Genomic DNA, 72089 nt, shown 5'->3' on the forward strand with positions numbered 1-72089 from the left:
GGTGAAGAGCCAATTTTATTCAAAGTGGAAGCTTTTTTTTTCTTGACCCTGAGATTTTTTTACTGACACATCTTCCAAACTTGCCTCTAGATAACCACAAAATTTCAGACAGTAAGCTCTTTTTCCCCCTTTCCTCAAAATTTCCAAACTGTTTACTTTCAAATTCTCTGTTCACACTGTCATGCAAAAATGATACAACTTTCTTTGTATTTATTTTTACCATCATATCTCACTTGTCTGATCTTCCCTCTCTCTTATCCACCCTCCTGACACTACTGCAGTCAGTATCAAGAAAGAAAGGAGGGAGAGAAAGAGAGAGAAAAAGACTTTTTGTTTCCCTTTTTAAAAATATCTATGTGGATACTTGATTAAAACAACTCTAAAAGCTAAGTTAACAGCATAAGTTCTTCATCACAGTCCAAATTCAAATTCTGAGTAGTATACTATATAAAGATTCTATAGCCAAACTTTTCCCTCTCCCCACCTTCCCATCCTGGCCACAGTTTGGGAAGGCAAAGGGCTTTAGAATTAGCTTTAAGAGTTGCAACCCAAAATTTTCCATAGCTCCTACACAAAAGTACAGTGTTTTATAGACACATAAATGCACACAAGACATACAAACAACCCCAAAACTGTGAGATAGTGCTTTAAAGGTTACTTCTTCCTGTCTACCTTACTAGAGCCCACTCCACGAGTGGGAGGAGCTGATCAGGAGGAAGGGGAGAGTGCAGCTGAGCAGAGAGGAGAAGAGGAAGTGTGGAGAGATGGGGGGAGATGGAGTTATAATTTAAAGTGCCATGCACAGGCCATTTCTCCTGATCCTCTAAATTGTATAATGGCCATTTGGTTTTACAATAGAAAATCATTCATTCTTCTTTTGTTTAAAATAACCTAAGTCCAATTTTTTTTGCGTGTGTGTGAGGCAATTGGGGTTAAGTGATTTGCCCAAGGTCACACAGCTAGTAAGTGTTAAGTGTCTGAGGCAAGATTTGAACTCAGGTCCTCCTGAATCCAGGGCCAGTGCTGTATCCACTATACCACCTAGCTTCTCCACCTAAGTCCAATTTGTTTCAAGTTTTAAGGATACACCTTGGGGAGGGTAATCACACAGAATGTTTTCTCCTTATCCTTTTTCCTGGTGGGTTGAGAAAAACCTTACAGAGAGATGACCACACCTATATCCAAGTGGGTGGCAAAAAACCCTGAACCACTTAACAAAACAAAAAACCCAAGCATTTTTCAAATCAGGATGTTTCCCAACTGTAGAGAAGTGAAAATCTGAATATAGCCTGGCTAGTCTGACATCAGACCATGGGCTCCCTCTCACCTGACACAACTGAGGCTCCTGACAGAGAAGAAAGCACAGTGCACACCCCACCCAGGGAATCCAAGAGCCAAATGAGCAGCCCACCTTTTACCTGTCAAATGACTTCTCATGGCTTTCAGCATCAAATGTGGAGGAGCTTGTGACCTGGCTTGGTAGGGCTAACTTGCCCAAAGAATTGGAGGCTCACAGCAGATCTTGTAAAATAGAGAGATTTATTAGGTGAGAGGTATATATGGTTGGGAGGCAATGTTAAAATGGGAACTGCCTCTCCAAATAGAAGAAGAGTTGACTTTATATACAAGTTACAGACAAAGAGGGCTACATGCCTAGTGAGAAGATTGAAAAATAACTGGAAAGGGGATGTTTGGGGGAAGGTTAAGTGATGAGCTATCAGTCATGCATCCTGTTGATATACAAGAAATCTATATCTTGAACTTATGGAACTTGCGTATTGTCTTTGGAGACCTTGGTATGTTTACCAGTGCTTATGTCATAGATCAAACTGCCTCTAAATATTCCAGGGTCTGTGTGCCCTGTTCCTGCCACTATCCTGAGGTGGGAGACAGGGGTTATTTTTAACTTCTGAAATCTTTGGTCTGAGTGTCTAAGTTTAAGGATTTCTTATGAGTTAGGCTTTTTATGTTTCTTGAGCTCCTGCATCCCACTATAATATCATCTGATTTATTTTTATTTATTTTTTTTTAGTGAGGCAATTGAGGTTAAGTGACTTGCCCAAGGTCACACAGATAGTAAGTGTTAAGTGTCTGAGGCCGGATTTGAACCCAGGTACTCCCGACTCCAGGGCCGGTGCTCTATCCACTGCGCAACCTAGCTGCCACTATAATATCATCATGAGAAGAATATATGGTTTCCCCTAGCTCATGGCCCAGTAAATTTGCATGAGAGTTATACATAAGGAGGAATGAATGTCCCACTGTAAGTAGACCAACAGATATCTTATGGCAAGTTAATTTTGGAATTGTCTTGAGTCTGGCCTGAAATACCCACTATATTCGGAGATCCAATAGATGTACATTCAGATTCAGGTTTGCTCATAAAGACTGATCTTGGGCGGCTAGGTGGCGCAGTGGATAAAGCATCGGCCTTGGATTCAGGAGTACCTGAGTTCAAATCCGGCCTCAGACAGTTGACTTACTAGCTGTGTGACCCTGGGCAAGTCACTTAACCCCCATTGCCCAGCAAAAAAAAAAAAAAAAAAAAGACTGATCTTGAGGTATCTAATAATTATAATAAGTGCCTCAACCTTAAGGGTTACATAGGGTTCATTATTTTGGGGGAGTGTGTGAATGGACTAGGATGATAGGGGCTAGGACATCAGGGTCTGGGAGAATAAAATTTTCAGGTTTCACAGTACTTTCCTCTCTCCTGCACTTTCAGACATCACTGTTCCTCTGAGGGATTCTAGAATTGTTTGGGAGCCTCTAAAAATATTTTATTTTCCACCAATTACATGGGTTTTTTTTTTTTTTTTGCAGGACAATGGGGGGTTAAGTGACTTGCCCAGGGTCACACAGCTAGTAAGTGTCAAGTGTCTGAGGCTGGATTTGAACTCAGGTACTTCTGAATCCAGGGCCGGTGCTTTATCCACTGTGCCACCTAGCTGCCCCCCACCAATTACATGTTAAAACAATATTTTAACATTTCTTAAAGTTTAGAGTTCCAAATTCTATCCTTCTCTTTCCCCTCCAGCTCCCTGAGATTATAAGCAATCTGGTATAGGTTGTGTATGTGCAACCATGTAACCCATTTCCATACTAGTCATTTTGTATAAGAAGACTCGAACAACAAAAAAAAGAAAGTTGTGCAGAAGAAAAACCCCAGGCCACCGCTGGTGTGCACACAGCTAGGAGGGGCATGAAAACACTCAGAGACACTGAGGTTTGCTTCACCCAGCTTCCAGCTCCACCCAGGGGGCACGGGCTCGCCCAGCCCTTGGGGTGGCCAGCCCTGAATTTCACCTTAGAGCAGGTTAATAAAAAGGGTGGGTGCTGACAAGAGACAAAGGGAGGAGACAATACAAGGAGGTTGGAGAAGACAGTAAGAGAGGAGACAGAGGAAGGAGTGGTACAGAATAAAGGGCTTTTCAGGGGTTCATCACTATGGTAGTGAGAGAGAAGTTAAGAAGAGAGGAAGGGAGGACGGAAAGAGAAGGGACCCCAGAGCACTAGGAGAAAGGAAGGAGAGGTTGGTGAGAGAGAAACACAAGGGTTCAGTGCGGGGTTCAGAGAGACAGTACAGAGAGGAAAGTTAGACGCAGGAGGGAGAAGCTGGAGTGAAGGAGAAAAAGAGTGAAAGTTGGAGAAAGCTGGAGCATACCCTAAGGCAAGAGGCGGCAAAGGCCCTTATTATATTAAAAGCAGATAGGTTGTATAATTTGCATTTCTTAACCCTTACATTGATTTTTATAAATAAATTCTGCTTTGATTACTATAATTAAGAGGCTTCTTAATCATTTGCTTATCAATTTGGGAGTGGAGCAGAGTGGAGAAAATTTTAAAAGACCCTAACAGATTGGCTTAGGAAATTAATAGCAGTCAGATAGCCAGCCAGTCAAAAGTCCCCAGTTTAGTCCTCCAGTTGGATTAAGCCTTAGGTACCCCAGACAGATTAGGCCCCACAGTCAAATTAGAACTAATCAGTTAAAATATTTTCACATTTGAATGGCGACCACCGCAGGACTTACGGCCCAATGATAATTTTTCTAAAGTTATAATTTTTCATATAATCATAATTTTCATATAAGTACAGTTATAAATTTTTTCAGATTAGATTAGATAGTTAAATTTTTTTTTACAAGAACAAAAGGGAAAAACCTAAACAACAACAACAACAACAAGAAAAACAAAAGTGGAAACTATATGGTTCTATCTTTATTCAGATGTCACAGTTCTTTTTTCTAGATGTGGAGAACATTTTCCATCATGAGTCCTTTGGAATTGTCTTGGATCATCGTATTGCTGAGAAGAGCTATGTCTATCACAAGTGATCATCACACAATGTTGTTGCTATTGTGTACAATGTTCTCCTGGTTCTGCTCACTTCACTCAACATTAGTCCACTTAAGTCTTTCCAGGTTTTTCTGAAATCTGCCGCTCATCATTTCTTATAGCACAATAGTATTCCATTACATTCATATACCACAACTTGTTCAGGCATTCCCCAATTGATGGACATTCTCTCAGTTTCCAATGTTTTGCCACCACAAAGAGAGTTGCTATAAATATTTTTGTACATGTGGGTCCTTTTCCCTTTTTTATTATCTCTTTGGGATACAGACCTAGTAGTTGGTATTGCTGGGTCAGATGGTATTCACAGTTCCATTGCCCTTTGGGCATAGTTCTGAATTGCTCTCCAGAATTCACAACTCCACTAACAAAGCATTAATGTTCCAGTTTTTCCACAGCACCTCCAATATTTATTATTTTCCTTTTTTATCATATTAGCCAATCTGATAGGTGTGAGGTGGTACCTCAGAATTATTTTAATTTGCATTTTTTAATCAATAGTGACTTAGAGCATGTTTTCATATGGCAATATATGGTTTTGATTTCATCTAAAAACTGCCTGTTCATATCCTTTGACCATCTATCAATTAGGGAATGTCTTGTAGTCTTCTAAATTTGATTTAGTTCCCTATATATGTGACTCCATAGGTATGTAAAACAAGAGGGGAAATGGAAAGAGACAGCAGAATAGAAAATTATTGGTAATAAAGGGAACAGCAATTCATGCTGAAGAGGACAAAATTGAAACAAACAATGTATGGACTCTCTTAATGGTTTTACCGTGCGCATTCTTTTGTGTGATGCCAAATTGATAAAGTGGTGTTGGGGACAGAAGGGTTGAGCACTGTACTGATAAATCCTAAAATTTCACAGATGGAAGGAAGTACAGAGATGCCTAAGTTCAGTCAAATTGACTAATCCATCAACATTAGGAACATAGAATGGTAAGTCTTCACAAGCAGACAGCTTGAGCTCAAAACTGTGGAACAATTTGCTGTTTCATATTAATGATTTATTTGAGATTGCTCTTTGCTGAGAAGTGAGAGAAGGTGAAAAATAAAAATAACAACAATAATAATGACAAAACAAAGACAATAATACCTAATATTAATACAACATTTTAAGGTTCACAAATAATTTCAAAATTATCCCTGGTGATCTTCACAAAAATCCTGGGGGTTAGGTATTATTATTATCCTCATTTTATAAATATGGATATTGAGGCAGAGTCAAGTTAAGTGAATTGTCCTACCTCATACAGCTATTAAGTATTTAAGACAGAATTTCTACTCAGATTTTCTTGCCTGCAAGGTTCAGATGAAAGGTTCTGATGTACCACCTAACTTTTTTTTCCAGGATTTTATTAAATTTGAAGCTTTATTCTATCCCAAAGAGCCAAAGAGTATTTGTGGACTTGTGAGTCAGTGACAATTATAACAAAGGGATTAAAAGCTGGAAAGCAGGCAGCTAAGAAGGCAGAAATCTGAACCATCCAGGAAATAGGCTTCCAAAAATGCATAAGAAATACCAAAAGAGAATTGAGCAAGTAAAAAGAAACAAACATACTAACCAATAGCAGTATTGTTTTATTAGCTCGAATCTCAGGGGAACTACTACATTTGAGATTATTGGCATGAATATACTGGACCTTTTGGTGATGTCTGCCTAAGAAAAAAAATGTATATCCACTGGTTCCCAACAAAATTCCTACATATAAAGCATCAGGAAGGGAAGTCAAGAATAAATTTAGTGCAACATCAGATGAACTATAATATGTAGAAACACAATAAATGAAATTATGTGTTTTAGTGATGTTTTTGATTCCCATCGGGCCTTTGAAATTTGAAAGAATAAGGCAATTTGTCAACAAATGAAAAATCCAGCACAAGAAACAGAATGAGGCAATGGACTTTGAACCTCTAGCTTTGAAGTCTGCCCATCTGGAGCTTCTAGATCTTAACGTGATGGCTTGAAAGCTACTCAGGAGGCAGGTGGTGCAGAGGGAAAGACCACGGGCCACTCGGTGAAAGTAAAACACAAGTTTACATCCCATGTCATCCAAGAAATTTGGAGAGAAGCAACAAGTCATTGACAAAGGCCGAGTGATAGAGAATCATGTCTATAAGCCTCAGCTTCGGACTAGTGATGAAGGTGATGGTATAAAGGCCCAGGAGGAAGGAGTTCCCCAGGGCCCCAAATCCAGTCTGAAACAAAAAAAGAAGCCCAAATACCATGTCATTAGAAGTCATTTTCTTTTTGTAGATGGGTGGTAAATAGCTGTCAAAACCAGTGGATCCTTGCTTCTTCAGAAATATAAGGGGTAGAAGATATTGCCAGAGATGAGAGAGATTCTTTGCTTATTCAGTATATGTCACCATGAATCATTTATTCCATCCAAAAGAATATGATGAGAATCTCTCTTTTAGTTCTTCCTGATGGACCATTGAGAGGATAATATTGATTAGAAAGTTTCTGATGTCTTTTTTGCCCTTTATTTCTAGAAGATTCTTCTTTGAAACATTCAGGTTCAGTTTGTTGGTGAAAAAGTTCACTTATATAATCCCTATATGGTATTAGCAGATACCTTGTTACCTAGAAGGTATATAATGCTTAGGAATCAGTACCAAGAAAACATGTGAGATAGAATAATTTGTTATGGATGTGATGCTATGAATTCTGATAGCTTTCATAGTCCTATACCTAAATGTGTTCTATTTTTGTCTTTGAAGATGATGGCAGGAACTTTTTTTTCAGTAATATTACATTTTGTGATAACTTTCTTCAGGTCATAGATACAAAAAGAATCTGTTTTTTGCATTCTTATATCTCTCTGTATCTGTCTTTTTCTCTCTGTCCCTCTGTCTCTTTCTGTCTGTCTGTTTTTCCCTCCTAAAGGGTCATCATCCATATCATACTTACTATACATTTATTATGTTCCTCACTGCTCCTTTCTGGCCTTTTTTTCTCCTATATTCTTTTGCTGATCTCTCCTCACCTTCTATTAGTTCAATTTATGCTGATGACTTCAAGATCTAAGTATACAGCCTTCACTACTCTTCTACAGTCTAGTTTCCATGTACCAACCACAAGATACAAAATATTGGCTTGGATGTTCTAAAGTAATATTAGTTTTAACATCTCTAGAAGAAAATGCATTACATTCTTCCCTAAATATACTTCCACTCACAACTTCCCTATTTGTATGGAAAGCCTCACTATTCTTCTCCTCACTAAAGTTTGCAATAGAGATATCTTTCCCAATTAATCAAATTCACTCATTCTCCTTATCTAATCAGTTACCACCCATTTTCCATTCTACTGTTTAAATTACTAAGTCATTCTAATCTTAATATTCATAACATAACCACCAAGTTTTAGCCTTTATTACCCCTCACCTAAATAATTGTAAAAGTCTCTTCCCAATAGATAAATGGTCAAATGATATGAACAGGAACTTTTCAAAAGGATCAAATAAAAATGATGATATGGCCAAATTCACATGGAAAAATCATCCATCGTTAGAGAAATTTAAAATAACCATATTGGTAAAAATTATATAAAAATACCATTTTTTCAAGGAGCTTTAGGGAAAGAGGCAGATTCATGTTGGTCAAGCTCTGACTTGGTCCAGCCATTCTGAAAAGTAATTTAAAAGTCACTAAACTCCATCTTTAAACTTCCTCTCTACTTGTTTGCAAATAGCTTTCCCATCATATAGGTTCAATCACCATAAAGTTCAATCTCCTCTATTATGTTTTCAATTGAATCTCCTATTTAATATTTTATAAAATTAAAGGATATTCACTCGGGGTTTTTTTTTATTTTTGTGAGGCAATTGGGGTTAAGTGACTTGCCCAGGGTCATACAGCTAGTGAGTGGTAAGTGTCTGAGGCCGGATTTGAACTCAGGTCTTCCTGAATCCAGGGCCGGTGTTCTATCCACTGTGCCACCTAGCTGCTTCGAAAAACTCAGTTTTATACTCAATCTCATAATCCCTTTTATAATCCCTAATCCTCTCAGAGATAGATTTAAAAATAATTTGATATGTGCAATACAATTTTGTCCTTATAAAATTTTGAAACTTTCAAATAAACACTTTTTTTTATTATGGAGATTGGAAGATGATTTTGTGAGTGGATCTCACCATGATTACTTCAGCCCCAATTCAACTCTCTTTTAAAATTTCCTCATCTCCTTTTCCCTAAACATATTTTCACATTTTCCAGGTTCCTCTTATGTTCACCCATCTTTCATTATTCTCTAAGGTCCTTATGGATATGATTTATCTTGCTTGCTATTATTTCTATAAAATTTAGGACAGTGGCTAGCAAATAATAAACTTAATAAATGGTCTATTTATCTCAATTGTTGATACCATTTAAGCAGCTATAAAATGAATTGGTCTATACAACAAATGTGCATGTACACATCCACGTGTATGTACATAGAAAAATTGGTTAATTACTCCCTTTCTTCCTTGTTGGGTCCACAGGTAAAATACATATATGTATTATATGCACACATACATATTATATACATGTATGTATGAATACATACAAAATATGTGTTTTTCAATATGTATAATCAAATTATTTATAAAAAATATTCATGTGAATGTACATAACAGTGAACATTAAAATAAATAAATTGCAATGGCCCAGATTACTGTGGATGACCTTGGTGCCTTTGATTTCTGACCAAGCTCTTAGTGCTCCACAGAGCCTCCTTCCCTCTGCCTTTGTGGCCCATTCAGTACAAATTTTTCTGTTGCACCCATTCCACCAAGTAAAATTTTCACCAATTTGTGCTAGATATCCCCCTCATTTACCAACTGGTTTGAGAGCTGTTGGTTACTCTCAACTTGGTTTAACTTCTCTGCCAAATTGGTTGTAGTGGGGTGTGGCTGCTGCCATTGTTAAAGGTTCTTAAAGTCACAGGTGAGAGTTCGGTGATGAAAGGACACCAAAATTGGACGAGAAGCCCTGAATACAGCTTAGGAAGAACTTATACCAAAGGTGCTAGTCTTTCCTGAAAATTCCATATATTTCAACCAAGCAAAGTGGTATAGAGTTGGAAGAGATGAAGGCCCAAGACTGAGGCCTGGGGTATACTTACACTTTAATTGTATGAACTAAAGATACAGTAATGGAAACTCAGAAGAAGTAGTGAAACATATTGGAGCAGAAATGAAAGAGTAGTTTCACAAAACCTTAGAAGGAAGAGTGTATCAAGACAGTGAGTGTCAAAGGCTTCAGAGAGTTTAAGAAAGATGAGGATTAGGAAAAGACTATTAGAATTAGCAATTAACAGATAATTAGTGCTTGATAACTCTTGTTAGAAACAGCTATACTTTTTGATCATCTGTTTTTCTCTGATGGAGCAAAGAGAAGAACAAAGAATAGCTCAGACAGATTCTTGGGGGTTGAAAGTATGATGATTCCAGACAGAGAGAAATGGATCAGAATTTCTTCCTCAGGAACATATTTTACCAGACTACAGTTTGTTAAGGGTTCTTAACAGGTGCAGTCTCTGTCTTCTTTCTTTCTTTTGGGAACAACTCATTAAAAAAATATAATTGGGGCAGCTAGGTGGCACAGTGGATAAAGAACCAGCCCTGGATTCAGGAGGACCTGAGTTCAAATCCAGCCTCAGGCACTTGACACTTACTAGCTGAGTGGCCCTGGGAAATTCGCTTAACCCTCACTGCCCAGACAAAAAAAATGGCCCAAAAGAAAAGGAGGTGCAATATCTGACTGGGTAAAATAATTCTTTAATATTCAGAATTGGGCGGATGGAAGCTAATGACACAATGAGACAATACAAAGAAGTAAAGCAGAAACAAAAGAATATAAAAATAGATGAAAACATAAAGTAACTCTTCAGAAAAACAACAGACATGGAAAATAGATCTGATCGGGCAATTTAAGAATAATTGGAGTACCTGAGGACCATGATCCAGAAAAGAGCATGGAGAGAATATTTTATGACATCAAGGAGAACTGTCCCACTGTCTTAGGACCAGATGAAAAAATAGTTATTGAAAGAATCCACCAATCACCTCCAGAAAGAGACCCCCCCCCCAAAGGAAAACTTCAAGGAACATATCATAGCCAAAATTCAGGAATTATCACATGGAGGAGAACATACTGCAGGCAGTCAGGAAAAAATTTAAATATCAATGAGCAACAATCAGGATCACACAGGACCTGGCAGTATCAAAATTAAAGTATTGGGAGGACTTGAAATATGATATTTCAGAGAGCAAAGAAACTTTGATTGCAACCAATAATGTACTACCCTGCAAAATTAAGCATAATCTTTCAGGCAAAAAATGGGCATTCAATGAAATAGGGGACTTTAAAACTTTCTTAAGGAAAAGCGCAGAACTGAACAGAAAATTCAATCTACAAATACAAGACTCAAGAGAAGAATAAAAAGGAAAACATGCTATTCAATGAGGTTTAAATGATTATATCCCTACCAGAGAAGAAGATACTTATAACTCTTGAGAACTATATCTATATTGGGAGAGATAGGAAGAGTACAGATAGAGAGGGTGTGGTTAGAAGTTGATTTTGATATGATGATAATAAAAAGAAGACTTAAGGGGCAACAAAAAGGATTATACTGGGAGAAGAGGAAAGGGAAGGCAGAATGAGGTAAATCACATCACATGAAAAAGGCACAAAAAATCTCTCACAATAGAGGGTAAGAAGGGAGGGGTGAGCATTGTTTCAAGTTTACTCTCATACAATTTGGCTCAAAGAGGGAATAACATACATAATCAGTTGTTTTATCTTACGCTATAGGGAAGTAAGATGGGAAAGGGGAAAGAAATAGCTGGGGTGCTGATAGGAGAGCAAAGCTAGGAGGGAAAAGGGGAAAGGGCAAAAGGGAGGTGGGGCTTATGGGAGGTAGTGTAGATTGAGGAACATTGTTGGTGAGAAGAGACTGGGGGACAGGAAAGAGAAAATATAAACAAAGAGGAAAATAGGATGCATGGAAATACACAATAATCATAACTATGAATGTGAATAGGATGAACTCTCCCATAAAATGGAAGTGAATAGCAGAATGGACTAAAAACAAAATCTTATAATATGTTACAATATTGCTTCCTGTCTTGGGGAGGGGGGAGGGAAGGGAGAGAGGGAGAAAAATTTGGACTAGAAATCTTATAAAAACAAATGTTGAAAACTCTCTCTACATGTAACTAGAAAATAATAAAATACTTTTTTATGATAAAAAAATTAATGAGAAAGAAGTTAAGGAGGTGAATAGAATTTGAAAAAATTAAATATGTTAGACCTCTGGAGAAAACTTAATGAAGATAGAAAGGAATATGCCCTTTTTCTTTCTTTCCTTTCCTTTTCTTTGTTTCTTTTTTATTATTATTTTAAATCATAAAATATTTTATTATTTGCCAGTTACATGTAAAGATAGTTTTCAACATTTCTTTTTATTTTTTTTTTCATTTGTTTGTTTTTGGCAGGGCAATGAGGGTTAAGTGACTTGCTCAGGGTAACACAGCTAGTAAGTGTTAAGTGTCTGAGGCTGGATTTGAACTCAGGTCCTCCTGAATCCAGAACTGGTGCTTAATCCACTGTTCCACCTAGTTGCTCCCTCAACATTTGTTTTCATAGGATTTTTAGTTCCAAATGTTTCTCCCTCCCTCCCTTCCCTCCCCCCTCTCAAAGACAGAAAGCAATCTGATATAGGTTATGTATGTATAATCACATTAAACATATTTTTGCATTAGTCATATTGTGAAAGAAGAATCAGAACCAAGTAGAAACAATATGGTTCAATTTGTATTTAGAATCCACAGTTCTTTTTTCTGGATGTGGCAAACATTTTCTATCATGAGTTCGTTGTAATTATCTTGGATCATTGTATTGCTGAGAAGGGCTAAGTCTATCACAGTTGATCATCACACGCTATTACTGTGTATAATGTTCTGTTGGTTCTGCTCATTTCACTCAGCATTAGTCCACTTAAGTCTTTCTAGGTTTTTCTGAAATCTGCCTGGAATATATCTTTTTTCTCAGTGGTACATGGTATGTACACATATCTGATCATGTATTAGGACATAAAAACCTCACAGTCAAATGCAGAAGGGAAGAAATAGTAAATGCATTCTTTTCAGATCATGATGCACTAAAAATTATGTGTAATAAAGGCCATGGAAAGATAGACCAAAATAAATTGAAAAATAAATAATCTCATCCTAAAGAATGAGTGGGTCAAGCAACAAAGTATAGAAACAATCAATCATTTTATCAAAGAAAATTAAAACAATGATACAATATACCAAAAATGTATGGACTACAGCCAAAACAGTTCTTAGGGGGAAATTGTATATCTCTAAATGCATACATGAATAAAATAGAGAAAGAGTAGATCAATTATTGGATGTGCAACTGAAAAAGTTAGGAAAAGAATGTATTTAAAATCCCCGGTTAAGTACCAAATTAGAAATTTTGAAAATTAAAGGAGAGATTAATAAAATTGAAAGTATGGACACTATAGAATTAATAAATAAAACGTATAGCTGGTCCTATAACAAAACCCAATAAAATAGGCAAACCTTTGGTTAATTTGATTTAAAAAAGAAAGAGCACCAAATTAGCAGTATCAAAAATTAAAAGGGTGAATTCACCACCACTGAAATGGAAATTAAAGCAATAATTAGGAGATACTTTGCCCAACTGTATGCCAATAAATTTGACGATCTAAAGGGATTAATATTTACAAAAATATAAATTGCTCAGATTAACAGAAGAAGAAATAAAATCCTTAAATAAGCCCATTTTAGGAAAAGAAATTGAACAAGCCATTAATGAACTCCCTGAGAAAAAATCTCCAGGGCCAGATGGGTTTACAAGTTAATTCTACCAAATGTTTAAAGAACAATTATTTCCAATGTTATACAAACTATTTGGGAAAATAGGTGCAGAAGGGATACCAAATTCCTTTTATGACACAAATATGGTGCTGATACCTAACCCAGGTAAAAACAGAGAAAGAAAATAGACCAATCTCCCTAATGAATATTGATGAAAAAATTTTAAATAGAATATTAGCAAAGAGATTATAGCAATGTATCACCAGATTAAAACACCATGACCAGGTGGGACTTATATAAGGAATTCAAGGCTTGTTCAATATTAGGAAAACTATCAACATAATCAACCACATCAATAAGGAAACTAACAAAATCATATGATTACCTCAATAGAAGAAGAGAATGTTTTTGACAAAATACAGCACCCATTCCTATTAAAAACAGTAGAGAACGTAGGAATAATTGTAGCTTTCCTTAACATATTATCTACAATCAGGCATGGGTGACTGCAGTAATAATGCTTAGAGCAAGGAGCTATAGTGTCTTCTTTCAAGAAGAACAAGGAGGCCATTAACACTGAATCACAGGAAATGTGAAGGGAAGTAAGGTAAAAGGATGATGGAGGAGGCCAGAAGGGTTAACAGAGAAACTAAGATCTAAGTTCTTATTAATCAGAGCGTTCCAGTCTCTATCAACAAACACTATCAACAGAAGTTTAAACGGTAGCCAGGGATTAATAATTCTAGATGACAGAAAACAGAAACTGTATCTAGAAACCAGATCTTGAAGTAAAGAGATATCCTAAACAGAGAGACCCTTGGGGTCTTACAAGTTTAAACATGTTTTTTGTTTGTTTGTTTTTTGCAGGGCAATGAGGGTTAAGTGACTTGTCCAGGGCCACGCAGTTAGTGTCAAGGGTCTGAGGCCGGATTTGAACCGCCGGTCCTCATGAATCCAGGGCCGGTGCTTTATTCACTGTGCCACCTAGCTGCCCCAAGTTTAAACATGTTTTAGGAATATGTGCAGAAAGAACAAATGTGGCCTTAGGGTCACCTTATGACATTTAAACCCCAAAAACATACTTCTAGGAAAAAAGCTACCTGCCTTTGGAGACGACTTAGTACCCTAAGAATTCTAAAATAGGATATGAACCTCCCACAAGGAGCAGATTAAGATAATGAGGAAATAACCTACTTTTATCACTATAAATATAACCATTTTAATCTCCCTAACTGAGACACATTTTTCCTTTGGAGTGTTCTCCCTGTGGTCATCACAATCTTTTAAAAAACTTAGAAAAAGAGTCACTAAGTCTTGAAATTCTTTGGGATGTCTCACAATGAATTTGATCAATTAAATTCATCCCTACATCAAGGCTACTGGGGAGGTAGGGAGGGACCAACTTATGAAAGATTTTAAAAGCTTAAAAGAAAATTCTGTTTGATCCTGGAGGTAATAGGGAGCTAAAAGAATGGACAGACCAGGTCAGAATAGTGATTTTGAAAGAACACTTTCAAAGCTGAGTAAGGATAGATTGGAGAGAGGAGACTTGAGGCAGGGAAACCAACAAGCAAATGATTACGATCGTCTATATGAGTAGATAAATGCCTGCATTAAGGCAGTAGCTTCATTGGAAGAAAGAACAGGGAATATAGGAGAGATGGGGTACATTACACACACACACACACACACACACACACACACAGAAATGCCTTATGAATGCCTACCCTAACATCATTTTCCTCAGGGAAAGCAATTCTCTAGTGGTAATTAGGGGCATGCTATAGACATAGCTCATCAAATACAAACAGTGCATTAGAAAAAAATCAAACACCTCATACTATTTTTGTGGAGCTGAGAGGATTTAACTAGTTATTAAATAGGTACTTAAGATCCAGCTTCAAAGACTAGTTACTATTGATTCCATATTAATGCAAAGGAGGTATCAGGGTAGAGGAGATGGGATTTGTACTTGGCTCTGAGTTATTGAACATGTGTCTGAATTAATGGGATAAGGGACTAGATGACATGGTTATGCAATTCCTACAAGAGAAAGCTGGGAAGGAGAGTTTCACTAGGTGACAGTATCAGAATTCAGACAGGTCATAATAGAATAGCATATTAAATCAAATTTAATATAACATAATTTAATATGGTAAAATGTAAAGCCTAATATTTGGATTCCAGAAAGCAGTTTTTCAATATAAGGCAGAGATGGGTTAGTATGACAGCAGTTTTATTGGTAGGGGAAGGAAAGTAATCTCTGACATTCTGAGGGTACTGAATGCTACAATGGAGCAGGCAACACAAGAATGGGCACTCATAAATTTTACATAATTGTATACTGTAAGGATGTTGAGATAATGTCAATTACGGGGACAGTGATATTTCAAGTATATAATTTATGCTGCTCAGAAAGCCTATTGAAAATTGCTTCAGTTGTTAGTTTTTCATTTCAGTGAGGATGTTGTTAAGCTTGAATTTTTACCTGTGAAAGACCAGGATTCATAAAAGCCTTAAGTTTCTATTAAAAGGTAATCACAATTCATTAGTAATTAGACTTACAGGATATCATGATACGTGGCTTTAATTATTTTAATAATTTTAGAAAAAAAAATGATTGTTTTGCTTATTTCTAGAGGGTGGAATTGGGACCAGAAGGTGGAAATTATAAAGACTCTATTTTATTTATTTTCAGATAAATATCAGCTAAACTTCCAATCTATTACAGTTATACCAAAGCAAAATGGACTGACTGCTTTAGAAAGAGGTGGTTTCAGCCTTGGCAGAAATCTTCCCAGAAAGCCTGGAAAGTGCCATTAATGTAGAATCGTGTAGAAGAAAATGGCTTTCGAGTCACTTCAGCTTCTGAAATGATGTGATTTTCTGAATTTAACAATTGAATAGAAATAGAGGTAACTGGAGGTGAAAGCAGCCAAGTTGTGGAAATAATCTGAGATTGCTACCTAGAGTTATCTTTAATGGAGCCATAGCTAAGGACAGAGTGACTTGAGTGATAGGTGCATATTTTTCAATGCCTCAAAAACCTTGCATTGTTTGTCTTTCCTCTATTTGGAAATAGCAACAAATAAGCTTCCTTGTACTATTGTGGATAAAAAGGAATCAAATTGCATTTGGATCATGAATCAGTAGCCCATGCAATAGTGAATAGTGCCTAGATATTGTTGCTTTCTCTTTAAAGGCCTTTGAAATCTTGAACAAATTATCTGCCATTCCTGTAGAAAAGTCAGATGCAAGTATTTGAGTTTTACCTTTGACCTAGTATGCATCTAATGATATGTCATATTTCACCTAATATTTATAAATTGATTGAATTTTAATTGGGAGACATAGCAGGTGAAGCATCTGACTTGGAGTGTGGAAGATTTGATCTGAATTCTGCCTCATATACTTCACTTTATCAACCTGAGAAAGTCACTTAAATTCTGCCTCAGTTTCTCATCTGTTAAATGGAGATAATTGAACAATCTACCTCACACCTAGGAATAAATTGAAGTAGCATGTGTGCTGTGCTTTCCAAAAACAAAAAATGCTAGACATAGGTAAGCTATCATTGATATTATACAAATAACTAATATTGTGAATAGTGAAAATTAAGGCATCTGAAGTTCCTCATTATGCCCATCAGGTTAGAAAAGATGACAAAAAGGAAAATTAAAATAGGGGAGGGCTTGCATAAAGCATCCACAATAATGTACTGTTCTTGTGGCTGGACATTTGTTCAACCATCCTAGAAAGCAGTTTGAACCTAAGCCTAGAGAGTCACTCAATTATTCATATACTCTAACCTAGCAATAACACTACTACACCTGTCTCCCCAAAGAGAGCAAAGAATGGGGGAAAGAACTCAATGTACAGAAATATTCATAGCCACTCTTTTTCATAGTAACAGAGACCTGGAATCAAAGTGAGCCCATCTACTAGGGAGTGATCCAATAAGTGATGGTCTCCCATTCAGAAAGGAAAGAGAAAATAGGAAGAATTCTAGCAAATCATAGGGAGGACATGAGAGAGACAGAAGTCATAGCCCAGGGAAGAGATATGAGAGATAGAAATTTTGAAAGGTTGGGAGCACACTTAGATCAAGGATAGGGATTTCATTTATACCCATAAAAAGAGAAAAATGAGCCAGTGTCTCCCTGAGATATCAGGGGTAAATCCAAAGCATTTCCCCTGACTTCTCAGGCTTCCTTTCTCAACTAAAAGAGTCTTAAATTAAGTTGGTGATTAGGTTGTTCTTCAAAAACCCTGAATCTGAAGTTTGTGTATAAAGGTACACTCACCATGCTCATCTCAGCTGTTGATGGAGAGCACAGGTCTGTTATAAGATCAACAAGGAAACAGCATCTGAGAGTTTGTATGCATGTGCATTCTACCCATGACCTAGCAGAAGTTTAGATAGAAGAACAGAAGAGCAAGGCGACATTTGTAGGTTACTAGATTCTCTATCTCATCTTCCCCAGAGGTATAATCACTGTGTCACTTGTAAGAGACAGGACAGTCTGACAGGGTAGTCAGGCTTGTCTCAGATAAAGTTAACTTTTGTCCCAGGTGTAAATCATGACAAGGAGCTACTGCTGATTCACGAGAATTCCCCTCAGACTGATTAAAAAGTACTGAGGAAGGCTAAACATCTAGTCAGTGTGTCAGCTGGGAGAGAAAGTTTCCTGAGGTGCTGCAGATGTCAGAGTCATGTAGGGGCAAAGGCACAGAAAGAGGCAAAGAAAATTGAATTCCTAGGTGTGAGGACCTCTGAACCTATGTCCATAGCTTGGCCATATTTCTGAGCCATTTGGGTAGGTATTTGATTCTAGAGAAGATGGAGAGCCAGTGGAATTTACTGAGTAGATGAATAACATGTCCAGAGTTGGGATTTAGAAAGGTTACTTTGACAGTCAAATAGAGGATTAATTTGAATGGGGAGAACAACCAGAGAACTATTGCAATTGTGTGGTAATGAGGTGAAGCTAAGGTGGCTACATTTAGTGAATTGCAACTACTTTAAAATTTTAGATATTAGAGCTCATGTTACCAAAGTTCTCAGAATCTGCTGTCCATAGGGTTGTCATAGTCCACAGGTACTTTCTAGATTTGGATATGGCTCCAACTTGTGGAGAGGACAAGTCAGTGTTGACCCTCACCAACCAAAAAGGTGTATGGTAGTGGCCGTGGCATAGATCAGGAGAATATTGAACCAACATACTAGAGTGAATAAGCATTCTAGTGTTGCCCATGCCCCAGTGAGTTGAAGCAATATCAAATACCAGCTGGGAGACAGAGTGTTGGTAAAGGCAACATACATATGTTGAAATAGGAACTGCTGGAATTTAACGTCCTAGGCCTATGTATGTATGTATATATAGTTGGTTGGTTGTTCTTCATTCTCATATTATAGTCAAGTTACAGTGTGTCCAACTGTGGCTAATCAGACCAATAGGACCTTGGAATGCTCTACCATATGTCCTGCACAAATAATCCATGTGAACATTTGGGTTTGATTCTCTGAATTTGTGCATCTTGCATTTCTTTTGAGCTATTTCAATTCTACTTTGCTCATAGAGTACATCACCTTCTTTTATGAGGGCATGTCATGCTCGGTAGTCCTGTGTCTCCCATGTCATGCAATCAATTCCAAAGTTCTTAAGAGAGACTCTGAGAGAGTCCTTATATCACTTTTTCTGACCACCATGTGAGTGCTTGCTTTCTGTGAGTTCTCCATAAAAGAGTCTTTTATACAAGGGTACTTTTGGCATTCAAATAACTTGGCCAGCCAATTTGAGTTGTGCTGTCTACAGAAGAGTTTGAATGCTTTGCAGTTTAGCTCAAGAAAGGACCTTAGTGTCTGGGATCTTGTGCTGCCAGGTGATGTTCTGAATCTTCCTAAGATAATTCAAATGGAAGTGATTCAATTTCCCAGCATGGTGCTGGTATACTGTCCAGGTTTCAAAGGGATACAGCAATGAGGTCAGCACAATGGCTCTGTAGCCCTTCAGTCTGGTAGTCACTCTAATACCTCCTCTCTTCCACACTTTCTTTGGAGCCTCCAAAATGCTGAGATAGCTCTGGCAATCATGCATCAACTTTATCATCAATGTGTACATCCCTGGAAAATATACTGCCAAAGTAAGTGAACCTGCCAAGGCAGTGTGTATACACACACACACACACACACACACACACACGGATGGATGTGTATGTGTATGTTTGTATGTGTATGTATGTGTGTATATGCATGTGTATGTATATGTATTTGGAGAAATACTGACTCCTCATTTTTGGCCTGAGAAAAAGCAAAGGAAGGGAATTTAAAAGGGTAGGAAAGTGTCACAAAGTCTCAAAACAGCTCTTGTGAATAAGCAGGGACTCTCATTGACCTTTTTTATGGGGCAATGAGGGTTTAGTGACTTGCCCAGGGTCACACAGCTAGTAAGTGTCAACTGTCTGAGGCCAAATTTGAACTCAGGTCCACCTGAATCCAGGGCTGGTGCTTTATCTACTGTGCCACCGAGCTATTCCTTCTCACTGACTTTTGATTGGGCTTCCAGTGGGAGAAAAGGAAGAAAAATTATTCTTTCTTTTTTTCTTCCATTCTTCCTTCCTTCACAGCTCTGGGCAGATTGTAGATGGAAGAGATAAAGACAAACAAGAAAAGAAGGTAAGCTTTTTGCTGTTTTTTTTCCAATATAAATGTGTGGCATTCTAAACTAATCAAACTTCTAGTTACAGTGGAGTGTAGAAAAACCTGGGGTGTTATGGTCCCTGGGGTCATGAAGAGTTGGACACAGCTGAAAGGCTGAACAACAACCACAACAAACTAATGGGGGACTAAAACTTGTAACTGAAGTGTAATACCTTTATTATAACTTTCCAAATGATCATAAGTACTAAAATATTATGGTGGGTTTTTGAGGTTTAAAACTAGACTTAAGATTAAATTCAAATACCACACAATTCTTTTCCTTCATGAGAGTGATAGATGCATTGCTCTAAAGGAAAATGACTTCACCTCTTAGAGACTGGCTGAACTAAAGCTGGTTTGAAGAGATTCTCTAGAATTGAATTTTTACATCAAGTAATGGTAAGTTCATCTAAATTGAAATAGACTACGCAACTCAAAGAGGAAACTTATAGAAATTAATTGGAATGTTAAAAAAGGTGAGGTAAGGTCCCTTTGCACTGACCATATGAGTGGAGGATAATAGGCAATAAATGGTTTGGAGTTTTGGAAAGAGGTTTGAAAAGGGTTTGATTCTATTGAGATAAGAAGGATTTGCGAAACTTTTGAGAGAAATGTGACAGTACTCTATAAAATTATGACATTGACAAAATAAAATTTCTTCAAAGTAAATCTTCAGCATGAATTCATTAGAAGATAATATACAAAACAAAAGGTCAAGAATACCTAGGGAACTGATAAAAAATGTACAGGAAGGTGGGCTAGCTGTACCAAATCCGAAACTTTACTATAAAGCAGCAGTCATCAAAATTATTTGATACTGGCTAAGAAATAGAGTGGAGGATCAATGGAATAGATTAGACACAGGAGACACAGTAGTAAATGACTTTAGTAATCTACTGTTTGATAAACCCAAAGACTCCAGCATCTGGGATAGGAACTCAGTATCTGACAAAAACTGCTGGGAACACTGGAAGATAGTATGGCAGAAACTAGTCATAGACCAACATCTTACACCTTATAGTAAAATAAGGTCAAAATGGGTACATGATGTAGACGTAAAAGGTGATACCATAAGTAAATTAGGAGAGGAAGGAATAGTTTACCTCTCAGATATTTGGAAAGGTTTCTGACCAAAGAAGAGATAGAGAATATTATGAAATTGCAAAATGGATGATTTTGATTATATTAAATTAAAAAGTTTTTGTACAAACAGAAGCAATGCAGTCAAAATTTGAAGGGAGACAAAAAGCTGGGAAAGAATTTTTAGAGCCAGTATGTCTGATAAAGGCCTTATTTCTAAATTATATTGGGAACTAAATCAAATTTATAAGAATCCAAGTTATTCATTCCCCAATTGAGAAATGGTCAAAGGATATGAACAGGAAGTTTTCTGATGAAGAAATCAAAGCTATCTTTTGCCATATGAAAAAATGCTCTAAATCACTACTCATTAGAGAAATGCAAATTAAAACAACTCTGAGGTACTACCTGACACCTATCAGATTGGTTAATATGATAAAAAAGGAAAATAATAAATGTTGGAGAAATTGTGAAAAAATTGGAGTACTAATATATTGTTGATAGAGGTGTGAACCAATCCAACCATTTTGGAGAGCAATTTGGAATTATGCCCAAAGGGCTATAAAGCTGTGCATACCCTTTGACCCAGCAATATAAGGTCTTTTCCCCAAAGAGATCATAAAAAAAGGAAAAAGACCCACATGTAAAAAAATATTTATAGATGATCTTTTTGTGTTGGCAGGGAATTGGAAATTGAGGGGTTGCCCATCAATTGGGAAATGGCTAAACAAGTTGTGGTATATGAATGTAATAGAATACTATTGTGCTGTAAGAAATGATGTGCAGGTAGATTTCAGAGAAACCTGGAAGGACTTACATGAACTGATGCTGAGTGAGGTGAGCAGAACCAGGAGAACATTGTACACAGTATCAACACCATTTTGTGTTGATCAACTGTGATATACTTGATTCTTCTCAGTAATACAACAGTACAAGATAGTTCCAAAGGATTCATGATGGAAAATGCTCTCCAAATCCAGAAAAAAAAAGAACTGTGAAATCTAGATGCATTTTGAACCATACTATTTCTATTGGCTTTTTTGTTGTTTTTCTTTTTGGAGGTTTTTCCTTTTTGCTCTGATTCTTCTTTCACCTCATGACTAATGCAAAATATGTTTAATATGATTGTACATATATAATCTACATCAGATTGCTTGCTGTCTTGGGGAGGGGGCCAGAGGAAGGGGTGGAGGGAGGAAGAAAAATTTGAAACTAGAAATCTTATAAAAACAAAAGTTGAAAACTATCACTACATGTAACTAGAAAATAAAAAAAAATACTTTAATGGAAAAAAAAAGAATATAATATACAAAAACCTCTGTCCTTGAAGGATGTCCAAGGTATGGGGGTGTGAATGTGAAACTTCCAAATGGAGCCCCTCCTTATCTTTCCCCTTGGTTTTCCCAGGGTTAAAACTAAAAAGCATCAGGGAAAGGTGGGATGTGTACTTATCCACCCTCTTGAAGTATCTGGGTGAAGTTATGATAAGAACATAGAAGAACTGATTTGGATCATTGGGTGATTTTAAAAGAACCAAAAAGGCTTATGGGAAGGTGAAAGTGTCACCATAAATCTTTGAAAGTAAGCTAACTGAAAACTGTGGGTGCTAAAATTTGAGAAACTGGAAGCTGATGGCCTTTCGTAAAATTTGAACTTTCAATGTTATCATTAGTGATTACATATCCAGCTTTAATTTGGTTGAAGTTTGTACTGAAAGTAAATTATATTGCAATCTGATTTGCAAGGATAAGTGTTCTCCTGTTAGGATAATTGTGGTAAATCAGAACTTAATGCAAAATACATTTGCTATCTGGCATTAAAAAATTATATTAGCAATAGCATGGATCAGGAAAACCTGAGTTTAAATCCAGTTCCAAAAATTTATAAGCTTTGACCTTAAACAAACCACATTATTTATGTTTAAAATAGTTCTCTCATGTGTAAAAAAGATAAAAATGGCACCCAACTCCCTGGGTTGTGAGGATTACATAACATAATTTTTATAAAGTGCTTAACACAGTGCTTAGCACATAGTAAGCACTATATAAAGTTAGCAAAGTAAGTACTCTCTATTGGTCTTGAATGCAATCCACATGGAATGCCAACAGTGAAAAAAATGAATGATTTTCCAGGTAAGATAATTTGGAAATGGATACAATTGAATTGATGTCATCTGACTGGTAATAAGTGTTATTTCTTGTTTTAGATACATAGTATGGCATATGTTGTGTTTTCTAATTTTTTTCTTATGTTGTGAAACCATTATATCAGAAATGCTATTAGAAAAGTAATTTTTCTTTAATATTAATGATATTTGATTGTGAATTGAGCTGTTAAAATATGGTTAAAAAGTTTAAAAAATGTTAATGATAATGATAATAACAGTGTGGAGAGTAAAGGTAGCAAAAGCCTATTAAGTTATCATCTGTGAGGTTACTTGGGACTTTCTACTTGGACAAGGTAATAATATCTAATCGGTCCTGCTGACAGTATAAAATACAATTCTGAAGCAATAAAGTTTGAGAAATGACAACTACTCCCACCCAAAGTAGAGAAACTTCAAATTTTCCTTTTAGTAAAAAGTAAATTTCATTTGAGATCACATGACCATCACTTATGAAAATTTCAAATTGTATTTGTTATTTAACAATATGTATTGATGTTACATCTTTGAACCAACTTAATAACAATAGATTTTAGATTCGAACATCTAATTTTTTCTTTGGGGTTAATAGACAATACTTATATGATAGTCTGGAAAGAGGGACCCTCTTTACTGACACACAGAAGATGGGGGGATCTGGGTAGTTGGGCATTTGTTTCACTTGAGTACACTTGGAAAAAATGAAATGGCATTTCGGTATGACTAATCAAATCCCTCAAACAATTAGGGAATGTGATTGTTTTATGGGACTCATCTATCTCTTGTAATCTTGCCTAGGAGACAAGTACCACAAGTTATGTTTTCCCCTTGGGGGGACATAAAACCTCCCTTAAACTTTAGAAGGGTAGGAAAGGATAGCCACCTTTTTTGGGTGGTTGGTGTCAGAGTGATGGTAGCATCAGGATTAGCTGGTTTGGGCCTACAGTCAACAAGCAGATGTCCAGGGGCTAACTGCATGAGTGATAAGATTCCCTTTCAATCTTACCTTTAAATTCTCTCAGAGGAAAAGAATCCTACAGAGGCAATGTTTTTTTTTTTTTAATCTTTTCACATTGCCCCTCTGATTCAATAAGAAAAACTATTTCTTCATTGAATCACTAGTGGGTATGCCAATTATCAAGTGATATCCCATCTATTCTCCTCTCAGGATTGATTCATTAGGGTACAAAAAGACCCTGAATGCTCTATACCCTTCATTAAAATTTTTTTGATTATGAGACCTTGTTATGTTAACATGACAAGATTAGTGTGAGAAGAGAAAGAAAGAGGGACACATTGATGGTATCCATTGGGGTCAGGCACCTCTGGGTAAGTAGGCCTCAAAGAAACAATAGCACATAGAGAAGGAATGAGAGGGAAGGGTGAACATTCAATCTCTTTCTTAGTAATCCATTCCCAAAGCCCAGTTCATCAACATGTCATATGTTAGAATTCACATGTCTCATGTAGGCATTTGGTCTCTGAAAATCTCTCCACTTAAATATCTGGAATGGGCCAGTTCTAAAGGGAGGGGCTTCTCTGGTTCAGGTTTCTTGTAAAGGGCCTTAGATTTTCTGTTAAAGTCTTTTACAAAACTGATCTCAATACAGGTTTGAATAGCCAGTTCAATTTTGCTTTTCCAATAACTAGGCCTTGTGGTGAAAACCAGTCCAAATTTCATGGTTCTAATCCTATTAAGCAATAGAATCATAAGAAAATCAAATTAAGACAATAAGATAAAGGAAGAATCTTTTAAAAAATTCCATGAAGATGTAACTTATAAAAATGAAAGATTTAGTATTGTGAGATTTAAAATTGGATACAAGAGCATTAAACTCCCCTTTAACCTTTCCCTTATATATCTCCCAGACCAGTAAGTGAAAGAAGCCTCTGAGGTTTAGTTAGAGCTTTTATTGTTTGGGAATTAATTAGCCAACAAAACAAGGTGATGTTGATTAGAGGGATAGGAAAGTAGAAATACAAATAAATAGTCTTAGATCTAAGCTTAGTCTATATTCCATATAGAACTTACCAAAAACCCAAGGCCACCTCTGAGGCTGAGAACCCTGTCAAGCACGTGATGTTACGGAGGACCAGGCTGATCACCAAGGACCTGAGTCAGCGTCTGTGTGCCGAGCGAGCCAGTTGAGCGAGCGATTGAAAAAGAGACCAACTTCCATTCTCTCTTTGCCTTTAAGCTCGCACCTTGGAAGTGGAGTGCTTAGCAGATGCACGGACAGTTCGTCATGGTCTCCTCCCCGAAAGGGTGGTCCTTCAAAAACTGGTGTCCTTCAGTTATCGCTAACCAACTGTTAAAAACATTCACTTTTTACCACAGTATTTACCAAAGGAGACATGTAAGCTCATGGAAAGAATGCTTTTACAAATTGGCATTGACTGTAATGTCATGTAATTTCTTCAGACTTTCACTAATTTATTTTATTCTTCATCTCAGAGTGGGAAAAACTTGAGTTTTACTATCAAGCACTGCCTCAAGATAAAAATTTAAAAATTATTATGTTTATATATTTAAGAAATTAAACAAAGAACTGAGTGATCAATAGTCAACAAATAATTTAAAACTTTGTTATTTAATAACCAATATTTCTCCATGATCCATCCTTTTTCTCATTTTGACAGATCACACTTTTGAAGTACAGGCTGTTCCTGAAGATAATGGTCAAGTAAGGTGATCACTCCTAGCTTCAATATTGTATTCTGGTCAAGCCACATCTACAGGATGATATTCAGTTCTGTGTGCCCCACATTAAGTCAAACAAAGGAGTTCAACCAAGATAGTGAAAAGCCTTGAGTCCAGGACATAGCCGAATCAATTGAATGAAGTAGTCTTTTTATTGTAGGAAAACTCCTGGGGAGGGTGTGCAGCCTTAACGTTTTAGTCAAGATTTCAAAAGACTGTCACCTGGAAGAGCCAATAGATTTGTTCTGTGTGGATTTGAAAACCATGGATCTGTGCCATAAGTAAAAAAATGGGTCCAAAGTTTACTTCAATTCCATATTATTTTTCATTATTTATTTAGAATTTTATTTTCCCTAATTAAATGTAAAAACAATTTTAACATCCATTTAAAAAACTTTGTGTTCCAAATTCTCTTCCTCCCTCCCACCCTATTCACTTCCCCAGCCCCCGCTTTAAGTCAGCAAGCAATTCAAAATAAGTTATACATGTGGAGTCATGCAATACATTTCCATTTTAGTCAGGTTGTGAAAGAAAACAGACACAAACTCAGGAAAAATAAAGTAAGAAAAATTATGCTTCAGTCTGTATTCTGACAGCATCAGTTCTTTCACTGGAGAGGGATAGCATTTTTCATTATAAGTCCTTCAGAGTTGTCTTGAATCACTGTATTGCTGATCATTTTATGATCATTCAAAGCTGATCATTTTACAGTATTGATCTTACTTTGTACACAGTACATTTCACTTTGCAAAAGCTCATGTAAGTCTTTCCAGTTTTTTTCTGAGAGCATCCTAATCATCATTTCTTATAGCACAATGGTGTTCCATCAAAATCAGATATTAAAATTTGTTTAGCCATTACCCAACTGATGCACATAATCTCAATTTTGAATATTTTTGCCACAAGAAAAGAACTACTACAAATAATTTTTGGTACATATATGCCCATTAAGTTTTTGCATTTTATCTCTTTTTGGATAGTGATCTAGTAGTGATATTGTCAGGTCAAAGAGTATGCATGGTTTTATAGTCCTTTGGCCAGAGCTCCATACTGTTCTTCAGAATGATTGAACCAGTTTACAACTCCACCAACAATACACTATTATCTCATTTTTCCACATATCCCCTACACTTGTCATTTTCCTCTGTTGTCCTATTATCTAACCTAATAGGTATGAGGTAGTACCTAATGATTGCTTTGATTTGCATCTTTCCAATCAATCATGAGTTAGAGAAGTTTTTAATATGGCTATAGATAGCTTTGTTATTTCATCTGAAAAGTGTTCATATCTTTTGATCAATTATCAATTGGGGAATGGCTCTTATTTTAATAAATTTGACTCTGTTATCTATATGCTTGAGAAAGAAGGCCTTTATCAGAAACACTTTAATTTTTTTTCACAGTTACTATTGCTAACTATACTTCCCTCCATTCTATTCCTTTCCCACTCCATTTAGTCTACTTTCACCCTGTCCCTACTCAAATATGTTTTATTTCTGACTTCCCCCTTCACCAATGTGCCCTCTCTTCTATCACCCCCACATTGTCTCCTTCCCCTCCTACTTTCCTGCAGGGTAAGATAGATTTCTATACCCAATTGAGTGTGTGTGTTATTCCCTCTTTGAGCCAATTCTGATGAGAGCAAGGTTCCCTTACTCCTCAGCACCTTCCCCATCTTCCCCTCCACTTTATAAGCTTTTTCTTGCTTTTTTTATGTGAGATAATTTACCCCATTCCACCTTTCCCTTTCCATTTCTCCAAGTGCATTTATCTCTTCATATTCAACTCACAACTGTGCCCTCAGTCTAAATAGATTTCACCTAGCTGCCCTTACAATGAGAAAATGCTTATGAGTTACACTATCATCTTCCCATATAGTTATGTAAACAGTTGAATCTTTTAATATCCCTTATGATTTCTTTTTCTTCTTTAGCTTTTTATGCTTCTCTTGAGTCTTGTATTTGAGAGTCAAATTTTCTATTCAGCTCAGGTCTTTTCATCAAGAATGCCCAAAAGTCCTCTCTTTCATTGAATGCCCATTTCCCCCACAGAAGGATTAAACTCAGTTTTTCTTGCTAGGCGATTCTCGGTTGTAATCCAGTTCCTTTGCCCTCTATATATTCCAAGCCCTCTGATTCTTTTTTTTTTTTTTTTAGTGAGGCAATTGGGGTTAAGTGACTTGCCCAGGGTCACACAGCTAGTAAGTGTTAAGTGTCTGAGGCCGGATTTGAACTCAGGTCCTCCTGACTCCAGGGTCGGTGCTCTATCCACTGCACCACCTAGCTGCCCCAGCCCTCTGATTCTTTAATGTAGAAGCTGCTAAATCTTGTTTTATCCTGATTGTGGCTCCATGATACTAGAATTGTTTCTTTCTGGCTTCTTGCAATATTTTCTCCTTGACCTGAGAGTTATAGATGTTGGGTATAATATTCCTGGGAGTTTTCATTTTGGGACCTCTTTCAGGAGATGATCAGTGGATTATTTCAATTTCTATTTTACCTAGAATATCAGGGCAATTTCCCCTGATAATTTCTTGGATGATAATGTCTAGGTTCTTTAAATATATATATATATATATATGTGTGTGTGTATATATATATATATATATATATCATGGCTTTCAGATAGTCCAATAACTTTCAAATTATCTCTCCTGGCTCTATTTTCCAGGTCGGTTTTTTTTCTAATGAGATGTTTCAGGTGTGGGAGATTATACTAGGAAAGTCATAGATATGAGAGTGATGGGACAATAATGGACACAGATAATTAATCTCCTTTATTTGGAATACTGAATACATGAATGATAGTAGTGTGAGGCAAAGATGGATGGAAGAAGAAACTAAAAACCAGACTGTGGAAGCCTTTAGTGTTATAAAATGGAGGTAATGCTTTTCTTGATTGGCATTGAAGGGCCTGAACTTCAGGTTTTTGAGGAGAGGAATTAGATGATCAAAAGAGTCCATTAAGAAGCTTCCTCCTAGGTGTGTAGGGTATGGTTGAGTGATGGAAAACATTAGTAGGAAGGAAATCAAGACTCTTACTACAATAGTCCTATTAAGAGAAAAAGAAGCCCTTAACTCAGGTAGTTACAGTTGATTGGAGAGAGAAAGAAAAAGGTTCTGCACCCCCATATTAATAGGAGAGAAAATTTTAATTTCCCATCAGAAGTTTTCCTTGGTTCTGACTCCATTAACATCAAGCTCCCATCCCGATGTAACTTCTGCTGCCCCACCCAGTTTCAGCTTTTTTTCTATGTATTGTCTTTCTCTATTATATTATTTTTTATTTTTATTTTTATTTGCGGGGCAATGGGGGTTAAGTGACTTGCCCAGGGTCACACAGCTAGTAAGTGTCAAGTGTCCGAGGCAGGATTTGAACTCAGGTACTCCTGAATTGAGGGCCGGTGCTTTATCCACTGTGCTATCTGGCCGCCCCCTCTCCATTAGATTATAAGCTTCTGAAGAGCAGGGAATGTTTTTCTTGTTCTTATTTATATCTCTAGAACATAGTACAGTGCCTGACACATAGTAAGTGCTTAAAATATTTACTTACTAATTATTGCTTATGAACCAAAAAAAAAATCTCTCTCAGGAACTTGAGAGCTGCCCCCCTCCCCAAAATGGCTGATTCTGCATTAAACATGGTATGGGTAGGCCACCTTTCTTCATATTTTTTTCATTGATACCCCTGATATTCTTGTCCTAATATTGAACCATCCCTGCATTCCTGGAATAAATCCCACCTGGTCATAGTGTATAATTCTTGTGATATGTTGCTGTAATTTCCTTGATAAAATTTTATGTAAATTTAAAAAATATTCTCTAGGGAAATTGGTCTATAGTTTTCTTTTTTTTGTTTTTACTCATCCTGTTTTAAGTATCAGTACTATAAGTGTCATAAAAGGTGTGTTTAATTGGATTTTTTAATGGCACATTTTCCCAAATAGTTTATATAGTATTGGAATTGTATGACATTGAAACTAATTTCCAAGCTTTATGTGCTGGGAACAAAATGCATTGCTCTGGCCTACACAGGGAGTTCTCTGCTGACCTGTGCAGGGGAGTAAGGAGCTTTGCCACTGGCCTGTCCTGAGGCCTGGGGCCTGGGGCCTCAGTGTTGGCTTGCTGAGTTGTGACTTGCTGCTGGCTTGCCCATATGTGGCCTGCACTGGACTCTACTTACCTTTTAACTGAGTTAGAGAGACTTTTCCTCCTAAGTTTTTAAGTTGGCTGGTGTAGAAAATTGTTTCCCTTCATTCTTTTGTTTCTTTTGCTATTCCACAAATCATTTTGATGAGTCATTTTATAGATGTTTTGAGGGGAATTTGAAAGAGTTCAGGTGAGTTCCTGCCTTATTTCATCATCTTGGTTCAGACTTTCACCAAGTTCACACTTTTAAACATGTTTGTTCATTCTCTCTCTCTCTCTCTCTCTCTCTCTCTCTCTCTCTCTCTCTCTCTCTCTCTCTCTCTCTCTCCATGGCAATGAGGGTTAAATGACTTGCCCAGGGTCACACAAGTAGAAAGTATCAAGTGTCTTAGTCTGAATTTGAACTCAGGTACTCTTGAATCCAGGGCCAGTACTTTATCCACTGAGCCACCTGGCTGCCCCACCCCTCCCCATTCATTCTTAATCTTGCAAACATAGACTAATTGGAAGAATTTATGTCAAGTAAAATCTCCCTAGGACATTATTTGAGATAATTTCATCTCTATGACCAAATAATACTGACCACAGAAAGAGAGCTTTATCTGACTTCATAAGCTTTAGCATGTTAAATATCCAGAAAAGAGAGGAACTGAAAAGGCTGGCAGAAGAGAACTGTATAGGTAGTTAGTAAAAAAGAACAATAATTCATGTCGAAGAACACAAAAAGGAAGAATAGGAGGGATTCTGGGGACTTCACAATTCCAAGTAGGTAGAATTGTCATTTTTATTATATTAGCTCAGCCTATCCATGACAGTTGATATTTTCCCAATTATTTACATCTGATTTCTGTGAAAAATGTTTTGTGACTATGCTCATATAGTTCCTGAGTTTCTCTTGTCAGGTAGACTCTTAATTATTTTATATTGTCTACAGTTATTTTAAATGGAATTTTTCTTTCTACCTCTTGCTGCTGGGCTTTGTTGGCCATATAGAAAAATGTTAATGATTTATGTATATTTGTTTATACCCTGCAATTTTGGTAAGTTGTTAATTGTTTCAAGTTTTTTTTTTTGTTTTTTTGTGAGGCAATTGGGGTTAAGTGACTTGCCTAGGGTCACACAGCCAGTAAGTGTCAAGTGTCTGAGGTCGGATTTGAACTCAGGTCCTCCTGAATCCAGGGCTGGTGCTCTATCCATTGCACCACCTAGCTGCCCCTCAAGTTGGTTTTAGTTGATTCTCTAGGAATTTCTAAGTATAGCATCATATCATCTGTAAAGAGTGATAGTTTTGTTTCCTCCTTGGCTATTCTAACTCCTTTAATTCCTTTTTTCTTCTCTGATTGCTCGAGCTAACATTTCCCATACAATGTTGAACAACAGAGGTAATAATGGTCATTCTTATTTCACCCCTCATCTGCAGGGCAGTAAGGATTGAGTGACTTGCCCAGGGTCACACAGCTAGTAAATGTCAAGTGTCTGAGGCCAGATTTGAACTCAGGTTCTCCTTCATCCAGGGCTGGTGCTTTATCCACTGTACCACCTAGCTGCCCCCCAATTGGTTTTTAATCTCTCTCTCTCAATTGTCAAGTGCACCACATAGCTGTCCCCTCACCCCACATCTTATTGGGAAAGCTTCTAACTTATTCCCATTTCTTATAATGCTTGCTGATTCTTTTTAGATACTGCTTATGCTTTTGAGGGAAGCTTCATTTATTCTGATGTTCTTTTTAATAAGAATAGGTTCTATATTTTTCTGCATCTATTGAGATAATCATGATTTTGGTTAGTTTTGTTATTGATGTAGTCAATTATATTGATATAATTGATATAATTCCTAATGATGAACCAACCCTGCATTCTTGGTATAAATCCTGCCTGGTCGAAGTGTAATATCCTGGTGATAAATTGCTATAATCTCTTTGCTAACATTTCATTAAAATTTTTGCATCAATATTCATTTGAGAAATTGGCCTGTAATTTTCTTTCTCTTTTTTTGGCTCTTTCTGTTTTAGGTATTAGCACAATATTTGTGTCATAAAAGGAATTTGAGAAAATAAAAATATGGAAAGCATCATGAATTTGCATATCATCCTTTCATAGGGGCCATGCTAATCTCTCTATTGTTTCAGTTTTAGTATATGTGCTGCCAAAGAAAACACCCTTAGGTCTTTAGCACTGATAATTGATAAGATAATATACAAACTATCTTAATGGCTGTATAGCATGCATGCTCTTATGTGATGTCAGATTGATAAACTGGTGTTGGGAAATGAGGGGGTGAGTGCTGTTTTGAGAAATCATAGCATAGAATTTCATAGATGAAAGAGAATATAGAGGTCTCTGAGTTTACTCTATTTGATAATCCATCACCATTAGCAAGCACCACAAGATGTTAAGTTGTCATAAGCAGGCAGATTGAGTTTATATCTGGGATTCAATTTCATACTTCAGATTAATGATCTCCTCAAAATTCATTTCTGCTGAGAGGTAAGAGTTGAATATGATTAACAATAATAACAATAATAATACCTAACATTTATGTAGCATTTTTGAGTTTCTTAAAGTCTTTTAAATTATTATTTTTTTGTGGTTTTTATAAGAACCATGGGAGATATATACTATTATTACCCTGTGGAAATTTATTTTGATTTGGGGACCCTACCTTTAGGCTGAGATTAGAAAGCCTTAGGCCCTCAGGGTCTCTTCTGTGTGGGAGGTACTGGTACCCCTCCCCCTCTGCTTCAGCTGAGCCAAAAAGCCCCATGGGCTGTACAAGATCCCAGGTCAGACCAGTTGGGGGGAGGGAGCGCTAGCTCCCTCCACCCTGAGGTGAACTATCTGAGAGATCCCGGGCTTATCCAGGCTGGGCTCTGGCGTAGCCTGTGTTAAGGCACGGGATGCTCGAGCGTCCCCCCAGCCCCAGTCGCAGCTCTGGCTGGCAGATTAGCTTGGTCTGTGGGGGCGCAAAAAGGCCCCAAGATTTGAGTGGAGATAAGAAAGATATATATAGACCTGGGAGTGAGAAAGCAAAGGGGTTCTGACAAGGAGACTGGGCTGACAGGAGGACTGGAGGCCGGCTGCCAAGATTAGAGATGGGACGCACAAGAGGAGGAGGCTGAAGGACAAGATTAGGAGGCCAGACTGACAGATCTTGGGAGAGGCTGATGGAGTAGACAGATCAGGAGGCAGTGGAGAGCACAGAAGGAGGCAGCACAGGGTACAGGTTGGAGAAAGCGAAGATTAAGAGAACAGTAAGGAGAGGAAAGTTAGAAGCAGGGGGATTTACAAAGTGAAAGGGGCTTGCAGATAGTAAAAGTAGCTGAGCAGTGAAAGTGGAACATACACTGAGGCAAGAGGCTATTGTATTAAAAAAGTTCCAGGGGCAGCAGGTGGAAGCACCTGAACAGTCAGGTTGTACATTTTATTTCCCTGTATTCATAATTTTAAATTGTGTCTCATAAATAAACTCTGCTCTGATTAGTTAAGAGGCTTCTTAATCCTTTGCTTCTCAATTTTGGGAGTGGAGCAGTGTGGTGGAATTTTTAAACAGCCCATACTAAGTTGATAGATAGTCAGATTGCCAAATAGTCAAAAGTCCCCAGATAAGCCCTCTAGTCAAATTAGGCCAGTTAATTTAAAATATTCTTTCAACCCCAATATGCAAATGATGATCCTGAGGCAAAATGAATTGCCCAACCTTATATATCTAATGAGTATTTGAGACCCAAGTTGTGCTCAGGTCTTCTTGATTTCAAGGTCCAGAACTTTATCTACTGCATCACCTAACTGTATTATATCAGGATTTTATTAAACTGGAAGCTTTATCCTTTCCCACAGAGCCAAGAAGTACTTAGGGACTTGAGAGTCACTGACAATTAGAACAAAGGGGCTACAAGCTGGAAAGCAGGTAGTTAAGAAAGCCGAGATATGAACCAGCCAGGATGTTGGCTTCCCTAAATGTATATGAAATGCTAAAATAGAATTCAGTGAGTAAAAAGATACAAACAGAGTGACCAACAGTAGTATACTTTGGGTGGCTCTGGTCTCAGGGGAGCTAGTAAGTGTGAGATTATTACCATGGATATACTTGGCTCTCTGGTGGTGTTTGCACAAAACAAAAACCATATATCCACTGGTCCCCACCATGATTGCTACACATAAAACATCAGGTAGGAATATTAAGAATACATATAGTGCAACATTAAATAAAACATCAGTTGTAGCAGAACAATAAATTAAATAATTACTTCCAGTGATATTTTTGCTCCTATTTGGCCCTTTGACATATAACAAAGTGACGTAATATGCCACCAGATGAAAAGTCCAGCACAAGAAACAAATAGAGACAATGAACTTTAGGGCTCTAGCTTTGAGGCCTGCCCATCTGGAGCTCCCAGAACTTAAAGTGATGGCTTGAAAGCTACTCAGGAGGCAGGTGGTACAAAGAGAAAGGCCTCGGGCCACTCGGTGAAGGTAAAAGACAAGTTTACATCCCACATCATCCAGGAAATTGGTGAGCCCAAATGCAGCCATTGTCTGAGGGATCCCTTTGGACAGAAGCATCAAGTCATTGACAAAGGCCAAGTGATAGAGAATCATGTCTATAAGCCTCAACTTTGGACCGATGAAGAAATTGATGGTATAAAGGCCTAGGAGGAAGGAGTTCCCCAGGGCCCCAAATCCAGTCTGAAAGAGAAAAATGAACCCCAATACAATGTCATTAGAAGCCATTTTCTTTTTTGTAGCTGTAAATAGCTGTCAAAGCCAGTGGATCCTTGCTTGTTCAGAAATGTAAGGGTAGGAGATATTTCCTGAGATGAGTGAGACACTTCACTTGTACAGTATGAGTCACCATGAACCATTCATTCCATCCAAAAGAATCTGATGAGAATATCTCTTTTTGAACTACCTGATGGACCACTGAGAGAATAGTATTGATTGGAAAGCTTCTAATGTCTTTTTTTGTCATTTATTTTTAGAACATTTTTCTTTGAAACATTTAGGCTGAGTTCTTCTTTGAGGAAATGGTTAAATTATATCATCTGTATAAGGTAGTAGTAGGCACCTTAGTATCTAGCTGGTGTGTATTACTTAGGAACCACTACCTGGAAGCTATCTGTTACAGAATAATTGGTTGCAGCTGTGATGTCATTAAAACTAACCTTATATTTTAAGTTTCATAGTTCTATATCTAATATAGGGTTTGGTTTTCTTTTTGAGCATTATAGTAGTCACTGGACTTTTTTGGTCAGTAATATTACATTTTGTTATATTTTTCTACAGGTATTAGAGACATGAAGAATCTTTTATTTGGATTTCCAGCTTGCTTTCTCTCTCTCTCTCTCTCTCTCTCTCTCTCTCTCTCTCTCTCTGGTCCTTTCTTTGTGTCTTTCTTTCTCTCTGTCTCCCTTTTTCTCTTACGCTCTCCCCCCCATGCCTGAAGCTAAAATTGTTGCTTGCAGTATTAATCTTTATAATACAGCTTTATCTATGGTGTTGATAGATCTTCCTCCTCATTTTCTGTTTTTTTTTTATTATTACTTTTGGGATTCTTGACCATTTGCTCTTTCTTTCTTTCTTTCTTTCTTTCTTTCTTTCTTTCTTTCTTTCTTTCTTTCTTTCTTTCTTTCTTCCTTCCTTCCTTCCTTCCTTCCTTCCTTCCTTCCTTCCTTCCTTCCTTCCTTCCTTCCTTCCTTCCTTCCTTCCTTCCTTCCTTCCTTCCTTCCTTCCTTCCTTCCTTCCTTCCTTCCTTTCTTTTTTTTGCAGGACTATGAGGGTTAAGTGATTTGCCCAGGGTCACACAGCTAGTAAGTGTCAAGTGTCTGAGGCTGGATTTGAACTCAGGTCCTCCTGACTCCAGGGCCAGTGCTTTATCCACTGTGCCACCTAGCTGCCTCCATTTGCACTTTCATATTATTTTCACTATTATGTTTTCCAGCTATAAAATCCCTCTTTAGTGGTATGTTTAATATGACATGGAATGAGTAAATTAATATAGATATTATAATTTTATATTTTATTTATATAATTTTATATATTTCATTATATTATTATGCTCACTTTACATATACTTGATAATTAATGTTTTTTAAATTATTTTGGGCTATTTTTATTTCTTCTGAGAGTGTTTCATTATAGGATTCCTTTGGTTCCTTTATGCTTATTTATAGACATACTCCTAAATACATTGGGATTCTTTTACCTTCTGGAATTATTCTGAATGGAATTTCTGTTTCTAGTTCTTTCACTATTCTCCTCCTAAATCCATTTTTCATTTTGCCAAAATTATTCTGTTACATTCATATCCTGGAGACTTCCTTAGTGCTATGAACTTTCTCATGCTAGAACATGTCTACTCCATGAGAGCCCTGAAGTTCTTTCTTGGGGACTCAATTTTAGCAGTGGGAAAAGGCTGTCTGTGCTTTATCTCCACCCTTCCCTAACCAGTACCTCAGACTCTTGAGACATTGCTACTGTGCTCCCACATGGGTACCTCTTCCCACCCTCATTTTCAATTACTTTTTATATGCTATTTTCCCTCATTAGAATGCAAATTCCTTGAGTAGAAGGACTTCCTTCGTTTTACTTATATTTGTATCACTAGCACTTAGGAACATTTCTGGCACGTAGTACACTCTTAAATATTCATTACATTTTTGACTGCCAGATTTTGTTGGTATTATGCAGGAATGCTATTGCTTTTTGGAAATTTATTTTTTATCCTGAAACTTATTAAATCTATTAATCGTTTAAATAAATTTTGTTAACTCCATAAGGTATCCTAAATATGTTGTCTATAAAATGATAATCTAGAACATTGTAGAAGCCTATTTGGTCATTTTTATTAATATTTTGTGTCAGTTTTTATTAGTTATTGGTCTGTTTTTCCTTCTCTGTTTTCTCTCTCTTGTTTTTGTATTAAAACCAAATTTGTACCCAGAAAGAGATTGGAATTGTCTTAGATCATTGCACTGCTGAGAAAAGCCAAGTCTATCACAGATGATTGTCATGGGGTGCAGAGCACCCCAGAAGTTCTCTGGGGCACATCAAGGAAACTTCTCCTTGAGAAACTAAACCAGAGGACAGATAACGCCTAGAGAGATAAGTGGAACCAAATTGGACTGAGCTAGCTTTGAATTCCCACCCTTCATTCTGGTCTCCCTTACCCTGGGGAGATAAATTTCGGTGTGGCTGTGGCCTTTGTGTCCTGAAGAGGGATCCATAACCACCCCTCACCCACACACACACTTGGACAAATTTGTAACAAAACTACTCCTTCAGAGCCAACCACCAGAAAGACTCTGTTAACTTTAGCAACCCAGCAGCAGGACATCACCACTGGAGAAGGCCAGGCCACAACCAGGAGAGGCTAAAATGGAGTACCAATCTTCCAATACCAGTCAGAAAGGAAGCTTAATTTATAGAGAAAGCAAGCAGCTAATCCCTGAAGCCCAGTGAAAGCCACCAATAAAACCAAGCAACCAATAAAACCAAGAGTTTCAGCACAAAAAACTTGATACAGTATAGGAATAGGGCTCAACTCTCATAAAAATACCAAGTCACAAAAAAGACATAAAATGAGTAAACCCCCCCCCAACAAAATAAAGCTTGACTATAGAAAGTCATTATGGTGATAGGGAAGATGAAAGAATAAACTTAGAGGACAATAGTATCAAAATTGCTATAGATGAAGCCTTAAAGAAAAGCCTCAAAGAGCTTAAAATGAATTTTTAAAAGTGAATTGGAGAAGTAGAAGAAAAATTGGGAAAAGAAATGAGAGTAATACAAGAAAATCATGAAAAAGATATACAAAACTTTACTGAGGAAAATAACTCCCTAAAAACAGAATTATCCAAATGGAAAAGGAAGTACAAATGGTCATGGAAACTAATGACACCATGAGACATCTTACTGGAAAATCAACTGACCTAGAAAATAGTTCCAGGAGAGATAATGTAAGAACTATTGGACTACCTGAAATCCAGGATCAAAAACAAACAAACAAACAAAAAATACCTGGAGAATATATAGCAAGAAATTATCAGAGATGGGGCAGCTAGGTAGCACAGTGGATAAAGCACCGGCCCTAGATTCAGGAGTACCTGAGTTCAAATCTGGCCTCAGACACTTGACACTTACTAGCTGTGTGACCCTGGGCAAGTCACTTAACCCCCATTACCCTGCAAAAAAAAAAAAAGAAATTATCAGAGAAAACTGTACTATATATAATAACCAGAGGGCAAAAGAGAAATTGAAAGAATCCACAGATCATAGCCTGAAAGAGATGCCAAAATGAAAACTCCCAGGAACATGATAGTCAAATTTGAAAGCTCACAGATGAAGGAAAAAGCATTTCAAGCAGCCAAAAAGAAACAATTCAAATACCATGGAGCTACAGTCAGAATTACACAGGATTTGGCAGCTTCCACATTAAAGAATCACAGGACTTGGAATATGATATACAGAAATCAAAGGAGTTGGGTTTACAACCAAGAAACATGTACACAGCAAAAGTGAATATAATCTTTCAGGGGAAAAATGGATATTTAATGAAATAGAAGAGCATTTTTGAGCATTTCTGATTAAAAGGCCAGAGTTGAATAAAAAATTTGGCCTTCAAATATGAGACTCAAGGGAGACATAAAAAGGCAAAAAAGAAAGAAGAAAGAAAAAAAAGTACGAAATCCAATAAGGTTAAACTGTTTATATTTCTATATGACATGATAATATTTATAAGTCCTAATAACTTTCTTATTGGAGAAATTAGAAGGAGTATATTTAGACAGAGGATGTGGCTATAAGGTTACATTGATGGAATGACAATATTTGTAAGTCTTAACTTTATTATAGGAGTAATTAGAAGAAGGATATGTAGAGAGAGTGTGGTTATATTATAAGGTGACATTGATGGGACATCACAAAAACAAAATAAAGGGGTAGGAAAGAAATTACATAAATAAAGGAGGGAGGAAATTGAATGGGATAAATTGTCTCAGAAAAAGGAGGCACAAAAGAACTATCATAATGGGGGAAGACAGGCAGAAGGTGGTGGGCAAGAATAAACCTTACTTTCATCAAAGTTGGCTCAGAGAGAGAATAACACTCAGTTGGATATAGAAATCTATCTTACCCTATAAGGAAGTAAAAAAGGGACAAGGATAATAGAAGGGAAAGGGGGGACTTATATAATTGAGGGGATATTGGGGAAAGCAGTGATCATAAGTAAAACACTTGTTCAAAGGGGGGGGCAGAGTGTGTTTGGGGATAAACAGGCAAAAAATAGCATGAAGGGAAATAAACTGCCAGTTGTCATAACTATAAATGAGAATGGCATGAACTCACCCATTAAAGGAAGTAGACAACAGAATGGATTAGAAGCCAAAATCCTACAATAGGTTGTGTACAAGAAATACAAGAAATTTGAAGTAAAGAGATACACACATGGTAAATATAAGGGGCTGGAACAAAGTCTATTTTGCTTAAGCTGAAGCAAAGAAAGTAGGGGTAACAATTGGGGTTTCAGACAAAGCAAAAATAAAAATAGATCTAGTTAAAAGAGATATAGAAGGAAACCATTTCTTGATGAAAGGTACCATAGACAATGAAGTCATATCAATACTTAACATATATGCACCAAATAGTATAGCATCTAAATTTTTGAAGGAAAAGTTGAATGAATTACAGGAGGAAATAGATAATAAAACTATCCTAGTTGGGAATCTTAACCTTCCCTTCTCAGAACTAGATAAATCTAACCAAAACATAAAGAAGAAAGAAGCTAAGGAAATGAATAAAATTATTGAAAAGTTAGATATGATAGCTCTCTGGAGAAAACTGAATGGGAATAGAAAGTAATATACTTTCTTATCAGCAGTACATAGGACCTACACAAAAACTGACCATGTATTAGGGCATTAAAAATGTCATAAACAGATGCAGAAAAACAGATATATTAATCACATTTTTTCAGATCATAATGCAATAAAAATTACATTCAATAATGGACAATTGAAAGAGATTAAAATCAATTGGAAATTAAATAATCTGATGCTAAAAAACAAGTGGGTCAAAGAACAAATAATAGAAACAATAAATGATTTCATTAAAGAAAATGACAATGATGAGACAAGAAATCAAAATTTATGGGATGTAACCAGAGCAGTCCTTAGGAGAAAATTTATATCCCTTACTGGTTATATCAATAAAACAGAGAAAAAGCACATCAATGAATTGGACATGCAACTAAAAAACCCTAGAAAAGTAGTAAATTAAAAATCCCCAACTAAACACCAAATTGGAAATCCTTAAAATTAAAGGAGAAATTAATTAAATTGAAATTAAGGAAACCATTGAATTAATAAACTAGAGGCTGTTTTTTATGAAAAATAAAATAGACAAACCATTGGTTAATTTGATTTAAAAAAGAAAGAAGAAAACAATTACTAGTATTAAAAATGAAAGGGGTGAACTCACCAACAATAAAGAGGAAATTAAGACAACTATTAGGAACTATTTTGCCCAATTATATGCCAATAAATTTGACAAACTAAATAAAATGGATGAATACATACTAAAATATAAATGAACAGATTAACAGAAGAAGAAATAAAATACTTAAATAACCCAATTTTAGAAAAAGAAATTGAACAAGCCATCAAGGAACTTCCTAAGGAAAAAATTCCAAGGACCACATGGATTCACATGTGAATTATACCAAACATTTAAAGAACAATTAACCCAATACTATATAAATTATTTGAGAAAATAAGTGAAGTCCTACTAACTTCTGTTTATGAGACAAATACAGTCCTGACACCTAAAAAAGTAAGAGCCAAAACAGAGAAAGAAAATTATAGACCAAGCTCCCTAATGAATATAGATACAAAAATTTAAAATAAAATACTAGCAAAAAGATTGTAGCAATATCCCATTCACATTTATAGTTATAACTAACAGTTTATTTCCCTTCATGCTATTTTTTGCCTGTTTATCCCCCCACACACTATGACCAGTTGGGATTTATACCAGGAATGCAGAACTGGTTCAATATTAGGAAAATGATCAGCATAATTGACCATAGCAATAACAAAACCAATAGAAATCATATGATTACCTCAATAGATGCAGAAAAACCAAGGAAAAATACAGCACCCATTCCTATTAAAACACTAGAGAGGGGCAGCTAGGTGGTGCAGTGGATAAAGCACTGGCCCTGGATTCAGGAGGACCTGAGTTCAAATCCAGCCTCAGACACTTGACACTTACTAGCTGTGTGACCCTGGGCAAGTCACTTAACCCTCATTGCCCCGCCAAAAATAAAATAAAATAAAACACTAGAAAGCATAGGAGTAAATGAAACTTCCCTTAAAATAACAAGTAACATTTATCTAAAATTACCAGTGAGCATAATTTGTAATGAGTATAAATTTGAAGCCTTCCCCATTATAATCAGGGGTGGAGCAAGGATGCCCATTATCACCTCTATTATTTAATATTGTACTAGAAATGTTAGCTATAGCAATAAAAAGAAAAATAAATTGAATTAGAATACATAATGAAGAAACAAAACTATCACTCTTTGCAGATGATATTGTTATACTTAGAAAATCCAAGAGAATCAACTTAAAAAAAATTACTTGAAATTACTAAGAACCTTAGCAAAATTGCAGGATGCAAAATAAATCCACATAAGTCATTAGCATTTCTATATATTACCAACAGTCCAGCAACAACATTCTGTGTGAGATATATCATGAGGTTGTTAAGAAGGAAAGATAGCAGTCCTTCCTATATAATACAAGCTATTATTCAAAGACTTTCAAGCCCTTTGAAGCCTTCTATCCAACAAAGTATCTCCCCACCACTTAAAATTCCATATAGTTTCCATTTCTTTATAACATTAATGCAGATAATAAAAAATAGAGAGAATCTTTGTAATATGTCAGAATACATTAGACATATGGGAATTATGCCATTCAAAAATCTAAAGAACTTCTTTAAATGCAAATGTAAAGCCTATTTGTAAAAGCCACAAAACAGGGACACTAGAGTATACTTGATGTTGGTCTAGAGTTCAGGCTGACACATGGTCAAATTTTGATTCTGAAACACATTGTTGATGGAATCCTGGGCAAGTTGTTTTACTTCTTATTTGACTACTATTGGATAATAGCTTCTCTTTTTGGTAGGGCAAATTTCCTCCCCAGGTGCTACTCGCACTGAAGAAGTCACAGGTCAGACAAAATGAATGAATGAATGAGTGAAGAAGTGAATGAATGAATGAAGAAAAATGAAGTATTTCATGTTAGGACAAACTAATATAGTAAAGATCATAATATTTCCCAAATTATTCTATAGGACAAACAAGGAAAAAAAGAGTAATTCCAGGAAAATATATTAAAATAGGAAACAGGGATAATTATACTCATTTTTTTAAAAAAAGCAAAGTTTATCTAAAGTCTCTTGTTTGGTGGGCACATATGGTTGGTGGGTGGGAAATCAATGATGATATAGCTAGGGAGAACTTAGATCTATAGAAAGAGAATGGGAAGAGTGGTAAGATAAATGACTGGAAGAAGATCAAAGGGAGAGAATGTTGAGGTGTTTTGAGGTATAGGGTTCAAGAAGTGACATGTGCTGAACAAAAGAACATTTCTTAATGGTCACTTCAGTTTTCCCACTCCTGGGAAAGGGAGGGAGGAAAGATGTTGAAAAAAAAAAGGAATGTTTAGAATACTTCAGAGAAGAATAAATGAATTGATGTGTAATTGGGAGACTCAGGTGAGATTAAATTACTGTGAATCAAGTCAGCCTAGTTGCATGACATTTTCCAGTGGTTCCAGGAGAATGGAGGTAAGAGTAGAAGAGGAGGAAGAGGTTGGTGGTCAGCTAACACTGAAATATAATAATGTGTGAGTGACAATAAAACAAAAAAGTCAGAGAGTTGAGTACAGTATATATTTGAACTGCTCCCTTACATGGTAATAACAAAATAAATGTGAGAGAAAGCAGCTGTCAGAATAGTAGAGGACAGAGATTTGTATAGGGACTGAATATATTGATCTATTAATTGATAAATATTTGTTAAATGCTTATTATATTTTATGGAGACAGCTAGGTTGCCCAGTGGATAGAGTATTGGACCTGTAGTCAGAATGGCCTACTTGAGTTCAAACCCAGCCTTAGATACTTACTAGTTGTGTGACCTTAGGGAAGTCTCTTAACCTCTGCTTGCCTTAATCCACTGGAGAAGAAGATGACAAATCATTCCAGTATCTTTGCTAAGAAAACTCCATAGGTTCATGAAGAGTTGAACATAACTAAATAACTGAACAAACCCAACACAACAACACCCATGTGATAGGCACTGTGATAAGAGCTAAAGATACAAGGAAAGTCAGAAAGTTGTCTCTTCTCCAAAGGAATGCACATTATAATTGCGGAGACAATATGAAATCAATATTATAAAAATAAGATATATTCAGTATGTCTTGGAAACAATCAACAGAAGAAAGCTACAAAATTTAAGGGGGGTTTGGAAAGGTATCCTTGAAAGGGTGAACTTTTAAATATGGTTTATTGCCCAAAATGCTTTAAAACTGTACATACCCTTTGATCCAGAATTCTACCGCTAGATATATCCCAAAAATATCCAAAAAAAGTGGGGGGAAGAAGTTATTTGTACAAAAATATGTATAGTGGCTCTGTTTGTGGTGGCTAAGATTTGGAAATCATGGGATGCTTATCGATTGGGGAATGGCTAAAAGTTCTGTGGTATATGATTGTAATGAAATATTATTATGTTATAATAAATGACAAGCAGAATGATTTCAGAAAAATCTGGAAAGACTTACATGAACTTATGTATAGTGAAACTAACAGAACCAGGATAACATTGTACACAGTTATAGCAATATTGTTATATGAAGAATTGTGAATGACTTAGCTATTCTCACCAATACAGTGATCCAAGACAACCCTAAAGGACTAATTATGAAGCATACTATCCACCTCCAGAGAAAGAACTAATATTGTTTGTGTTATTTAAATTAATTGTTCTAAACTGTGTTTTCTAAAATTATTTCTACTTATATATTAATGGCTATTGCATGTGTTTTGGGAGAATGTATTTATTATTAATTACTAGTATATATTAGTAAAGTATTGACCATAGCACTCATTTCTCCCTAACTTCTCCCTAACTTCCTCATAGCCTCAGGTTTTCAGGCCTACACATAGCACCAACAGTCAGCATTCTGAACCAAGAACATGAACCTCTTTTGATAGAAACAGGTCATTATTTTAAAAAGGGTTTTATGATATGCCAGAGATTTTGGGAGGCAGCAATGAATAGAAAAGGCATTCCAGGAATGGGGGACAGTCAGTAAAATTCTTCAGAGTTGGAAAATGGAGTGTACTGACTGAAGAAGAAAAAGGAGGCCAGTGTTATTTTATTAAAGAATACATGGGGGAAGGAGATATTAGAAGTAAGAAGATTTGAAAGGTTAGTTATAAAACAGATTATAAATGTCAAAGAGGATTTTATATTTTATTCTATAGAAGATGGGGAGTGACTGGAATTTATTGAATAGGTGAAGAACATGTCCAGATTTGGGATTTAATAAGGGCACTTTGGTAAGTCAAGTAGAGGATGAATTTGAATGGAGAGATATGTTCCTGGCAGAACAACCAGAGGGCTAGTACAATTGTCTGGGAATAAGGTGATGATAAATCGGCTACATTGAGTGAATTATTGCTTTTTTGGACTTTTAGACATTAGAGCTCATGTTACCAGAGCCTTCAAAATCTCCCATCCATGAGGATGACACATTCTACTCTCTAGATTTGGATCTGGCTCCACCTTGTGGAGAGCACAAGTCAGTGTTGACCCCTGCCAACCAGAAAAATGGGTAGTAGTGACAGTGGCATAGATCAGGAGAATACTGAACCAGCTTACTAGAGTGGATCAGTAACACTGTTGGCCTTTTTCTTCATATATATATATATTTTGGTGAGGCAATTGGGGTTAAGTGACTTGCTCAGGGTCACACAGCTAGTAAGTGTCTGAGGCCAGATTTGAACTCAGGTACTCCTGAATCCAGGGCCGGTGCTTATCCACTGTGCCATCTAGCTGCCCCTTTTCTTCTTATATTGCCTATATTCTCCCCTTGATTATTGTGTAGGCAACTGACTGGGACCTTCCGGTGTTGCCCAAGCCCCAGTGGGTTGAAGCAATATCAAATCTTATCAGGGAAGCAGAGGGCTTGTAAAAGGAACATAACAATGTTGAAGTTTTAGTGTCCTTGGCCTAACCACCTCTTTGTTTGATAGCCTGTCTACGTGCTCTTTAAGGTCAATGAGAACCTGAGAGTGATAATATATTTCATATGTGCTGTGGCTTCAAATAGAGGAGTTGACTCCAAGCTTCCATCTGTTCTTGACATTGTGACTGTCACAGAGACGCTGGGGCTCTGCCCAGGGTCTGGTAGATAGTGGTTGATTTGGCCAATACATTTCTTTAATTCACTATTCAGGTAGATGTAAAGGACAAATATGCTTTTGCCAGTTTACCCAACTAGGCATGCAAACACTTTTAGGAACCAGCCAAAAAATGGTCACTTCTACAAAGTCCTAGAAACACAGACTCATAAGAAAATCTTGAAAGGCTAGGTTGACAGACTTCCTAGTCTTGTCTTCAACCTCAGCACAGCAATTCCAAGAAAGTACAATTAGCCCATTTCTCCTTGGAAATAAACTAGAAGAGGGTAGAAAATGAGGGAAAGTGCAGGTAAAACCAATACAGAATCTAGAAAGCTAGAAAGACAGCTGTTCCTGCTTGTATAACTTCCAATCCAAATTCCATTCTCTTTTTTGCCACAAAACTGCAGAAAAACAGTTGGTATACCTAGGGTATAGCAGGTTCTCCAAATACTCAGACCAAATATACAAACTTAGGTGCCTTAACCTTCTCATAATATTTTATAGTCATTTTAAAAAGACAAGCACTAATAGTATTTTCCCTCTACAGAGTTCTGCCCCCCACCCCATGTACCCAAGCTGAAATGAGGGGAACTAAGATAGGACATGAAGAAATTTAGAATATCAGCACCTATATTTATTTCTGCACCCACAGAAAAGGGAAATAGGGCAAATAGGGCAGATAGCAGTAGGGAGAGTTTGGGGGGTATCCATGGAGATAGTGGCTCAGGGTGCAGGCAAAGAACACCCTATGGTTAATTAGAAAAGAAAACATATAGAAATTAGTGCTATGGGAAGTCACTAGTCTCTGAACATGAGTGAGGTAAGAAATGGAAGGGAAGAGAACCATGGGTGAACCCTGGCTTTGTATTTTACTTGAATCCTATATCCCTATATTTAACATGAATTATGTCTGACACCTGACAGGAACAAACCAAGATATAGACAGACAGACAGGCAGACAGACAGAGATAGATAAATGATGCATGTTTGTATAGACATATACAGGAAAAGCTTTTGAGAAAATACACAAACAAATTTAACTTTAAAAGCATAGTAATACCTAATTAAGAAACGGTTAAGGAATATGAACAGGAAGTTTTCAGATGAAGAAATCAAAGCTATCTATTGCCATGTGAAAAATGCTCTAGATCACTACCGATTGAAGAAATGCAAATTGAAACAACTCCGAGGTATCACCTCACACCTATCAGATTGGCTGGCATGACAAAAAAGGAAAATAACAAATGTTGGAGAAGATGTGGAAAAATTGGAACTCTGGTGCATTGTTGGTGGAGTTGTGAATTGATTCAACCATTCTGGAAGGCAGTTTGGAACTATGACCGAAGGGATATGGGACTAGGCATACTCTTTGACCCAGTAATACCACTACTAGGTCTGTATCCCAGAGAAATCATAGAAAAGGGAAAAGGACCCACATTTACAAAAATATTTTTTAGCAGTTCTCTTTGTGGTAGCAAAGCACTGGAAATGGAGGGAATGCTCATCAACTGGGGAGTGGCCGAACAAATTGTGATATATAGATTTAAGGAAATACTCTTGTGCTTTAAGAAATGATGAGCGGGGGGTGGCTAGGTGGCGCAGTGGATAAAGCACTGGCCCTGGATTCAGGAGTACCTGAGTTCAAATCTGGCCTCAGACACTTGATACTTACTAGCTGTGTGACCCTGGGCAAGTCACTTAACCCCCATTGCCCCACAAAAAAAAAAAACAAAAAACAAAAAAAAAGAAATGATGAACGGGGGCAGCTAGGTGGCACAATGGATAGAGCACTGGCCCTGGATTCAGAAGGACCAGAGTTCAGGTTCGTCCTCAGACACTTGACACTTATTGGCTGTGTGACCCTGGGCAAGTCACTTAACCCTCATTGTCCCGCCCCCCCCCCCCCAAATGACGAGCAGGCAGATTTCAGAAAATCCTGGAAAAACTTAAATGGACTGATGCTGAGTGAAGTGAGCAGAACCAGGAGAACATTGTACACAGTAGCAGCAACATTGTGTGATAATCATCTGTGATAGATGTGGCTCTCCTCAGCAGTACAATGATCCAAGACAATTCCAAGGAACTCATGATGGAAAGTATTCTCCACATCTAGAAAAAAAGAACTGTGGATTCTGGATGCAGATTGAACCATACTGTTTTTATTTTTTTATTGTTGTTGTTTTTTTTTTTCTTTTTCAAGGTTTTTCCCTTGTGTTCTGATTCTTCTTTCACATGACTAGTGCAGAGGTGTGTTTGGTGTGATTGTTCATATATAACCTATATCAGATTGCTTTCTGTCTTTGGCAGGGTTGGGGAGGGAAGGGGGGAAGAAAGATTTGGAACTAAAATTCTTGTGAAGACAAATGTTGAAAACTGTCTTTGTATGTATCTGGAAAATAATAAAGTTCTTTTATGATTAAAAAAGCATAGTAATAAATGGACCACTCCTTAATGTGACAAATATTCTTTATATAAAAGCAAGAATTATCCTTATCTTTGGTAGAGAAATTGCAGGAACCTTTCTGTGCTCCAATTTGCTAATAAGATCAGGTAAATCAAGTGTGTTCCTTTGTCTGCTATTATTTTATATTGTTTCTGAAATAGTAGCCATAACAATAAGACAAAAATTATGAAAATAAACATAAGCAAAGACATAAAATAGTATAAATTGCAAATGACATAATTATTTATTTTCAGATTCATAGTCAATTAGTATGTCTTGATATCTTCAGCAAAGCAGTATTATATAAAATAAATCCAGAAAAATAATTAGGTTTTTTTTGTTTTTGTTTTTGTTTTTGCAGGGCAACTAGTAAGTGTCAAGTGTCTGAGGCCAGATTTGAACCCAGGTCCTCCTGAATCCAGGGCCGGTGATTTATTCACTGTGCCACCTAGCTGCTCCTAGCTAGTGTTTTTTTACATTAAAAAAATTACATAAGACAGTTGTAGCAAAATAAATGTCACAAAAGGAATTATAAATTACATAAAATATCAAGGACTCTAGCTAAAAAACTGATCACTAGAATTATATGAATAAGCATATAAAATACTTTTTATAAAATTAAAGACATATTATGTATGTATGTATGTGTGTCTCTGTGTATGAATGTATTCTAGAAATAGGTACTCTTCATTTTTTGGCCTGTGAGACAGAAAAGAAAGTGAGCTTAAGAGGGTGGGGATGTGTGACAAAGTCTCAAAACAGTTCTCCCAGCTCTTGTTAATATTAAGCAGGGATTCTCCCTGACTTTTGATTGGGTATTAAATGAGAGAAAAGGAACATAACTGATTCATTCTTTCTTTATTTCTGCCTTTACAACTCTGGGCAGGTTATAGATTACAGAGACAAAGACAGACAAAATAAAGAAGGTTAGCTTTTTCCTGGTTTGTAAAAAAATTTATGACATTCCAAACTAATCAAACTTCCAGCAATAGTGGAGTTTAGAAAGGCCTGAAGTGCTATGTTCTGAATGCAAATCTCAGCACACTATTTTGATTTTCATTTTTGGGGGGAGTTAGTTTTTCCCTTTTTTTTGATTCTTCTTTCAAAATATGACTATTGTGGATATATGTTTAACATGATTGTACATATATAATATCTATCATATTGCTTACTGTGTTTGGAAGTAGGGAGGAAAGGAAGGGAAGGAGAAAAATTTGGAACTCAAAATCTTACTAAAATGAATGTTGAAAACTACCTTTACATGTAATTGGAAAAAAAGTACTATTACCAAAAAAAAAAAAAAAGACAAAACAAAAACCCTAAAAAAGGATTACATGCAAACAGTAAAAGTTCATTTCACTTACCAGAGAATAGAAGAACTGAAGCAAGTTTGAAAGGATTCTATAGAATCAAATTTTTAGGTCAATAATAGTAAGTTCACCCAAATTGAAATAGATTCCCTTATGAATGTTGAAGGGAAAGCTTTGTTAAGGAGAAAGGATACCACTTTATATGAAAAAGAAGTGAAAAGAGAGAGAGTGGCAGAAGGTATCTGAGTGAAGTGTGAAAAGGAAGAGTGGCTAAATGGGAGAATGGCCCTCAAATTTTTGAGTTAAATATGAGGTAGGGTTCTAAGGTAAGATAAATTGTTGAGTGGAATCATAGGATATTGGAAGTGGAATGAAAAATTTTGGAAAAGCTGCTATGCTGAGTGGGATACCAAATGGGTTAGGATTGAAAAATTTTTTTTTCTTTAGTGAGGGTCCAGGTAAGATTATGTAATAGCATACATTTTGATGTGACACACAGTATAGTTTCATGGGGTTTTTTTTGAGCTTTCTTAAGCATCCCCAGTACTATAAAAACAGTGGATATGGGGCAGCTAGATGGCACAGTGGATAGAGCACCGGCCCTGGATTCAGGAGTACCTGAGTTCAACTCTGGCCTCAGACACTTAACATTTACTAGCTGTGTGACCCTGGGCAAGTCACTTAACCCCAATTGCCCCGCAAAAAAACCCCACCAAAAAACAAACCAGTGCATAACAGGGGTGATACAAGATTATAGATGGGCAGGGCAAGATTAGCAATAGGTTAAGATTTCTATATAAATAAGAAGAAAATTGTAAAGATAAAGAATACAAGTTGGTCAGACATAGCAAGAGGATAACATAACTTGAGCAGGGAAGGGAGAAAGCCAACCTGTTGCAGTGAAACACCTACTGGATAAACAGAGAAAGAAAAAGTCAAAAAACTGAGTCTCTTTCTGACTGCTTATTTTGTTTATTCCCTCCGGATTTCTATGGTCCCCTCAAGTTATAAGTCAAAGGTAACATGTTCCTATGGGAAACTTGTTTCTATCTGTGAGAAGTGGTTCTCAAGTTGGGAAGGTTCTAGTTGAGGAAGAGTTTTCCTGGAGAGTTTATAATGAAAGTTAAAATGAAGGAGGAAAATATCATAATGACCTTTCCCCCACAAAGTAATGAGAGCAGAATTGATCACTCTAAATTGTATATTGTGTCATGTTGTAGTTTTAATGATAATACACCAATATGGAGTCACTTAGGCTAAGTGGTCCTAATACTCTTAAAAGCTTCTAGGCAAAATAAACAGTATGTGCTTTTCCACTCTTAAATCTGTGTCAGGCAGATAAGGCTCACAATTTTTTTTATTGGAGGCAACTTGTCTGACTGCAAAGGTTTGAGCTAGTCCTCTCTTCTCTTGCATTGGATAATAAAAGTCAGATCCTTGCACTATTTTGTAGTGCCAATAAGGAAACTTTCCCTCCCTATGCCTTACTGGTGCCTGGTATTAATAAATTATATTGAAAAATTCTGTACCACATCTAAGTGTGAAAAAAAAAAGTAATGAAGGAAGGAAAGAAAAAGGGAAGGAAGGAAGGAAAGAAGGGAGGGAGGAAGAAAGGAATGAGAAAGAAACAACAAGGAAGTAAAAAGTAAGAAACAAAGAATCAAGGATGGAATAAACAAAGAAAGAAAAAAAGAAGGAACAAGAAAGGAAAGAAGAAAACAAACTAATAAAGGAAGAAGAAACAAAGAGGAAGGGAGGGAAGGAATGTGGGAAGGCACAAGAAAGAAAATCAGAGAGAGAAGAAGAAGGAGGAGGAGGAGGAGAGGGAGAGGGAGAGATTCGGAGTCAGGAAGACTTGATTTGAATTCTGCCTAATATCCTTCCTCACTGTGAATTTGAGCAAGTAACTTAAATTCTCTCTATCTCAGTTTCCTCATCTGTTACATGGAGATAATCGGACAATTTATCTCACAGTTTTATGAGAATCCACTGGGATAGCATGTACAAATTGTTTTGCAAAAACATAAAATAGTAGATATAGGTAATCTATCATTGATGTTATTAAAATAACTAATAATGTGAATATTGAAAATAAAGGCATCTGAAGTTGCAATTTATACTCACTAGATTAGAAAAGATGACAATAGGGAAAAGGACAAATAGGGGAGGAGCTGCAAGCAATAATGTACTGTTCTTCAGGCTAGAACTTTGTCAAATAATTGTTATAGTGGAAAATGGGGCATGGGGTTTGGGTTAGGGGTAGGGGTTCTTAGGAATTCCTCTTTAAAGAATTACACTCTCTTGCACACAAAAGCAGTTAGAATAAGATGCTAGTTTATTTAGGGGCAAGGGAAGGAGGGGGAAGGGAAACCATGAAAGAAATCCTTGGACTTTTCATGGGGAGAGAGGTATGGAACAAAGCATGTGGCTCTGAGGTACCAATCTCCTCGAGCAAGAGGCTGGTAGGTACTTTTATAGGGGCTGATGGGGGTGGACCATCTGCCTATGGAAAGTTCCTTTAGTGATGGAGGACCATCCTCCACTGGTAGAGGCTAGAGGAGTTGGGTGAGGGGTGGCTGTCAATCTCTCAAGCCATCTCCTCAGAACACAAAGGCCCCAGCCACACCCAAAGTTATCTCCCCAGGGGTAAGGGAAATCAGAATGAAGGGTGGAGGTCCGGAAGCTAGCTCAGTCCAATCTGGTTATGATTATCTCTCTAGGCATATCTTTCCTCTGGTTTAGTTTAGATTCTTCGATGTGCCCCAGAGAACTTCTGGGGTACTTTGGGCCCACAACACTATCCTAGAAGTTTTTCGACCTTATCTAGAGAGACTCAATTGTTCTTATACTAATACTTATATTAATTATAATACTTATATTCTTATACACTACTAAGCCTATACCAACAAACAGAGCAAAGAATGAGGGAAAGAACTCAAGGTACAAAAATGTTTATAGCTACTCTTTTTCATAGGAGCAGAGATGTGGAATCAAAGTGAGCCCATCTACTAGAGAATAATTGGACAAATTATTGGCCTCCATTCAGAAAGGGAGGAGGAATGAGGGAGCATTCTAGTAAATCAAAGTAAGGATATGAAAGAGACAGAAGCCATAGCTATCCTGGGGTGGAGATATAAAAGAGAAAGATATTGTAAAAGGTTATTAGGTGCACTTAGAGTAGAGAGAATAAAGATAGGAATTTCATTTATGCCCAGAAAAAGAGGAAAATGATCCAGTGTCTTCTTGAGATATCAGGGAAAATTCACATCATTTTCCCTGATTTCTTCAGACTTTCTTCCTTTCTCAACTAATGGAGGCTTGAATTAATTTAGTGATTAGGTTGGTCTTCCAAAGCCCTTCATCTGAGGTTTGTATATAAAGGCATACTCACCATGTGGGTCTCAGCTGTTGATGGAGAGGACTGGTCTGTGAAAAGGCCAACAAGGAAATAGCAGTTGTGTGTTTGTATGCATTTACATATTACCTATTACCTAACAGGAGTTTAGATAGAAGAACAGAAGAGCAGGGGGCCATTTGTAGGTGTACCCAATTCTCCTCACCTTCCCCAGAGCTGTAATTACCATGTCACCTGTAATATACACGACAGTCTGACAGGGTAGTCAGGCTTGTCTCAGATAAAGTTAACTTTTGTCCCAAGCACAAGTCATCACCAGGAATTACTGTTAATTCATGAGAATTCCCCTAAGACTGATTAACAAGTACTGTGAAAGGCTAAACAACTAGTCTGTGTATCAGCTGGGAGAGAAATTTCCTGAAGTGCTGCAGATGTCAGAGTCAGTTAGGAGCAAAGACACAGGGAAAGGTGTGAGGGCCTCTGAGCCCATATCCATAGCTTGGCCTTGCCTCTGAGCAATTTGGCTAGCTATTTGATTCTAGAGAAGATGGGGAGCCACTGGAATTTACTGAGTAGGTGAATAACATGATCATACTTGGTATTTACAAATGTTACTTTGATAGTCAAGTGGAGGATGGTTTTGAATGGGGAGAGATTTGTTCCTGGGAAAACAAACAGAGCATTATTGCAATTGTCTGGGAATTGCTACTGTTTTGGAATTTTAAGCATTAGAGCTTATGTTACCAGAATCCTCAGAACCTGCCTTCCATAAGCATGCCACAGTCTACAAGTACTGTCTAGAATTGGATCTGGCTCCACCTTTTGGAGAAAACTAGTCAGTGTTGAACATCCAAAAGGATGGATAGTAGTGGCAGTGCATAGATCAGGAGAATATTGAACCAGTTTACTAGAGTGGAACAGCATCACAGAGGGCCCTTCTCTTCTAATATTTCCTATATGATCCCCTCAATTATTGTGTAGACAACTGCCTACAACGTTCCAGTGTTGACGTACCCCAGTAGGCAATTTCAAATCTCAGCAGGGAGACAGAGGGGTGGTGTGGGAATCAAACCATCACCACCCTGCTGAGAAAGACACTGTGAGAACCCCGGGAGCTCCACCCTGAGGAGAAAGCATGAGGTGACCTTTCTGAGATTTTGAAGGTCAGATTGGCATCTGGAAGTTATGTCTAACACTTCTAATTCATGTAAATCAATGGACTGGCCAATTATCTTGGAGCTGTGTGTGTGGACTGCCCTCTTCCGGTCTGACGGGGGTTTCCAGTGGAATGGAGGGCATTCACTCTCTGGGATAGCTAGATGAAGGTGACTAAAGCTTCTAATTTAAGGTGATGTGAGAAATGGGTAGTTGTCTCCTCTCAATGTGGATATAACAAGTCAGTCATACTCCTCCTGACCTGTTTGTAGGACAAAGGTCTCAGATCTCCTCCTCCCCCTCAGGTTAGCAAGGTCACATGGTTCGAGGAGCCTGGTCTCAATTAGGTCCTCTCCAGAGTTCTGTCCATATAAGGAAGTATAAGGTCCACTACTGAGTCATGCCCATACAAGGAAGAGGGGTGGGAATACTGCGTTCCGATTAGCTAGTTTTTGTGTGTAGATTGTAACCCCACCAGTGATGAAAAAGGGGAAGGTCCATTTGCATTAGGAACTAGGGTATAAAACAGGGCCTGCGAGCCCCCTTTCTGGGCACCCACTAGCTACACACTGGGGTGCCTCCTCATGAGAAGAAAATAAAGCCTTTGTCACTTCGCTGCTGAGTTCCTGAGAATTATTGAGAAGAGGATGGATTTTTCCCTCACAGGTGACCACACAGAAAGAATCCTCAGGAAATTTTGGAAGCAAATCCTGACAGACCCTAAGAATTTCCATTGTCCTCAACACAGAATTATTAAAAAGTTACACCTCACTAGTCTTCATGGAAATGCACTAGGAATTTGTGGATAATAAGGGAAAGAAGAAATAAAAACAATATTGAATCTAGTAGCTTGGAAGAGTCATTCCTGCTTGTATAACTTCCAATTCAAATATCCCTCTCTTTTCCCCCCATAAAACTTCAGAAAAACATGTAGTAGACCTGGGGTATAGCATGCTTTCCAAGTACCAGGACATAATATAGAAACTTCAGTGCCCTGAACCTTCCAGTAAATTTTATAGTTTCTTTTAAAAGATAAACATCAATAGTGATTTCTCTCCCCAGAGTTCAGTTATTCTCTCTCCCCCCCCTCCCCCTCCCCCCCAGTACTCAAGCTGAAATAAAGGGAAGGAGGATATGGAAACAGTTAGAATAACAGAACTTATCCTTATTCCTCCACCCACTGAAAAGGGCAGATCAACAGGGAAGATAGCAGCACGGAGTGTTGAGGGGTTTCTAGGGATACAGTTACTCATGGTACAGGCAATGAACATTTTATGGATAATGAAAAAAGAAAGCATATAGAAATTAGTGCTATGGGAAGTCACTGAGCCCTGAATATCTGAATCTTCAGATAAGGAATGTAAGGGAGGACAACCATGGGTGAGCCCTATCTTTTTATTTTACTCTTCTATATCCCTATAGTTAAGGTGGATTATAAATGACAACTGATAAGAACAAACTGAGATATAGACAGACAGATAGATAGGTGTTTATTATATGGAAAACTTTTGATAAAATAACAAAAAGAACTTTAAAAGCATAGAAATAAAAGGACTATTCTTTAATGTGACAAATATTGGTTTTTTAGAAAATATTTTTTAAATCATAAAAGTATTTTATTATTTTCCAGTTACATATAAAGATAGTTTTCAACATTGGTTTTCATAAGATTTTTAGTTCCAAATTTTTCTCCCTCCATCTTTTCCCTCTACTCTCCCCAAGCCAAAAAGCAATCTGTTATAGGTTATATATGTACAATCACATTAAAGGTATTTCTGCATTAGTCATGTTGTGAAAGAAGAATCAGGACACAAGGAGAAAACCTCAACAAAGAAAAAAACCCCAACAACCAAAAAGTAGAAACGGTATGATTCAATCTGCATTCAGAATCCACAGTTATTTTTTCTGGATGTGGAGAACATTTTCCATCATGAGTTCTTTGGAATTATCTTGGATCATTGCACTGCTGAGAAGAGTCAAGTCTATCATAGTTGATCATCACACAATGTTGATATTATTGTGTACAATGTTTTCCTGGTTCTGCTCACTTCACTCAGCATTAGTCCACTTAAGTCTTTCCAGGTTTTCTGAAATCTACCTGCTCATCATTTCTTACACCACAATAGTATTCCATTACATCCATATACAAAACTTGTTCAGCCATTCCCCAATTAATGGGCATTCCCTTGATTTCCAATTCTTTGCCACCACAAAGAGAACTGATATAAGTATTTTTGTACATATAGGTCCTTTTCCCTTTTCTATGATCTCTTTGGGATACAGACCTAGTAGTGATATTACTGGGTCAAATGGTATACACTGTTCCATAACCCTTTGGGAATAGTTCCAAATTGCTTTCCAGAGTGACTGGATCACTTCATAATTCCACCAACAATGCATTAGTGTTCCAATTTTTTCACAGCATCTCCAACATTTATTATTTTCCTTTTTTGTCATATTGGCCAATCTGATAGGTGGTACCTCAGAGTTGTTTTAATTTTAATTTCTCCAATTAATAGTGATTTAGAGCATTTTTTAAAATTTGGCAATAGATAGCTTTGATTTCTTCATCTGGAAACTGACTATTTATATCCTTTGACCATTTCTCAATTGGGGAATGACTTGCATTCTTATAAATTTCCTTTAGTTCTCTATATATTTTCAAAATGAGGCCTTTATTAGAAACACAGCCTGTAAAAAATACTTTCCAGCTTTTTGCTTTCCTTCTAATTTTGGATGCATTGCTTCTGTTTGTACAAAAACTTTTTTTTTCAGGGCAATGAGGGTTAAGTGACTTGCCCAGGGTCACAAGCTAGTTAAGTGTCAAGTGTTTGAATCTGGATTTGAACTCAGGTCCTCCTGAATCCAAGGCCAGTGTTTATCCACTGCGCCACCTAGCTGCCCCTGTACAAAAACTTTTAAATTTAATGTAATTAAAATAATCTTTTTTTCATTTCATAATATTCCCTGTCTCTTGTTTGGTAATAAATTGCTCTCTTCTCCATAGATCTGAGAGGTAAACTATTCCTTTCTCTCCTAATTTACCTATGATATCACCCTTTAAGTCTAAATCATGTACCCATTTTGACCTTATTTTGGTATACAGTGTAAGATCTTGGTCTATGCCTAATTTCTTCCATACTATCTTCCAGTGTTCCCAGCAGTTTTTGTCAAATACTGAGTTCCTATTCCAGAAGCTGGAGTCTTTGGGTTTATCAAACAGTAGATTACTATAGTCATCTACTACTGTGCCTTCTGTAACTAACATATTCAATTGATCCACCACTCTATTTCTTAGCCACTACCAAATAGTTTTGATGATTGTCACTTTATAGCATAACTTCAGATTTGGTATGGCTATGCACCTTCCTGTGCATTTTTTCATTAGTTTTCTTGATATTCTTGACCTTTTGTTCTTCCAGATGAGTGTTATTTTTTCTAGCTCTATAAAACAATTTTTAGGTAGTCTGATAGGTATGGCATTGAATAAATAAATTAATTTAGGTAGAATTGTCATTTTTATTATATTAGTTCAGACTATCCATGAGCAATTGATATTTTTCCAATTACATAGATCTGATTTTATTTGTGTGAAGAGTGTTTTGTAATTGTGTTCATAGAGTTCATGATTTTGTCTTGGCAGGTAGACTCCCAAGTATTTTATATTGTCTACCATTACTTTAAGTGGAATGTCTCTTTCTATCTTTTGCTGCTGAGCTTTGTTGATCAAGTATAGAAATGCTAATGATTTATGTGGATTTATTTTATATCCTGCAACTTTACTAAAGTTGTTAATTATTTCAAGTAGTTTTGGGTTGATTCTCTAGGATTCTCTTAGTATACCATCATGTCATCTGCAAAGAATAATAGTTTTTTTCCTCCTTGCCTATTCTAATTCCTTTAATTGTTTTTTCTTCTCTTATTGCCAAAGCTAACATTTCTAGTACAATATTAAATAACAGAGGTGATAATGGACATCCCTGTTTCAACCCGATCTTATTGGGAATGTCTCCAACTTATCTCCATTACATATAATGTTTGCTGATGGTTTTAGGTAGATACTTCTTATTATTTTAAGAAAAACTCCATTTATTTCTAGTTTTTTTAAATAGATGTGAGTGCTGTATTTCTCCAAAAGCTTTTTCTGCATTTATTGAGATAATCATATTATTTTGGTTAGTTTTCTTATTGATGTGGTTGATTATGTTGATAGTTTTCCTAATGTTGAACCAGCCTTGCATTCCTGGTATAGATCCTACCTGGTGATGAATTGGTGTAATATCCTTGCTAATATTTTATTTAAAATTTTTGTATCTATGTTCATTAGGGAAATTGGTCTATAATTTTCTTTCTCTGTTTTGGCTTTGCCTTGTTTAGGCATCAACATGATATTTGTGTTATAAAAGGAATTTGTTAGAACTACTTCACCTATTTTTCCAAATAGTTTGTATACCATTGGAAATAATTGTTCTTTAAATGTTTGTTAGAATTCACTTGTAAACCTATCTGGCCATGGAGATTTTTTCTTAGGGAGTTCATTGATGGTTTGTTCAATTTCTTTTTCTAAAATGGGGCTATTCAGATATTTTATTTACTATTCTGTTAATCTGGGCAATTTATATGTTTGTAAATATTAATCCATTTCCTTTAGATTGCCAAATTTATTGGCACACATTTGGGCAAAATAGCTCCTAATTATTGCTATAATTTCCACTTCATTGGTGGTGAATTTACTCCTTTCATTTTTTTTTTTAGTGAGGCAGTTGGGGTTAAGTGACTTGCCCAGGGTCACACAGCTAGTAAGTGTTAAGTGTCTGAGGCCAGATTTGAACTCAGGTACTCCTGACTCCAGGGCTGGTGCTCTATCCACTGTGCCACCTAGCTGCCCCTACTCCTTTCATTTTTTGATACTGATTATTTGGTTTTCTTCTTTGTTTTCTTTTTTTCCCCAAATTAACCAAAATTTCATCTATGCTATTGATTTTTCAAAAAACAGCTCTTAGTTTTATTTAATAATTCTATAGTTTTCTTACTTTCAATTTTATTAATCTCTCCTTTGATTTTCAGAATTTCTAAGTTAGTATTTAATTGGGGATTTAAAATTTGTCATTTTTCTAGCTTTTTAAATTGCATGTTCAATTCATTGATCTCCAATTTCTCAATTTTATTCATGTAAGCATTTAGAGAGATAAATTTTCTCCTAAAAACTGCTTTGCCTGCACCTTTTAAGTAGCCTTGCTACTGGCCTGTCCTGGGACCTGGGGTCTCACTGCTAGATTACTGAGCTGTGGCTTGCCCAGATGTGGCCTGAACAGGATTGCACTCTCCTTTAAGGCAGAAATTCCTGCAGACATTTTAAGTTATCTTCAGTGGAAAATTGTTTCAACCCATTCCTTTGTTTCTTCATTTTGAGGAGTTATTTCATGGATGTTTGGAGGAGAATTTGAAAGAGTTCAGGGGAGTTCCTACCTTATTTCAGCATCTTGGTTCAGCCTTTCACCTAGTTCATATTTTTAGACACATTCATTCTTACACTTGCAACCACAGATCTATTTGAGAGAATTTGAGTCAGAAAAAATCCCCCTGGGTACTTTATTTGAGATAATTTCATCTCTGTGACCAAAGAATATTGAGAAAAAATGAGGACGTTTTACCTGACTCCAAAGGCTCTAGTATGTTAAATATCTAGGGAAGAGAAGAAATAGAAAGGACTAGCAGAAGACAGGAGTATAGGTAGGTAGTAAAATGTACAACAATTCATGTTGAGGAACATAAAAAGGAAGAATAGGAGGGATGCTGGGGACTTCACAGTTCCATATTATAGCAACTCAAGGACCTTGGTCCTAAAAAGTATAGAGTCCCTAGGTCTTTAACACTCATAATTAAGTAGATAATGTAGGGACTATCTTAATGGTTTTACAGAGTACATTTTTTGTGTGTGATTGGATTGATAAAGAGGTATTTGGGAATGAGAGACAGTGCTATTTTCAGAAGTCATAGAATTTCACATATGGAAGGGACTACAGAGGACCCTGAATTTACTCTATTTGATAAGTCCATCACCATAGATACCACAAGACAACAACTTGTCACAAACAGGCATATTGAGCTGATATCTTTGGTAAAATTTCTTACGTCAGATGGATGATCTGTTCAAGATTCGTCTCCACTGAGAGGTAAGAGTTGAACAAGATTAATAACAATAATGATAACAATAATAATACTACCTAACATTTATACAGCATTTTAAGTTTCTTAAAAGCATTTTGAAATATCATATCTTGTGATCTTGACAAGAATCCTGGCAGATCGGTATTATTGTTATCCCCAATATGCAAATGATGATACTGAGGCCAAGTGAATGTCCAAATCTTATATAGCTACTAAGTATCTGATGCAGAATTTGTACTCATGTCTTCTTGACTGCTATCTACTGCATCACCTAACCATATTGTGCCAGGATTTTATGTTACTAGAAGCTTTATTTTTTCCCACAGAGTCAAGGAGTACTTAAGGACTTCAGAGTCATTGACAATGAGAACAAAGGGGCTACAAGCTGGAAAGCAGGCAGCTAAGAAGGCAGAGATGTGAACCAGCCAGAAAGTCAGTTTCCCCAAATATATATGCAATGTTAAAATAGCATTTAGTGAGTAAAAAGATACAAACATACTGACCAACAGTAGAATAGTTTGAGTGGCTTTAGTCTCAGGGGAGCTGGTATGTGTGAGGTTATTGCGATGAATATACATCACACTCTGATGGTGTCTATATAAGACAAAGACCATATAACCACTGGTTCCAATCATGATTGCTACACATAAAACATCAGGAAGGCATATTGTAAATATGTATAGTGTAGCATTAAATGGAACATCAGTTTTAAGAGAACAATATATGAAATTTCTTTCAGTAATGTTTTTGGTTCTATTTGGGCCATTGACATTTAAAAGAGTAAGGTAATATGCCACCAGATGAAAAGTCCAGCACAAGAAAGAGAATGAGACAATGGACTTTGGGTCTCTAGCTTTGAGGTTTGCCCACCTGGAGCTTCTAGAACTTAGAGTGATGGCTTGAAAGCTACTCAAGAGGCAGGTGGTGCAGAGGGAAAGGCCACGGGCCACTCGGTGAAGGTAAAACACAAGTTTACATCCTACATCATCCAGGAAATTGTTGAACCCAAATGCAGCCATTGTCTGAGGGACCCCTTTGGACAGAAGCACCAAGTCATTGGCAAAGGCCAAGTGGGAGAGAAGAAAGTCGATAAGTCTCAGTCTGGGACCAGTGAAGAAAGTGATGGAATAAAGGCCCAGGAGGAAGGAATTCCCCAGGGCCCCAAATGCAGTCTGAAACATAAAAAGGACCCCCAATACTATGTCATTAGAAGTCATTTTCTTTTTGTTGATGGGAGGTAAATGGTTGTCAAAATCAGTGGATACGTGCTTGTTCAGAAATGTAAGGTGTAGAAGATATTCCTGATATCTTGCTTGTCCTGTATTTCACCATGAACCATTCATTCCATCCAAAAGAATCTCATGAAAATATCTGTTTTTCTACTACCTGAAGGACCACTGAGAGGATAGTTTTGATTAGAAAGTTTCTGTTGTCTTTTTTATCCCCTTATTTTCTCGGAAATTCTTCTTTTAAATATTTGGGTTGAGTTCATCATTGGTGAAATGGTTAAATTTTGCAATTTGTATAAGGTAGTAGTAGATACCTTAGTACCTAGATGATGCCTATTACTTAATAACCCGCACATAGCATGTGATAGACTAATTGGTTGCATCTGTGATTTCATGGAAACTAACCCTATTGTATGTTAGATTTCATAGTTTTATATCTAATAGGTTTTGTTTTTTAATGTCTGTGCATTACAGCAGTCACTGGAATTAGTTGTTCAGTATTACTACATTTTGTTTTATTTTTCTACAGGTGATAGAGACAAGAAGAATCTAATATTTGCATTCCCAGCCATCTTTCTCTCTGACACCCTCTATGTCTCTTTCTCTATATCACTGTCTCTCTTTTTCTGTCTGTCTTTGTCTCTCTCTTTTTCTTTCTCTTTCCCTCTCTTCCCTCATGCTTAAAACTAAATTTATCGTTTGCAGTATTATGTCTTTATAATAAAGCTCAATACATGATATTAATATATCTCCTTCCTTTTCTCTCTGTTTTATTTTTTAATTTTTACTTTTGAGGAGGCAACTAGGTGGCACAGGGGATAAAGAACTGGACGTGGATTCAGGAGGACCTGAGTCCAAATCTGGCCTCAGACATTTGACACTTAGTAGCTATGTGACCCTGGGCAAATTACTTAACAACCCTCATTTTCCCACAAACAAAACAAAACAAACAACAACAACATAATTACCCTTGAGATTCTTGACCGTTTACCCATTCATATTATTTTCACTATTAATTTTCTAGGCGTAAATGTGTTACTTTGGTATGATTACTATGGCACAGAATGAGCAAATTAATACAAATAATAATGTGGTTTTTGTTATACTTACTCTTTACACTCATGATAATTAATATTTCTCTAATTCCCTTTTTACTTATTCTAAAAGTGTTTCATTGTTGGATTCCTTTGATTTGTTTGTAAATACTAATAAATATACTCCTAATCATATTGTGTTTCTTTTAACTACTAGAATTATTTTGAATGGAATTTCTGTTTCTAGCTCTTTTCCCTTTCTCCTAAATCTATTTTTAACCTTGCTGACATTATTCTGTTACGTTCTTATCCTGAAAATTTCCAAAATACTTTGTGCTTTCTCATGTTGGAACATCCCTTTCACATGAGAGCACTTGAGTTTACTCTTGGGGCCTCACACTTATAACGTGGGCATAGGCCGTACCTGCTTTATCCCCACCCCACCCAGTGCCTCAGACTCTTGAGAGTACCTCTCCTGAACCTTATTTTTAAATTCCCTTTTATATATTATCTTCCCCCTTTAGAATGTAAGTTCTTTGAGTATAGGAACTTTCTTTTAACTTATATTTGTATCAGAAGTACTTAGCAACATTTCTGGAATGTAATAAGCTCATACATATTTATTACCCTTTTGACTGTCAGATTTTGTTGGTTTTATGCAAGAATGCCAATGGTTTTTGTAAATTTATTTTGTATCCTGCAAGTTATTAAATCTATTATTTGTTTAGATCAATTTTGTTGACTCCTTGGTATGTCATAAACATCTCTTTGAGCTTACTTTTTTCAATTCTTTATTTATTTATGTATGTTCCCCACTTCTCCTTCCTGGTCTTCCTTTTCTTCTATGTCCTCTTGCTGATCTCATCATCTGCTATTGGTTCAACTATCATGCTGATGTCTCCAGGATCTAAGTATTCAGCTTTCACTACTCCTCTAGGATCCAATTTCTCTATACCTACCACATGATTAGAAATCTTGACTTGCATGTTCCATAGTAATGTGAACTCCATCATGTCTAGAAAAGAACATATTGCATTTTCTCCCTATAGATACTCCACCTCACAACTTCCCTCTTTGTGTGGAAAGCCTCATTGTTCTTCCTGTCGTGCAAGTTTGCAATAAAGAAATCTTTCTGAATTCATCAAATTCCCTCATTCTCCCTATCTTCTCAGTTGCCAATCCTTCATCAATCTACTTTTTAAAATTACTGGATCATTCTCATATTTTTAATTAATTAATTATTTTTTTGTGGGACAATGAGGATTAAGTGACTTGCCTAGGGTCACTCAGCTAATAAGTGTCAAGTATCTGAGGCCAGATTTTAACTCGGGCCCTCCTGAATCCAGGACTGGTGCATTTTCCACTGTGGCACCTAACTGCCCCTGATTGTTCTCATCTTAATATTGATAACACAGCCATCAAAGTTTTTCCCCTCTTTGTCCCTTACCTAAATAATTGGGATAATCACTTCCCAATAGATAAATAGTCAAAGGATATGAATAGAAAGTTTTCAAAGGAAAGAAAACCTACAGCTTTAAGGCAACATTCACATGGCAATATCATTCATAATTAAAGACATTCAAAATAATCAGATTATTAAAAATAATGTAAAGGGAACATATATTCTGTTGAAGGAGCTATAGGTAAAGAGGCAGATTTATATTCGTAGAGCTATGAATTGGTCCACCCATTCTGAAAAGTAATTAGGAACTATACCCTAAAAGTCACTAAACTCCATCTCTAATTGTTCTCTCTACCTCTTTGCAAATAAGTTTCAGGGGCAGCTAGGTGGCACAGTGGATAAAGCACTGGCACTGGATTCAGGAGAACCTGAGTTCAAATCTGGCCTCAGACATTTGACGCTTACTAGCTATGTGACCCTGGGCAAGTCACTTAACCCCCATTGCCCTGCAAAAACAAAAAACAAATAAGTTTCACAGCATGGAGATTCCTCTGTCATGAAGCATGCTCTCCTCTATTATGTTTTCAATTGGAACTCATATTTTATAATTTATAAAATTTAATATTTCTCACTCTGTTTCACACTCAACCTCATAATACTTTTTGTGATACCTAATCTTCTTAGAGATATATTTTTAAAATAATTTGGTATTCATAATACATTTTGTTCTTTTAAAAATGTTGAAACTGAAACAAAATTTATTTGGTTTTATTATGGATGCGATTTGTTTGTTTTTTTGGTGAGGCAATGGGGGTTGTGACTTGCCCAGGGTCACACAGCTACTAAGTGTCAAGGGTATGAGGCCAGATTTGAACTCAGGTCCTCCTGACTCCAGGGCCGGTGCTCTATCCACTGCACCACCTAGCTTCACCTAATATAGATACCATTAGTAAAGTTCCTAGCCCTAAAGATTACTTCATGAGAGAATCTTACCATGGTCACTTCAGTTCCTATTCAACTCATGAAGTTGTAACGATTGGAATGACATCACCTGCTGGAGACTTACTGTAGAAGAGTTCTGCCCATGAAGCAAAGGTCTTTGAGGGCAAGACCAGGAGTCTCTTCTTTGGTGTCAGGAAGTGACGCGGGCCAGTGGGAGGAGGAAGGAAGAGACTGGTGCTCGGGCTCACGCTTTTTCCTTTGGACTCTGGTGGAGAGGGGAGCTAGAAATGTACTCTCCCTTTAATAGATAGGAATCTAGGCCTTTCTCTCTCTCTTTACCAAATTCTTATTCTCCTTAATAAATGCTTAAAAGCCTAACTCTTGCTAAAGCTTATAATTTATTGGCGACCACTCATAAGATATTTTAGACAGACTAGCTAGAATTTTAGCCCTTAACAAAGTGATAGGAGTGTATACCAAGGCAGTAGCATTGTAAGACAAGAAAAGGAAGTGAATAAAAGAGATGTCACACAAGTAAACTCAACAGCCTTGACAACAAATAAAATACTGGAGTCTAGAGAAAAGGGGCAGTGGAGTATTAGTACTTTGTTCCAATCCTGGGTGACTAAGAAGATGGTGGTACCTACAAGAATAATAGGAAAATAAAGATGAGAGAAGCTATTGTGGTGGGAAACAAAATGAGTTCAAATTGGGATGTGTTGAGTTTAATATTCCTGGAATAGATCCAATTTAAAATGCCTCTAAGTCAGTGGATAAATTAGATTAGAGATCAGGATAGTTGTAAGGAGTGGAAAAGGAGATCTGGAAATCATTAGCATAGAAATGAGAGTTGACTCTATTGGAGATAAGATTACCAAACAAAACGTTGTTGTTCATGCTTTGTATTTGAAGGGGACAAATTGAGATCACAATGTTGAGGTCAAGGTACAGTGAGTCTGACTGTGGGTGATAAGACCAATATTAGCTCAGAAGGCTCTCCCACAGGTCATGCAAACTGGTCCAAGTCAACATGTGGGATTCTGAAGTCTCTAGATTTGTGCATCTCATTTTTCTTGGGTGCTGCTCTTATTCTCTTTTACTCATGGATCATAGCACCTTCTTTGATCTAGGCAGACCATGTTTGGGTGGTCCTCTTCTAGTATCTCCCAAGTCTCCCAAATGGCATGGAAGCTCTTCACAAAGTCCCTGAATGTATCCTTATATGGCCCATCCCCCATATGAGTACTCGCCTATTGTGAGTTCTTCTTAAAAGAGTCTCTTAGGTAAACTTATGTTTGGCATTTTGTACTATCAACAACCTTATCTGAGTTGCCCTCTTTGCAGTAGAGTTTGAATGTTTGCCAGTTCAGCTCAAGGAAAAACCTCCATATCTAGTACTGTATTTTGCCAGGCAATTTTAATGAAAGCAGTACAATTTTCTAGTATGGCACTAGTAGACTGTCTAAGTTTCACAGGCATACAATAATATAGTTAGCACAATGGATCTAAAGATCTTTAGCTTGGTAGGCAGATGAATACCTCTTCTCTCTCACACTTTCTTTTGGAGCCTTCCAAATGCTAAGTTAGCTCTGGCAGTGAATGTTTCAACTTTGTCATCTTGTAGACATACCTAGAAATGTACTGCCACTATAAATGAACTCATCCCCAGAATTCACAATTTCTCCTTTTTCTATAACCAATAGTTCCACAGATGAATGATGCAGTGCTGGCTGGTGAGCAACTCCTGATTTTGGTTTTGATAGTTTCCTTTTTGTTTTGGGGGCTTGTCTTTTATGTGTGCATGTGTGTGTGATGATTGTGAGGCCAAAATTAGTACAAGCAGTAAAGAATCAATTTATACTTTACTGTATCTCAACCTCACTGGTTCCATTGATTGCACAACCATCTGCAGGAAAAAATTTGCACCCCCCCCCAACTTTCCCTCAACTTTTCTCTTGGCTTTTGACCTTTTCAAGTTAAATAATTTAGCATCAATGAAGTAGCTGACCTTGATGGAGTTTTGCTCTCCTTGACACTCTGTTACAACATTGTAGAAAACATCATACTAAAAGCATGGGAGCAATCACACAGACTTATTTCACTTCAATGTTGACTGGAAAGTCAGGAGAGCATCATCCTTTTCTCATAAGCTATGCAAGCATACCATCATGATACTGGCATACAATTCTGATGAACTTCTTTGGGCAACTAAATTCTGTCATGATACTTTACAAGCCATAAGTATCAAAGGCCTCACTAAACATTGTATACAGACCTCTGTCCTGCACCTGGCATTTCTTCTGACTTGTCAGGTGGAAGACACTATGTCAACTGTTCCTTTACCCTTTCTGAAGTCACACTGGCTGCCAGGTAGATGACCATCCTTCTGGTGAGTGTCCAGTTAATTAAGAGGGACTCTGGCAAGAATCTTGACAGCAATGAGTAAGAGAGAGACCACCACTTACCCTGCGATTGTTACAGGATAATCTTTTTTTTTTCCCTTTATAAAGATAAACAATGGGGGTATCTTTGTTCTCTTGGGTGAAAACATCCTCTAACCTAGAGGATTTAAGTTAGCTTCTGCTTGAACAGCAAGCTCTTGCTTTTTAAAATCTCTTCAAGAATGCAATCAGGACCAGGTGATTTCGCATATGAAAGGAGCCTAATTTTACTCAATGCCTCTTTGTCAGCTGGAAGTTCAGCTAGAGGAGAATTGACTTAAACTTGTATTACATAATCAATGGCTTCAATATCAGTTAATCGTTGTCTTTTGACAATTATGGAAGTGTTTTGCTCACCTTTCCAGGATCATGTCCTCTGCATTGATCAGTGTGTGTCAGTCAGCTTTGAATAGTTGAGATGCACTAAAACTAGGCTCCTGGGCATTGTAGAAATACTTTGAATTGTTGCTATTAGTGTAAAAATGAATTTCATTTTCCCTCTTACTGAGCCAAGAATCTTGCTTCTCTATAAACTTCACTTGCACTTTATTTTGTTTGTTTTTGAAGTTTGCATGATAATCCTATAAAATTTGCTTTAGATAGTGTTGAATGATAACTTTTTAGAGATGGACAAACTGGAATTCTTGATTTTTGTTTAGTAGCTTCTGAATTTCTCCATCATTTTCATCGAACCAGTTCTAATGTTTGTGACTATTCTGAAAGCTGCCCAACTCTTCTGCTCCACTGTTGCTAACTCTGTGTTAACTCAGCCTTCCTCCAGGTCAACAATAAACTGCTCAAGCATGGTGTGTCATTTGAAATACTGGGGACTAGTTCTGTTTTATTTTTGTCTAAATTTTGAGGGAACCAGACTGGGGTTTCTAATATATATATATAAATAAAATATGTATATGTGTGTGTATATATATAATAGATATATAGAGATATATGTAGATATAGATATATGTTTACTTATTTATTTATTCATTCATTCATCTATCTGTTAATTTATAAATTAGAGACTATTGTACCAGTTTGGGCAGTATTTATTATTAATTTGACTGCATGTCTGTATAACTTTCCCACTAGTTATATATCCAGCATGGAGTCCCAGGAAAGGGGCTGCAGATAGCAAGGCCAGGATAAGAGAAACACTTAAAAATATAAGAGAGTAAGAAAGCACATGCCTCCAGCAGAGTTCAGAAGTCCTACATTACCTAGAGAGATAGAGAGCTTAGCTACAGCAGCCTTCCTTGCCTACCATGTCTCCCTGAATGACATTCACCTCAGGATCTCAGCTCTTTTCCTCTTTGATAGAGGTGGCTCTTACACACTAATCAAAGCTAATTGGCCAAAATCAATCAATTCCATTGGTTGATATGACCTGAGGGTGGCCTATAATGAGCTGTAGTGGTCTGGGCCTAGGGTACAAAGACAAACCCTCTGAGGGCAAAGGCACTCTTGAAAAGGTGTGGTTTTAATCTCTACTGAGCTAGTCTGATTTCCATTTCTATTGATCCACCCTGGACTCCTGGGCTGGTCCCAAAAGAGATTAGCTAAAGTTTCTGAGCTAAGCCTCTCCTATATATGCTATATGACTTTCTTGAATATCTGAGGATGAATCTTTGTCTGTTTATTTATCCATATAGTGTACATGTTGTTTGTTTGTGTTTTGCATTCTTGTTGTACCACCTAATGATATGACTTAATATATCACCTTCTTGAGTGACAATTTTCTAGGTATATCTCAACCTAGGTGCTTGTTTTAACCTGAGCCATGGGGGCAAGTAAAGGGACAGAAAATTTTTGTATTGAGAAAGAAAGGAAGGAAAGAAAGAGAAAAATTTTTTTTAAAGTTTGTCTTTTATGATAAAATTTGTTTGATCGTTTATGATCAAAGGACAGGTGTATCTCTCCCTTCAATTAGAACTATATGTTCCTGAATGGCTTATGTCCATTCAAGAGTTTATCAGGGGAAATATAATAAACTTTATTCATTAACATACAAACACTGGAGTAGGGTGGGTCCACTTAAAAATAAACAAATAAAAAATGATTCTAACACTCCAGACATTTATTTGGATTTTGGAAGATAAAAAGACATAACAGAAAGAAGTTTTAAAAAGACAAATAATTAATTCATGGTGTGATTAATAGTTTTAATTTTATTTCCTAGAAGAGTAGATAGTTGACTTGGATGCTTAAGTACTCTAAGTCTCTGTTATAATAAAAAGAAGAAGAATTTAATAGAATTTCACTTGGGAGTGAATATTTTAAGGAATTTGGGGAAATGATTTTTCTCCCTTGTTTCTAGAGGGGGGAATTGGGAACAATAAGTGGAATTTATAAGATACTATTTTCATATGGTTATCATGAAAACTTCTAATCTATTACAGGTACACCAAAGCAAAATTGACTGCTTTAGAAAGACATGCATTTTCCCTAGGTGGAAATATTTCCAGAAAGCTTAGAGAACATGTCCAAGGTAGGATATTATAGAAGTAAAAGGCTTTCAGGTCTCTTCAACTTCTGAAATTCTCTGATTCCGTGAGTTTAATGATTGAATAGGAAAAAAAAGGTAACTAGAAATGAAAGAGCTAAGTTGTGGAAATGGTCAGTCTGAGACTGACACCTGGAGTTTGCTAAGAGGGAATAATACTTAAAGACAGAATTACTTGAGCTCTAGGTGTAAAGTGCTCAAGGCCTCAAAATACTTTCAATGTTTGTTTTTGCCTAAATAAAAAACTTGAAGCACAAATAAGCTTCCTTGTTCTATTATGGGGGTGGGGGTGGGGAAGGGAATCGAATTGCATTTGGAATATGTTTTGATAGCCTATGCAATAGTGTACAGAACATAGATGTGGTTTCTTTATCTTTAAAGGGCTTTAGAATCTTGAACAAGTTATCTGCCATCCCTGCAGAAGTCAAGACAAGTGGTTGAGTTTTATTTTTGACCTGTATTCTACAAATATCTATGGCTTCACCTACTATTTATAAATAGATTGAAATTTAATGAGGGCACAATCATCAGACTTGGAGTCAGGTGAATCCTGCCTGATATACTTCTTCACTTTGTGAACCTGAGAAAGTCATTTAATTCTCACTGCCACAGTTTCTTAATTTATTATATGGAGATAATTGGACAATCTACCTCGTGGTTCTGTAAGAATCAACTGGGGTAGCATGTGCAAAGGATTTTGCAAAAAATAAAGTCCCAGACATAGGTAAGCTATCATTGATATGATTAAAATAACTAATATTGTAAATGATTAAAATCATGGCATCTGAAGTTCTACATCATACCCATCATATTAGAAAAGATGACAAAAATAAAAATGGCAAATAGGGTGGGGGTTGCAAGAAACATCCATGATAATGTACTATTCTTAGGGCTGGGAGTTTGTCCAACTATCCTAGAAATATTTGGACCTTAGCCTAGAGAGTCATTCAATTATTGATATACTTTGACCTAGCAATAACAGTACTAAGCATATACTCCCAAGAGAGAAAAGAATGAGGAAAAGAACTCAATTTACAAAAATTGTACATAGCTACTCTTTTTCATAGTGGCAGAGACATGGAATTAAAATGAGTTAATTTTCTAGAGAATAATTGTACAAATTATGTTCCCCCATTCAGAAAGAAAAGAGGAAAGACTCATTCTGGCAAATCAACCAAGCAAAATGACAGACAGAAGCTCTAGTGAGCCCAGGGAATAGATTTAAGAGACACAGAAATGTTAAAAGTTTGCCAAGCTAAGGTCATTCCAATAATCCTCAGTAATTCTCAACCTGGGAAGAAAGCAAGATCAGAGACAGGAGGGTGCACTTAAGAAAAAGGAGAATAAAGATAGGGGTTTCATTTATGTCCAGAAATGAGGAAAATGAGCCAGTGTGTCCCTGAGATATCAGGGGAAAAAATCCAGAGTGCTCTTCCCTGACTTCTCCAGATTTATTTCCTTTCTCAACTAAAGGAGTTTTGAATTATTTTGGTGATCTGAAGGAACCCATTGTCTTCCAAAGTCCTGAATCTGAGGTTTGTGGTAAAACACACTCACCAAGCTGGTCTTGGCTGCTGATGGAGAGGACAGTTCTGTGACAAGGCCAACAAGGAAACAGCATCTGTATGTTTGTATGTATGTATGTGCTACCCATGACCTAACATGTGTATATATAGTATGACAGAAGAGCAGGGACCCATTTGTAGGTGAGCCAGATTCTCTGATGTCATCTTCTCCAGAGTTGTTTCAGATAAAGTTCACTTTTGTCCCAGATGTAAGTCATCACCAGGAATTACTGTTGACTCATGAGAATTCCCCTCAGACTGATTAACAAGTAACAGAAAGGCTAAACAACTAGTCAGTGTGTCAGCTGGAGAGAAACTTTCTGAGGTACTACAGATGCCAGAATCAGGTAGGGGCAAAGGCACAGGATGAGGCAAAGGTCATTGACCTCCTAGGTGTGAGATCCTCTGAGCCTATGTTCATAGCTTGGTCTTGCTTCTGAGAAATTTAGATAGCACCTTGGGGCCAGAAAATTCATTGCCATTCCTTCAATCCCACATGTCTGTCTTCCTGTCTCTTGCTTTCTTTCCAGGTTGAGAATTACTGAGGATTCTTAGAATGACTTTAGATATCCTTGCATGGATAGGAGATTCCAAGTTGCCAGTCCAATTCTTCATGTTTCATAGCCCTAAACAGCTTTCAAAATTACCTGATAATAAACCCAGCTGACCCCTTTCTCTGAAAACTAGTCCATTATAGCTGCTCTTTATGTGGTGGCAAGGAATTGGAAGTTGAGGGGATGCCCATCAATTGGGGAATGGCTGGACAAGTTGTGGTATATGAATACAATGGAATACTATTGTGCTGTAAGAAATGATGAGCAGGAGGAGTTCAGAGAAACCTGGAGAGTCTTGCATGGGCTGATGATGAGTGAGATGAGCAGAACCAGAAGAACATTGTACACAGTATCGTCAACATTGAGTGTTGATCTACTGTGATGGACTATATTCTTCTCACCAATGCAATGGTACAGAAGAGTTCCAGGGAACTCATGATAGAAGAGGATCTCCAAATCCAGAAAAAAAAAGAGAACTGTGGAGTATAGATGCTGAATGAACCATACTATTTCTTTTGTTTCTGGTGCTGTTGTTTTT

The 72089-nt window shown here is 36.8% G+C and overlaps 2 protein-coding genes, 1 non-coding gene and 1 pseudogene across 3 annotated transcripts; all 4 read right to left on the reverse strand.

Annotated features, from left to right (window-relative positions):
• Nucleotides 1-5716: 5716 nt before the first annotated feature.
• On the reverse strand, nucleotides 5717-6587 carry LOC122748107 (annotated as a pseudogene).
• A 25438-nt stretch (nucleotides 6588-32025) lies between these two features.
• Nucleotides 32026-32129, reverse strand: LOC122752244. The gene has a single exon (XR_006356028.1). It is a non-coding gene; the product is annotated as a U6 spliceosomal RNA (small nuclear RNA).
• Nucleotides 32130-33777: 1648 nt separating this feature from the next.
• Nucleotides 33778-34701, reverse strand: LOC122751276 (vomeronasal type-1 receptor 1-like). The gene has a single exon (XM_043998261.1). The coding sequence runs from the start codon at nucleotides 34699-34701 to the stop codon at nucleotides 33778-33780; it is 924 nt and encodes a 307-aa protein (XP_043854196.1).
• A 25476-nt stretch (nucleotides 34702-60177) lies between these two features.
• Nucleotides 60178-61101, reverse strand: LOC122748108 (vomeronasal type-1 receptor 1-like). The gene has a single exon (XM_043993817.1). The coding sequence runs from the start codon at nucleotides 61099-61101 to the stop codon at nucleotides 60178-60180; it is 924 nt and encodes a 307-aa protein (XP_043849752.1).
• Nucleotides 61102-72089: the final 10988 nt, after the last annotated feature.

Source organism: Dromiciops gliroides, chromosome 3 (assembly GCF_019393635.1).
Source record: "Dromiciops gliroides isolate mDroGli1 chromosome 3, mDroGli1.pri, whole genome shotgun sequence".
Lineage (NCBI taxonomy): Eukaryota > Metazoa > Chordata > Mammalia > Microbiotheria > Microbiotheriidae > Dromiciops > Dromiciops gliroides.

Bases quoted from the DNA above. Each gene is read 5' to 3' on its own strand.
- LOC122748108 (XM_043993817.1), bottom strand. From the start codon at position 61,101: ATGACTTCTAATGACATAGTATTGGGGGTCCTTTTTATGTTTCAGACT.
- LOC122751276 (XM_043998261.1), bottom strand. From the start codon at position 34,701: ATGGCTTCTAATGACATTGTATTGGGGTTCATTTTTCTCTTTCAGACT.